The following is a 70,557-nucleotide window of genomic DNA, read 5'->3' as shown; positions in this document are numbered from 1 at the left end:
GTTATTTCAAATAATAGTAAATAATAATATATCAGGGCTGTATGAGAGACCGCTGTTGAAGAATTCTTCTCCATGGAACTCGAGCGCACATTAAACTGAAGAAAATGCGGCGTTTGAGTCAGACTCTCTCTCTCTCTCTCTCTCTCTCTCTCTCTCTCTCTCTCTCTCTCTCTCTCTCTCTCTCTCTCTCTCTCTCTTCACACACACAGTCGTAAAGTGTTACTATGAAGCTGTATTTGTTGTTGTTGTTTGTTTCAGTCACAAAATAAGAAATACCAACCGTGTTATACCAAACTAAATATTTATAATACACATTGTCCTGCTGCATTTGTATCCTTCTTTCTCGCTTCACCCCCTCAAATGTGTTTTTGTAAATAACTGTGAAGCTTTCAATCTCTGTCTTTCTCTCTCGCTTCTGTCTCCCACTCTCTCCGGATAGAGTGTGTGCAGGGGTGAAGAGGGGGAGAGAGAGGGATGGGAGGGGAGTGAGAGGGAGGGGAGACCGGTCGGTGAGGCTCCGTTTACGTTTAGTGCTTTGTGACATCACAGTTCGGGGGGAGGGGGGGTTGGACGATAGTCGTCTTTATAAAGTCGCAGCTGTAATGTTGAGACAAAAAGAGACGCACCAAGCAGGAGGGGGCGGAGGAGAAAAAGAGCGACAGACGGACAGAAACCGAGCAGCGCAGTCGCAAGGGACAGACCAAGAGAGGACATCGCCAGAGACAGGACTTCTGTCGATGAAGACATTTATTACATACGTGTCTTGGTTTATTAACTCGGTGTTTATTACACCCCGATAGAGAGAGGCATTGCAGACCGACCCCGGGCACAGTTTGGATAACTTTGTCACTTTTGGAACAGGACAGTCCCTCTCTCGGACCCCAAACTGGACCCACCGCCTCTGCGGCAGTTTGAATGAGAGAGAGACATACAGTGACCAGTGCCCGTGAGGGAGAAAGTGTTTTCCATAAGAGGATTTTAATCTGTTGAACATCTGCAATTTGAGTCTATTTTAATTTTTAATTTTGATAAATTCTCCCGTGAGGACAGTCGGAGACAGTGAAACTATTTGTTGGCGTTTAGCCTCGATCAGGGGATTCCGGGTCTCTTTCTCCTCTGGGGGAATTGTAAAAAAAAACATACTAAAAGCTAAAGGATTATTATCATAATATATATTTTTAAAGACGTTTGTGAACTGTGGTCTACATTAAATAATACCCATGTTAAATGATATGCACTCGACTGGGATACGTCCTGCTTTCGGTGACCCTCGGAAGAGCCTGTCCGACTGAACACCGTCTGTCCACTCCTGTCCACCGGCCAGTGTCTGAAACAGCGAGAGAGAGAGTGGGGTGGGGGGATCACAGTATTCCCACTAATTTAAACATCCACATCGGACTAATTAAGACTGGGTGCAAACTAATAATCTATACATGCTATGTCAATACAGACTCAGTTTCTATCATTGGTATTATTATTACTGTTGTTTAAAGGTAAACGATAAACAGGCACAAGAGCACACATACCACGATTTGTAATTGTTATTGTTGGAAGCTCGCAGTGTGGAGATCAGGACCTATACAGTGTTGCTCATTTCTCATCCTCCTCCCGTGATTGCAACAGAGAGATCGACCCCGCGTGTCAAACTTCTCCCGATCAGATCCCTTCCCGTGTTTGAGTTGATCGGATTCCCGAAGACAACCTCTTTGAACCGAGAGGGGGAGATTGATAGGTCATTGATCTAACTGAAGGAGCTACTCTTAATACCCGATCGATAACCCGGCGCAGAGAGCGGTGCTGCGGGAGAGAGAGAGCCGAGTTCCCACGCACTGGGAAGGGGGGAGAAGTCTAACACACCAGAGTGGAGTAGGATGGATACATAAATTCCGAGAGAGACGCAAACCATATCAGAGAGAGAAAGAGCAACAAGAAAGAAAAGGGAAAGAGGGACACTGAGACACAGCTGCCGTGGCAGTCGGGGTGAGGCAGGGTGGTGCAAGCAGACGGTGCGTGGATTTGCGGAGAGAAGCCTGGAAACCGAGCGACACCCCGTCCTCCCCCAGCCGTCTCTGAGACCCAGCATTGCACACACCGTCCGTCTGTCTGCCTCCTGTGCGTCCGTCTGTGGCAGTTGCTACTTTCTATGATTTTACGAAACATTGTTTTCAGCTAGTGGAGGTGCCAACCGAAAGTGCCTTGATTGGAGCTGTTGGAGTCCACTACATCACCACCACCACAACAAGGACAACAGCTACACATAGGACAACAGCCACAACTGCAACACCACAGTTCCAGCAAAAGACCTGTCTCTCTCTCCTCTCTGTGACTACAGGGACTGTCACTCAGCTGGGCCCTAAACCCCATCACTGTACAGCACACACCTTCTCTATCTCTCCTTCCTCTCCCTCTCTCTCACCATGTCCTCTCTGGAGTCATCCTGCCTGTCCCTCCACTGCTCAGGAGGTGTGACCGCCAACATCAGCCTGGCAGTGATTGGTGTGAGTAGGCATGGCATGAGTTTCCCACCAGGGGGAGGAGTCAGCAGCACAGCAGCCGTCACAGCAGGTGCAGGGGGAGGAGTCAGTAGGACGGGGGGCGGGACTGGGGGTGCTGGAGGGGGCGAGGCCTCGGTGGGAGGAGCCTCTGTGTGCAACCAGAGCGGCGACGCCCTCTGGCTCTCGCAGGACGCAGAGCAGCCGTATTCCCCCCAGGCAACCGCCGCCTTCGCCACGGCCGTCTCCTTGATGGTCGTCTTCACCATCTTTGGCAACGCACTGGTGATTGCAGCCGTGCTGACCAGCCGAGCGCTCCGGGCCCCGCAGAACCTCTTCCTGGTGTCGCTGGCGGCGGCGGACATCCTGGTGGCCACCTTGATCATCCCTTTCTCCCTGGCCAACGAGCTCATGGGCTACTGGTACTTCCGGGCCGCCTGGTGTGAGATCTTCCTGGCTCTGGACGTCCTGTTCTGCACCTCCTCCATCGTCCACCTCTGTGCCATCAGCCTGGACCGGTACTGGTCAGTGTCGCGGGCCGTGAGCTACAGCGCCGCCCGCACGCCCCGCCGCATCAAGGCCGCCATCTTGGCTGTGTGGCTCGTGGCCGCTGTCATCTCCTTCCCGCCCCTGCTCTCCATGAACAAGAAGCAGGGAGGCGGCGGGGAAGGAGGAGAGGGCGGGTCGGAGCGGCCGCAGTGCCAGTTAAACGACGAGCGCTGGTACATCTTGTCCTCCTCCGTGGCCTCCTTCTTCGCCCCCTGCCTCATCATGATCCTCGTCTACCTGCGCATCTACCAGATCGCCAAGCAGCGCACCCGCCGCCCCACCCGCAGCAGCCAGAGGAGCAGGGAGGGGGCGGCAGGGGCAGGAGGAAAGGGGAACCCGGTTGCGGTCTCAGCCGGTGACGCTCCGGCCACTGCCCTCCATGCCAACGGACACCCCCCTGCCCCCGCCCCGCCACTACCACAGCCCCTGCCCCTCCCCGACCCCTCCGCCACCACTGCCGTCCCCCCCCCCATCCGCCTCCCTTCTGTCTCCACCTCTGGCTGCCTCACCCCCTCACCCTCTCTCTCCTCGCTCTGCCTCTCCCTCTCCTCATCTCAGCGGCCTCAGGGCAGGAACAGCGGCAGTGCGGTGGGGGAAGAGGGAGACAAGAGAGAAAGAGAGGAGGTGGGAGATGGGGAGGAGGCCAGCCTTCACGCTGAAGACACCAGGAGTCTGGGGGGGGCGTCTGAGAGACAGACTCACAGGACAGAGGCAGACCGAGAGCTGCAAGAGGAGTGCAGTCCAAGCTTACAGAGAGAGGGGGAGGGGGAGAGAACAGAGAGTGAGGGGGAGGGAGAGAGAGGGAGAGAAGGAGAGGGGCAGTCAGAGGGAGATGGGGGTAGGACAGGGGTAGCAGCACAGGGGAGGGTCCAGACTGGGAAGCGAATGGGGAAGGGTAGAGGGAGCACAGGAGCAAAATCCCCCGATAGTGAACTCAACAGCACCCCAGATCCCTCCCTCTCCCCCACGCCCAGCCCCAGCCCCACCGCTGCTGTGGACACGGTGGGCGCGGCGGGAGAAGGGGCAGGGGAGGGAGCAGGGGATGAGGGCAGGTGCAGTACCCATAAGGACGGGGCTGGCGGAGCAGGGGGCGGGGGAGCGGTGCGGACGGATGTGCAGTGGAGGAGCAGGCGGGCAGGCGGGGCCGGGACCTCGGTCACCGTGCGGCGCGGCGCCACCCTGAACCGCGAGAAGCGCTTCACCTTCGTGCTGGCCGTGGTCATCGGGGTGTTCGTGCTCTGCTGGTTCCCCTTCTTCTTCTCCTACTCCCTGCAGGCCGTGTGCCCCTGTGCCTGCAGCCTCCCCGAGTCCCTCTTCAAGTTCTTCTTCTGGATCGGCTACTGCAACAGCTCCCTGAACCCCGTCATCTACACCGTCTTCAACAAGGACTTCCGCCAGGCCTTCAAGAAGATCCTGTGCAAGAGGGGCACCAAGGGCACCTTCTTCTAAGGCGTGTCGGGCCAGAGAGGCGCCCCAACCAGCTTGTACAGACCCACCTGGCAGCATGTGTGCATCCCCCTCCCCAGCCAACCCAACTGAGGCACTTGAACTTGCCCCGCTTCTTTTACTTAAAAAACAAGAAACAATCCATTTAAAAAGTACAAAAAAGAAAAACCAGAAAACAGCTGCGTCTGCTTGGCTGTGGAGTGTGTGCGATCGACGGCTTTTGAAGCTTCTTTTCAAATTAACTGCACTTTGCGAAAAAGAAAGAAAATAAATCAAAGGGAAGAAGGGAATTCCCTGACTCTGTGTGAAACTCTGCCATGTGGAGTAGGTCCTGGATGTGCACGTCTTTGGGGAAACTGGAAAGAACCTTTTGGATTAACCCTCGCGGTGCCAGCCATGTGTGTAGGGACTGGGGCTGGGACTGGTGCTGGGTTTTATTACCAGTAAGACATGGATTAGAATATATCACTCCACAAAAGCACCCAGACATACCACTGAGATGAGTGCTGTGTGTGTACTGGCTGTGTAAGTGCTGTGTGTACTGGCAGTGTAAGGGACAACAACAACAGAAATAAAATGCAGAGAATTTAATGGTTGTGTTCCTGTGATTCTATTGCTTCTCGGATGGGGGGTCGGGGGGGGGGTATCTTTGTGAGTGTGTTAGTGTGTTTGAGTGTGTATGACTGAGGGAGTGGGTGGACATGGGGACCAGTCTGAAGAAGCATCTTCATACAAACTGAGAGAGAACAGACGGGCGCTGATCGGTCCTCCAGACTGGTAGGAGCTGCAGGGAGTCTCCAGGGAGAGGAGAGGGAGACAGAGGTGAAGAGTGAGGGAGGGAGAGGGAGAGGGTGGGAAGCGGAGGGAAGAGGGAAGAGGGAGAAGAAGAGAACAACAGACTGAGTGACGGAGAGGAAGAGATGCAGAGAGCGAGGGGTGGGGTGCGTGGGTTCCCTAGAGAAGCTTGTTAGTCCTATGTGAGAGTGGGGAGTGGGGTGGGGGGTGGGGGGGCAGCTCTACGGTACAGCACAACAGAAGGGACACCCCTCTGCTGAATCACCCACAGATGGTCTCCCCCCCCGTCTTTAAAATGCTTTACGGATTCCAAAGTATTTTCTCAGATTTCATTTTTCAGTTTGTTCTTTGGTTCTGCCTTTACTTCATTATATTGTGTGTGTGTGTGAGAGAGAGTGTAGATACGTTGAGAAAGTGAGAAAGTGTTGATAGATGGATTGAAAACGATTGAATAATTTACTCCCAGCGTACTGAGCCCACTGCACACCCTTATGCTTATGGCTTAGGTGTATTTATTATTGTGTTTCCTGTAATATTTATTGTTATTGTTATTATTATATCAATTTTCCTGAGCGCTGTTTGACAAGCCGGCCCCAAAGGCATTCATCATCGAAAAGCTAGGAGGCTGTTTTAATTACAAACGGGGGGGGAAACATAATTACAATTTGATTTCCTGTACTCAAGCTGCCTGCTGCAGAGCTGGGGGAGATGGTGGATTTTTCCACAGCGGCTTTGTGACACTCTGCAAGCCAGAAAAGAGGGTCCCGGGGCCCAGAGAGAGACGCTGCAGTCACAATGCACAATGCCATCGCAGCCACCTTCGTTGCCCCACTGAGGGCACGGCTTCACGGGTTGCTGGTGGCCCATGCCCTGGCACAGGTGTGTGAGGGACACAGACAGTTGTATCGTTAGTTAAATGATCTAATTGACTAATTAACTGAGAGCTCAGACTGCAATAGGAAATTAAAATGTATTATGGCTCTCTCTCTACCTCTCCCTCTCTTTCTCCTTTTCTCTCTCTCTACCTCTCCTTCACTCTATCTCTCTGTCTCTCTCATTCGCTCTCTCTCTCTGCAGCCACTGTTGTCATGAGTCCATGAGCTCAGTACTCTATCCCTGATTTCTATGGAACTGGCTTCCTATTCTTTCCTGGATTGTGTGCCTTTGTATGCGTGTGTATCTAAATATGTTTGTGTGTGTGTGTGTGTGTACACCCTTGTTGGACTCATAATTAAACATAATTTCAGTTTCCCAAAACATTGGGGGTGAAGTATATTAATATACAGACACATTCAATTAAATCTTTATGCATCCAGAATATCTTTAATAGTTTGTCTGAGCCTGTGCTGTCAGTGAATAAGGCAGGGAGCTCCTTCTATGCAGCGCAATACAACACTGGGACTCTTTAACATTAGTGGCTGATTTAGCTTTTCATTAAACTAGAATATTGCACTGTATCGTATGGTAATGTAGTGTAGGGCAGAGCGCAGCACAGTGCCGGGTATTGTTGTGTTGCGTATGGAGGGGAGCTCCTCAATGTTGACCTATGGCATTCCTGTAATTGGTGATTAAGTGACTATCAATTAATTCACATCGCAGAAAGACACCAGTGCAGGTGAGAAGCTGTGAGTGTCGACAGCTGTCCTGTATCTCTACCCCGAGATATCTGACTGCTATGATATATGACAGGCAGTCCCTGGACTGCTACGTCACGCCTGGAGGAGAGACGGGGATTCTGGGAGCTGGGTCAGGGCAGTAGATCAGCACTTGGCACAGCTGTGAGAACAGGATGTACAGCACCAGTTATGCCTGTTTAACAGTGACATCTGCCTGGTTATCGATGTTTCATAATTTTCCCGAGGCAGGAGAGGAGCACGGCCCACATGCGTGTGTAGACACACAAATAATAATGGTCCAAGGAAAGAAAAAGGACAAAGATGACAGAGAGTTCTGGGCCCTGCCAGCCACAGCCGGCCCCTCGCCCTCATTACTCATTACTGCCCGTCAGGATCTGCAGGAGCTGCTCTGAGATTCGCATCCATCTTCCACACGATGAGAGAAAGCCGGGCTTGAGCAGCGAACAGCACCTCCACCCCAGCTCAGTTTATTTATTTATTAGGCTTTTGACCATTCTCTCTCTCCCTCTCTCTCTCGCTCTCTCTCTCTCTCCCTCCCTCTCTCATTTTCTCACTCTGTCCATTTTCCTCTCTCTCTTTCGAACCATATCTGTGGCATGTCTCTGTCTATCAGTTTGTCTCTCTCTCTCTCAGCACTAGCAGTGTGCTAATGGCTGCAGTGAAGTGAGGAGAGAGAGTGCAGGGCTCTGTGGACACTGAGGACAACACAGGTGTCAAGGCCAGCCCCAACACATTACAGCAGGCTGTGATTTGTGTTTGTATATGTATGTATGCATTTATTTATTGCTGTGCTGTGAGCTCCAGGGCAGTACAGAGGATACACATTATATTACAAATAGGTCTGGGACGAGCTTCTTTCTCTCCCCGCCGGTAATGAATTGTACCAGACTGTGCTTTACCTCTGATTTAAAATGCCCCACAAATAGAGCAGCGAGATCAATTCAAAGAGCCCTGTTTGTTCTGCAACCCAGTGCTGCACTCTATCACACACTCTCACACACTCACACACTCAGACACACTCATATAAACACACTAGAATGATTTACTGCGTATTTTTATTTGAGCTATTTTTTTATCTGTTTGTTTTTCTTGACTTGGGGTAGTTTGTTTACTGGCATTAAAACCACATCCTCTTTCCTTGGCTAAAACTCCCAACCGATCAGTGACAACACCTCACTGCAGCTCAGTCAGAGAGGCTGTGAGTGAGTCAGTGTGTCAGTGTGCCGGTCAGTCAGTGCAGGGCCAGCCCGACGTACAGGTAGCCTAGGTGGTTGCCTAGGGCCCCAGAATATCAAGGGGCCCCTAACATATGACATAAATAATATTTTTTTACAAAAACATAAAAAAGTGCCTATGGCAAGGCAAATTATCATTTAGAGATATCACTATATCATTTAGAGATATCTGCAATCCATTTAGACATATCTAAATTAGGTGCTTTTTAAGGATATATCTAAATGATTTGCAGATATCTCTAAATGATTTGAAGATATCTTTAAATGATTTAGAGATATCTTGAAATATTTAGAGATATCTTTTAATGATCATTTGGCTTGCCATATTATGGAGCGGAGTGATGTAGCTGCTGATGCGAGAGCGGTACCAGGCGGAGCGAGAGATGGCCTTTTTTAAAAGAGCATTCACGTCGGGTGCAGAAAAGAGGAAGAGGATTAAAGAGGACGAGAAGTAGAAATATATTACAGTGAGACGTTATTTATTTAACCTCACCTGTTGTGTCGAGCGACGTGACCCCTATGCATGTGTTAAGCTAGCTATTATTGAACTCATTTTCAAACGGAATCAGAAGTGAGCTTTGAAATCAGTACAACATACCATGTAAGCAGATACTAGCCAACCAAATGTTAAGGGGCAATGACAAAATGAATGACCTGCTGACTATTCTAAATGCTGCTGCAATGTGATCATTGATGCATTACATTTTTACAGAAGTTAAAATATGTGACGCTCCACCACAAAACCAGTGTGAAACACGGCCGTTTCCACATGTAAGCACAGTTTATGTGCAAACGCTACTGTCTGAGATAATATATATCCTGAAACGTCATATTTTAAAAGTGCAAGATAACTGGCCGTTGATTGTGGGTTTCAAGGTCGAGTAGGAAGTTGATGATGGCCGTTTTATGGTTAAGTCAATGCGCATCGCTTTTTTTTTAATTATCATTATGCTGTCTATATTTTGTTGTGGGTCTGTTGTGCACTGTTCAGTACATCGTGTCGTAATCCTAACTTTATAAAACACATAGTCACGGCTTTGTAGCTCCATCAGTAACGTGGAAAAGATCGGGGTGGGGGGGGGGGGGGGGGGGGGCATTTCATCTGTGACTCGAGCAGACTGTCTAAAGTGAGGTCAAAACACACGTGTCGGGCATATGTATGCTAAATGTCATGCAAATGACATGATGGATATAAGTGTATATTGCCAAGGAGTTTATGAAGAGAATGTCTCCAGAACTTTAGCAACTGTTCTGTATATTCCAAGTAGTGGGACGTTTAAAATGTCATAACTTTGTGAGGAATTAATATATCTTAACAAATTATATATAACGCAATAATCCAGCTCAATCAGATATAATCTAATAATCTAATTTTAGAAAATGTTGGTGATGTGACTGGTTTTGTGGTGGAGGATCATTTCACTTTGATAGCTAGCCTTCTACCAGTTGCCATCCAAATGATGGTAATGATTAGCTAGTATTTAACTACTACAGTAGTTTGCCAGTTGTCAGCTAATGATTTTAGATTAGCACATTAAAAAACTCAATTTATTTAAAAAATACAATAGTGTGTAATATAGTATTTTCAGTACTGAGTATTTATGGTGTGGGTGTTTTTTTTTTAAACGAAACTGTTTATTAGTTGTTGCTGTTATTTCAATTTGCACAGTGCACTGTTTACATTTGTATGCATTACTAAATCAATTTCAGTGTACCTTAAAGTGCAATACATGTTCTGTGATGTGCACTGTTTCAATGTTTGTGTGTCTTTTAGTTTTACCTAAACATTTTCACTCCCCCATAAAGATGGGCACCACTTCAATGCTTTTCAGATCTCTAAGTCAGTGTGTCAGTCAGCATGTCAAATGCAGTATAACACAGTACAGTAGGGTGCACTATTTTCTAGTTACCCTGTCCTAATTAGTATAGGACTTACTAGTCTAATAGTATATCATATATCGTATCATATCTGTGTTAGTGATTGTACTAACACTATACATACTGCACCACTGCCCTATTGCCACTTCATCCCTCCATCATCTCTACACATCTGCTTGTTTATGACGTAGGGCGACGGCGGCCTTTGTTGTGCGCACGCCAGGGCTCTCATCGCCTGCTTCAGCAGCTGGCCGACAAAGAGAGAGCCCGGGGAGTCGCGATACGGCTGCCGCCGGACGGAACCGCTGCTGTAGTTGTGTAAACAGACTATGTTCCCGGCAGAGCGATCAGTCTGATAAAGCACGCTATGCTACTGTTACAACAATAATCAAATGTCAATATTTTATCTGAGTATAGTTACCGAGTATAGGGGCCGAACCATGGGACAGGTACTAACAGCCCGTGGAGAGCGACCCGGAAAAAGGTACAGTGTCAAAATCGCTCGCTTTGAACCTGCGGACTCGCTGAGTATCTCCTAAGCCGTGTATGGTGTTTCGTGTGTGAAATTAAATGTATTTTTAAAGCCAGTGAAGTGAATACTGTAGGGTGTTATTTGAGTTTTTTTGAGAGCAATACAAACTGGTGGTTTGTCCATGTGTGCCCAAATTTCATCCATGACATGCTGTACATCCATGCTGAAATTTCACAATGCCCCACTGTTTGAGTGAGCAGTGCAACAGCAATGAATTATATCACACATACATCTCTCATACAAACATACACACACATAACACCGTGTAACATTTTTTTGTTGTTGTGGTTGTTGCTGGCTGGTAAGTGTTATTTCCTAATTGCTTTTGCCTCAAAAGTATAGAAAATGGCTAATATCCCCCACAAACTTTGCTTTTGTGACCAGGACAGTGATACTTTGAAATTTACCTATTTCCAATGAGAAAACAAATTTCGATCACATAAAGTCAGAAAATAACAACATATGAATCCAAATTAACATGTATTTATACTAAAGTAATACAAAAATGACTACAAAAGATTTAGAAGTGAGTAGTTTTTCTCGATTATTTGGGGGCTGATTCGTGAAAGTCATTTACAGTATAATCGTAAATCTCGAAAAACTACTCACTTCTAAATCTTTTGTAGATTTTAGGTTTACAAAAGATATAGACAGTGTATAGCATGATTGTGTGTGTGTTTGTATGTAGTATCATTATAATCATACTACATACACACAAACAAACACACAATCATGCTATACACTCAGACACACACACACACACACAGAATTGCCTCGTTCTGTGTCGCTGGGCTGGGGAGTGACAGATGTGGGGTTTGTCAGAATTGCCCGAGTCACACAGGTATTAAAGCACTGATCTGTATTAATTTGGCAGCCTGAGCTTCAGTGATGGGCAGAGGGCAGGAAGGGGTGAGGGTGATTGAGAGTGAGAGGGAGAGGAGAGGAGAGGAGAGGAGAGGAGTGGTGGGGGTTGTGGCTGAAAGATTGCTTCAGGCCCGCTCGACTGCAGCCTGGTTAGCATACACACCGGCTGTGTCAGACAAGAGACGTGGAGGAGAATGAATGCACTTTATCATTCAGTTTGATGGAGACTGGTCAGAGTTTCTCTCTTTCTCTCGTCCCTGCATCTCTCTCATCTCTGTAGATCTCACTCTCTCTGTTTTCCACTTTTATTCCTCTGCTCGATTGTCAGATCTTTCTCTCCATCTCGAAGACAGACACACTCGGTTTCCTTTTCCCTCCCTCCTCTCCTCTCCAAACCCCCAAATCTACCTCTCCTTTCTCTCTCTCTCTCTCTCTCTCTCTCTTTTGCCCTTCCTCTTACATGCATGCAGGAGTGGAAATAAGTGGGTTTGTTTGTAGTGTAGCATTTAACTGAGTGTCCTTAACTCACGCACGTGCACACACACACACAACACACACACACTCAAATAATAATACAAACTCAGCTCAGCTTTGGCAGCGACAGGAATAGGAGAAAATGTCTACTGGAAGATAAATGTCCACAAAGGTCTGACCTGTCTGTCCTCTTCTGACCTGTCTGGACCTGTCTTTCCTGTCCTCTTCTAACCTGTCCTGACCTGTCTGTCCTCTCCTGTCCTCTTCTAACCTCTGTCCTCTCCTGTCCTGTCCTCTTCTAACCTGTCTGTCCTCTCCTGTCCTCTTCTAACCTGTCTGTCCCCTCTTGTCCTGTCTGTCCTCTCCTGACCTGTCTTTTCTGACCTGTCTGTCCTCTCCTATCTGTCCTGTAGCAAAATGAGGGGGACAGGCTGTTAGCTGCAATTGCTTTCCCTCCACCCCCCCTTCTGCATGACACCCCCTGCCCTCAGCCCCACACATCACACACTCCTGCCGTTTGTTTGCGCGCATCATGGCGGTGTGGCGTGGCGCCTGGCGTCTTTCAGTCTGCTCAGCCGTGGGGTTTCTGTTTGTTTGTACAATTTATTTATTTATTTTTAAAGTCAATTGAACTGTCCGGCAGGATCTCTGACTCTCCGCTCCATTTCATCTCCACTCTATAGCTAAGTAGAGCTAAACGAAGCAAACCAGGGCAAAAGTGTTTGCCTGGTGTGTGAAGCTCCCTCGGCCACGACCGGCAGAACAGCTGCTGCAATGCTGCCTGCATCTGAGCTTTTCTGTTCCTGACACTGAAGTCTCTACAGGATAGTGCAGTTTAATTCAATACACTACAACTCAATACAGTTCAGTACAGTACAGTAGAGGACAATATAGAGCAGTACGGTACAGTGCGGTAGATTACCACACACTACAGCTGAGTACAGTTCAGTTAATGCAGGACAGTACAGCAGTATTTTGGAGCCTGTTTGAGCCCAAGGCATATCCTCTTTAATTGTGACTCCAGTGTCAGCTCTCTGTATCGCTTGTGATCTAGATAATGAGGTGAAGTCATGGCTGTCCCCATATTAGCTGTCTAAGGTTGTCTGTCTGTCTGTTTGCATGTGCATGTGTGTGTGTCTGTATGTGCATTTCCTTTATTGGTTTTGTCTTTTTGTTTTCATCAAAGTGAAAGGGTTGATAAATGATGGCAAATCCTAAATTAAAACCTTGCCGTCTGGTTTGAATAAACTGATATCAGATAGTCTGCCTGTTATCAGTGAGTGTCTGTGTGGTTGTGTGAGTGTGTATGCTTGTGTGTGTCCTTCGCCATAATACAGCAGGTGAGAGTTGGTCTTCGTGAATAGATTCACCATTATCATTTCTATGTGATACCCACAATGCACTGCGTTGTGTCGGTGTTGTTTTATGTGATGGCTCAACGTCAAAATGACATGCAGCAATTTACTTTATCGCTGCCCGCCAAGGAAACCGCCACAGTCACTCGGGCACCATCTATTAACGTGCAATCGGATTAGAGACAAGTCTAACTCGGTTTTCTTTGGAGCAGCAGAACCAAAAAAGCCCGGCCACGGTCTCTCCCCGCAACGCGACGGCAACATCGGGAACATCGAGTTATTGTTTGTTGCAACAGAGCATTGACCTCTTCTTTAATTATTTCCAGGCAACCCTTGCTGGCATTGAGTGTTGCCTATCTGAAACCCAAAGCACAGACGTCCTGGAAAACTAATGTTGATGGTTTCGTGGGAGGGCTGAATTTTGGGGTCAACCACTAACTCACATTCACACAGACACACACACACACACACAGACATAGAGACACAGAGACACACACACAGACACACACACAGACACGCACACACACACACGCACACACACACAGACACGCACACATGCACACACACCCATTCCTAGAGAGATGGTAGCCGTGGGTTTGTGTGTATAAATGAGGTGGGGGTTGTAGTTGTGATGTTATTGTGTAACAAAATACAGTACAGTCTACAGTATATTACAGTACAATACAATATAGGTCGGCTGCTCCTAAAAATCTGAACTTCAGATTGTAAGGAATGAAATTAAAGAGCATAGTTAGTTAATCTCTCCACTAATTTAAATTATTTTTATATCCATCTGAACACACACATGGTTGTAACGGCTGGACAATCATCTGCCAAATGTGTCCCTTCCGCTCTCGGCTTCGTTCGCCCCGCGCATTACAGATTCTCCCTACTGGAATGAAAACGGAAAAATAAGCAACTTTTAAATAATCAATGACAATGCCGGTGAGATTCAGTTCGATGCAGTGCGCCATAATTTGATTTGGCAAGCATAACACACCAAGTGAATTGTGTCCTAATCCCATTGTCCGCTGTAGGCTTCTCCCACTAGGGTAAACGCATCAACGCTCACTCGGGGTCTGAGTGGCAGCGGCAGACATCAGACTGGGGTTTAATTTGATGCATTCATTCTCTGTATGTATCGGAGCTGGGGAAGTGTAACACTGTTTTAATACTTAATGCCTTCAATAACTGTTGCCTGAGTTCCTGACATTAATTAGGGGAAATGCATCGCATGGCTGTTAATGAGTTAAAAAATAAATAATTGAATTGTGCAGATGGCAGAGAAATACTGACTTTAATCTCCATACTAAACATTTTGCTTAAAACTCAAGAGTCGCAGCAACAGGTTCAGCTGCTGAGTTTAAATATGCTGCACTGCAAGTTTACACACCCCATGTCTCTCTCACACCCACTCTTACTCTCACACACACTCACTCAAACACTCTCACAAAATGACACAAAACACAAAAAAGGAAAGGATGGAAGAAAGATTAAAAAGTGGAGCAGTTTCCTGGCATCCTCCCGGTGGGCCTGTCTGAAACATCACAGGGGACTCGCTCTCCGCAGTTCCTCGGTTCTGGCCTCTTCTGTGGAGCCAGGAGAGCCCAGCCGCAGACCACCGTGACGGCCGCCTGGCCTGGCAGTGCCCGTGGGCAGAGGCCAAAGCACAACAAGGTTTTATTTAATCAGAACTTAATGACCCATGCAGATATAGATATTTCTTAATTTTGTTTTGTTCTCCATGCTGGGAATCATGATTCAGATATTTTTAATTAGGAGGCGCCGGGTGATAACTGTTCCCTGGGGGCGTGGCGAACTGGAGAAATATTGTATTGATCCAATTTGTGAGGACTCTGTTAGTGCCAGGCTCAGAGCTATGCTGTGGGGGGGGGTGGGGGGGAGTGGCGAAAAGGGAGTGAGGGTGAGGGTGTGAGAGTGAGGGAGTGTGTTTAGTAATTGATTGGCATTCGGAAACACACACACACACACATACACACACACATACACAGGCAGACCTACAGCTGCAAGAAACACCTTTAAGAAAAAGAGGAGGAACAGAAAGTGTGAAAGGAAGGACAGAACTCAAGTGCCCTTCATTTCTTTGTTTAAGAGGCTTTGGGGTCTAACTGACCTTTTACTGTGCTTCAGTATGAGGGGAGAGAGAGAGAAAAGAGGGGAGGAATTGTAAAGAACAGAGAAAAGCAGAGAGGCACAAATGCACGAGGAATACAAAGGATACAAAGTCAGACGCTAGTGAGAGAGAGGGGAGAGATGATTTTATAAGGTAGAAAATATATCAGAGACTAAGAAATAAAGAAAAATGAATGTGAAATAGTAAGGTGAGAATCAAACAGAGAGAAATAAATTAAACTAAACAGAAAAGGAAAGCAAGAGGAAAAGAGAGACATGTACAAGGGCAGAAGAAGCATGAAAAATAAAATATCATAAACAACACAGAGAGGGAAGAGAAGAAGCTTTTTCCACTGCATTCCTGATTCCAGAGGAACCCTGGGGGTCAGAGATCAGTTCAACAGAGTGGGAACATTTTCCACCAGACCCTTGAACGTCGTCCAAGCGTCCACTGGGGAGCTGGGCTCTGAGTGCTGTAAACACACAGCACAGCGTTGTGAACATCTGCTCCCGGAGAGGTCACTGTGGTCAGGCAGGGGCTCCAGTGCATTAGAGTTCCTCAAGTACAGCAGTCCAGTCCAGTCAGTGACTCTGCAGCAGTCCAGTCCAGTCTAGTCCAGTCCAGTCAGTGACTCTGCAACAGTCCAGTCCAGTCCAGTCAGTGACTCTGCAACAGTCCAGTCCAGTCCAGTCAGTGACTCTGCAGCAGTCCAGTCCAGTCCAGTCCAGTCCAATCCAGTCAGTGTCTCTGCAGCAGTCCAGTCCAGTCTAGTCTAGTCCAGTCCAGTCAGTGACTCTGCAGCAATCCTGTCCATTCCAGTCCAGTCCAGTCGAGTCCAGTCCTGGCTGTGATGCAATGGGCGGCCAGAAGGAGAGGCAGGGGGGATGGGTAATGGACAGCTGACAGAGCATTTACTTTGTCATCAGGAAAATCACTATAACACGCACTTGCCTTATCTAATTTCCAAACCTCAAAATAATTCTGAGCGCATTGTTATTATTGTAATGAGTTACAAGTCCCAGATAACGCTCACTTTTTAAAATGTTCTCCTCATTTCTTTTACATATGTAATAGCATAGTAAAAGAGGACAGAAGAGAATCGCTTTCAGACTGTTATTGAGTTTTAATATTCATATCCTCAAACTCCGGAGTCCATCTGAATCTTTCATAGCTGCGCGATGGAGATGCTGCTCAAGGGGACCGATGGCCGGCGACGGAAATTAAAACAACAGCCTTTAAAATAAATAAATAAAACCCGGGAGTGCTGTACAAACCTATTGATTTGTTTCATATACTTATATTTTTAAATTATTTACAGCGCTGAATTGCTTACTCTGGAGAAAAATGTCTAGAAGGGACTGTCCTCATCAAGGAAACCTTCCTAGCCATCACCTCCCAGAGTCTGATTTCTCTCTCTCTCTCTCTCTTTTTATCTTTCTCTATCAGTTCAAGGTGCTTTATTGGCCATATACGGGGATACACATGATAAATAAAAATGGGAAACCTTCCCTCTCTCTATCACACTCTCTCTCTTTCTCTCTCTATCACAGTCTCTGTCTTACTATCTCTCTCTGTCACTATCTCTCTATCATACTGTCTTACTATCTTTCTATCTCTGTATTCAATTTCAATTTCAAATGAAGGTGCTTTATTGGCATGACAATCAAATTCATGTTGCCAAAGCAATCTGTATCTCTCTCTCTTTCTCATGCTTTTCCTTGCTTTCTCTCACTTTCCCTCACTCTTTATCACCCACTTTCTCTCTCTCTCACACTCTATCTTGCCCTCTCTCTTTCTCTCTCTCCTCATTTTTCCTCTCCCTCTTTGTGTATATTAGCACTGCTGCTATTACGGTTCCCATAACTTCAGTGCCGTTCTTCACAGGAACTCAGGGACAGAAGGAAAGGTCGTGCAGGGGTCGCCAGCAGCTTAGTTCTGACCCATCTCTGTTACTCGGCCTCTCGGTCACACACTCCAACATCCACTCACTCATTCGTTCTCTTCCTCCTTCCCTCAATCACTCGTTCTCTCCCTCTCTCTCTCACTCACTCGTTCTCTCCTTCTGTCTCACTCACTCATACTCTCGTTCTCTCCCTCTCTCACTCACTCATTCTCTTCCTCTCACTCACTTGTTCTCTCCCTCTCACTCACTCACTCGTTCTCTCACTGTCTCACTCACTCACGCACGCACTAGTGTGGTATACACCTATCAGCCATAACATTATGACCACCTGCCTGATATTGTGTAGGTCCCCCTTTTGCCGCCAAAACAGCCCTGACCCGTCGAGGCATGGACTCCACTAGACCTCTGAAGGTGTGCTGTGGTATCTGGCACCAAGACGTTAGCAGCAGATCCTTTAAGTCCTGTAAGTTGCAAGGTGGGGCCTCCATGGATCGGACTTGTTTGTCCAGCACATCCCACAGATGCTTGATGGGATTGAGATCTGGGGAATTTGGAGGCCAAGTCAACACCTTGAACTCGTGATTCATCAGACCAGGCCACCTTCTTCCATTGCTCCGTGGTCCAGTTCTGATGCTCACGTGCCCATTGTAGGCGCTTTCGGCAGTGGACAGGGGTCAGCATGGGCACCCTGACTGGTCTGCGGCTACGCAGCCCCATACGCAACAAACTGCGATGCACTGTGTGTTCTGACATCTTTCTATCAGAACCAGCATTAACTTTTACAGCAATTTGAGCTACAGTAGCTCGTCTGTTGGATCGGACCACACAGGCCAGCCTTTGCTGCCCATGTGCATCAATGAGTCTTAGCCGCCCATGACCCTGTCGCCGGTTCACCGCTTTTCCTTCCTTGGACCACTTTTGATAGGTACTGACCACTGCAGACCGGGAACACCCCACAAGAGCTGCAGTTTTGAAGACGCTCTGACCCAGTCGTCTAGCCATCACAATTTGGCCCTTGTCAAAGTCGCTCAGATCCTTACGCTTGCCCATTTTTCCAGCTTCTAACACATCAACTTTGAGGACAAAATGTTCACTTGCTGCCAAATATATCCCACCCACTGACAGGTGCCATGATAACGAGATTATCAGTGTTATTCACTTCACCTGTCAGTGGTCATAATGTTATGGCTGATCGGTGTATTATTGTGGGGCAGTGTAGTCTACAACACACAAGAACAGATACACACACAACACACACAAACGCTCTGTGCAGCAGAGGTGTCAGTGGGCAGAGGGCTCTGTTCGATTACCTCCCTGTGGAGATCAGTGTAGTGTAACTGAGGGCCTGGCTGCGCTGCACGCTTTAGGGAGAGGCGCTTCTGAATTTAAACACTTCGGATCACAACCCCATCGAGTTGGGGTGATGGCGCTTTCCTCTCTCTCTTCATTTCATTACCCCTGCACTTCAAAGTCAAAGAAAAGCAAGAAAAAGAACAGGAACAAAAATCTATATATATACATATTCATGGGTGGTTATTATTTTTTTTTTTTGGCCATTTAAAGTTGCAATGAAAAGAAAGGGGGGGAGGGAGAGCAATAGAAAATACTGCATCGATCGGTGTGGAAACGTGCAGCACTGCCTTTTCTGTCTTTTTATAAAGTAATAATGAGTTATTTCCATCACAAAGCTCTGAAAGCCAGATCATTTTTCTATCTGTTTGCTGAACCGACTGAAATCTGAGAGAATCAGAGAGAGAAGAAAGAACTCTCTGCCTCTCGTCCTCTCTCGCTCGCTTTTTCCTCCTGTCCACACTCCCTCTCTCCGTATGCAATATTCTCATGGATTGGTAATGTGATTTTATTTCTTTTTTTTTGCTGACTGGGTTTTTTTTTTTGCTGTGGAGAGAGACGGAGTGAGAGAAGAAAAGGAACAAAGGAACAAAGAGAAAAAAATGAATACGCTACAGGACATTGTAGTACAATATGCTACACTCTGCTACACTACACTATAGTACACTACACTGCACTACAATACAATACAATATACTGCACTATACTGTGCTATGCTACACTACACTACAATACACTATACTACACTGTGCCACACTGCAATACAATACACTACACTAGACTGTACTACACTACAATACAATACTCTACACTACAATACACTATTCTACACTACACTGTGCTACACTACACTAGAGTACACTGCTTCACTGCAATACAATACACTACACTATACTGTACTACACTGCACTACAATACAATACAATATACTGCACTATACTGTGCTATGCTACATTACACTACAATACACTATACTACACTGTGCCACACTGCTACACTGCACTACACTAGACTGTGCAACACTGAATTATACTGCACTGCACTGTGTGCCTGGGGTTAGTGTCCTTTCATACCCACAGTGCCTTGCATTGTATTATATTGTGCTGTATTGCCTTGCACAACCCACACTGCGCTCCACTGCCCAGGAGCTATGCGGTGCAGGGTGAGGGGGAGGGAGCAGTGCCTCAGTGGGCTGCAGAGTGTCGAGTATTGTTCTGTTCCCTTTGATTTGATTACCTCTGATTTCTCTTTATTTGACAATCTGCTGAAAGGATCTCCAGGGACACGGCCCCACAGCCCTAAACACACAAACAATAATCAGACACAAACACTAATGAGACACAGGTAACGTAATTATGTTGCCGCAGAACCCGCTCTAATCTCGCCCTGCTGTGTCTTTGATGCCGTGAAGATGCTTCCCACAATCCCCCAGAGCTCCTCTCCTTCATTTCCTGTCCCAGCAGGGCGGTCAATAAAATATACTGCCGCACACAAGTAAAGCACATTGACTTCAGACAGACGCCGTTGTTGTCCTCTTACACCGCCAGAGGTAGGAGACAGCGCTCCTGTCCTGGCCAGTGCTGTCCACTCCAATATAGTCCAGTACAGTACAGTCTAATATAGTCCAGTATAGTACAGTACAGTCCAGTCCAGCTCAATCCAGTCAGGTGTAGTCCAGTACACTCCAATTCAATCCAGTTATTAGGTTGTCTAGGAATAACCATCAATAAATCAGTAAATCCATCAATGAGTAAATGAGACTCGGCTGTGGGTTTAGTAATTCCATTTGGCAGTGAACGTTTGCTAACAAAGTGCAAAGGAGACAAGAAAATGCAGTTGGACACAGTTCAGCAGAGCTTAGTGGGAGCTCAGTGGAAGCCCAGTGGGAGCCCAGCTAGAGCTCAGTGGGAGCTCATTGGGAGCTCAGTGGGAGTACAGTGGGAGTACAGTGGGAGCTCAGTGGAAACTCAGTGGGAGTACAGTGGGAGCTCATTGGGTGCTCAGCGGGAGCTCAGTGGGAGCTGCTGTTTGCTCTGCTCCCTCTGTCAGCTCCCAGGGCTTCCCCAGAAAATTTTTGCCATAATTAGTGCAATTAATTCGAGAGTTGTAATTATCTAAATGAGCTTTAGTTAACCTGGCAGTATTAACAGATTAAAAGTGCAGTCATGGCCTAAGTCGTATGTGTGACAGAGTGTGTGTGTGTGTATCAGAGTATGAGAAAGTATGTTTGTATGTGAACAGTTTATTTATGAGTTTTGTTCTCCCTCTCTGGGTCCCTTTCTCCATCTTCTCTCTATCTCCCAACCCTCCCTCCTCTCTGTGTACTACTTAGTCATTGTTTACTTGTACTTGTTACTCTGTGTAGATATTTGATGATTTGGGAGGTTGATGTTTTAAATTGGCAGTGCATGTAAAGGCCAGGGACCGTGATGTGATGAGGTCTATCAGCCCCCTATCCCCCATCTCCCTGTGTGTGTGTGTGTGCGCTTTCATTTGCAGCTTGTGTTTGTATGTGTTGGAGTCTCTCTGCAGCTTGTGTTTGTGTCTGTCTGTGAGTGTGTGTGTGTGTGTGCGTGCACTTTTAATTGCAGTGTCTGTTTGTGTATGTCTGCATGTACACGTTTCTTTGCAGTCTGTTTGTGCTGTGCTGTTCTGTTTGCAGCGCTCTATGCAGTGTGTGTGTGTTTCTCTTTCTATCCCTCCCTTTGTGTAACACTGTGTGCTTTGCTATCAGTGTTAATCTTCTCAACACTCTCTTTGTGTATATATATATATATATATATATATATATATACAGTGAGGGAAAAAAGTATTTGATCCCCTGCTGATTTTGTACGTTTGCCCACTGACAAACGCGGGCAAACGTACAAAATCAGCAGGGGATCAAATACTTTTTTCCCTCACTGTATATATATATATATATATATATATATATATATATATATATATATATAATGTGTATATATATATATATATATATATATATATATATATATATAATGTATATATGAATAGAGAGAGAGAGAGGATTTACATGCCCCTGTGGATGGGCTGACTGGGTTGTCCCCAAACACAAGCATCGCCAACTGTACAGTAGCCTACAGGTCCTGTGTTAGTGCCGTCCATTTGAGTCCAGTCCAGTCCAATCCATCACTGACAGAGGGAGGCCGGTCCAGGTGCAGGAATGAGACTGGTCATTGTAATCCAGTGGCCAGTGCAGTGCAGTACAGTGTTGGCACATGTGCCTTGTTGTGGTTTGTCTGTTCTCTGGTGTTCTGGGTAATATTGTGCCACACCAAAACTGTGCTGCGCTGGCACCCAGGGGGTTAAACCACCCTGCTGTTTTTTTAAATATTAAAATCACTCTTCTTTCATCACGATCTTCCCCCCCACCTCACTTTACTCTCTGTTCTTCCCGAGCTTTTAAGCTAATTTGTTTTAAAAGGATCATTTGCACTTTACACCTCTCTCTCGCACACTGACTCTCTCGCTTTTACCTTTCTCCTTCCTACCCACTCCCTCTCTCCCTCTCTCTCCCCCCCCTTTCTGTCCCTATCTCGCTCCTCTCTTCCTCTCTTCTTCTCCATGTCTCTCCTCTCGTTCTCTTCTGTCAGTGTGTGTGTCAGTGTGTCAGTGTGTGGGTGTAGCAGCAGTGTCTCTCTGTGACTGTCATGGGGAGGTGCATGCCTGGAAGGTTCAGGCAGGGTCAACTGACTAACGCCCCTGCTCTCTCACTGGAGAGGCAATTTACAAAAGTGCCAAATTAATAAATAAACAAACAAATAAGTACAACAACAACAACAACAACAACAAAAGAGCAGCTAATGACAACAATGCAAATAATGTGTTTTGATAATATGCAGTCTGAATCGTGATCCTGAAGTGGCTATACTGACAACACTCAGATATGTATGTTGTGTGTGTGTGTGTGGATAGATAGATAGATTTGCTGAAATTACATCTCATGAACTCAAAACTCTAAACACAAAGCACAAAACAGTTAGCCAGTTTCCCCCAACCCCATAGAAATCTTGCAAACTGAAACAGCAATCAAAATCATGTGCTCTCTGCTCCAAATGAAACTCTGCATCCTAATGAGACAAACACAATCAAATGAATAGAACTTAGCGACAATCAATATCACACTGTGACATATGTAAGACACTGCTATCTAAACCTATTTCAGTGTAAAGACTAAGATTTGTTGTTTTATGTTTGTATGTACAAAAAGGAACACAAATACAAAAACCTAAAGCTGTATATTTCCACATGACTCAATACAGCATACAGTAAATTATACATTACATATACAAAGGAAGACAAATAGGCCCACGTTGTACTTTATGTGAGATAAATTGTATGGAATAGATCAAGAAACTGTCAAAATACCGTAAAGGCAAAATCATAATAGTCAAGACAAAAATACTCCATTGCAAGAAATGAGAAACTGAAAAAAGAGGAATAGGGTGGAGTTGGAGAAGTGTAAACCTGTGATAGTTTACCACATGGTCACATGGTCAAAGAAAGTTGCCTGAATTGCTATTGCTCTCCTTGTTCTTGGTGTTGGTCTTCATCTTGCTCCTCCTCCTCCTCCTCTTCCTCTTCCTCTCACTCTCTGTCTTCCTCTACCTCTCTCTCTCTCTTTGCCAGGTATGCTTGCGTTGTTCTCCACACACAGCAGTCCTCACACGTGGCCTCTGGATTCATAATGAAGGTCTGACTGCAAAGTGAACTCATACGCTCATGTGAAGAGTGAATGTGGTCAATTGGTAATTGAGCTCAGCTTGTTGAACGGTGATGCTTTTCATTTGCACACAAGAGATTATAGTTGTGAATGTGGTGCCAAATGTAGAGAATTGTGTGTTGTGTTTTGCCAAAGGAATTTAATTCGAGTAGCCACACGGAAGAAATCCAAGAACAGTCTTAGAAAAGTTAAAAACTACAGGCATTTGTATGCAGAACAGACAGGAGAGAAAGATAACAGACCCACACGTCTGTCCCGTGATGAGTGGAAATTCAGTTTCTCCCTAATAACTGGTTGGGAAGACCCATGTATGGTAAAACTGGGGTAAAATTAAGGCATATGTAATGTTTAGTATACGATGTATCAAGCCCAAATTGCTGGTGAAAACGGGTTCTTATCAGACCCTGGTCTTCTAGGTATCAGGGTTGCACTATAGCACAGTACTATAGGACAGTAAGACCATGAGACAGAGAGCTTGTTCACACAGACACAGGGAAAGACGTGTGTGTCTATGTAAACTGTACTCAGTACTGGACTCTTTTATACTCCACTGTACTGTACTCAACTATACTATACTGCAATGTGCTGTATTCCACTATACTCCAGAATGGGACAGTTCTGTTCTGCTCACAGTCCCCCTCTCGGCACTGCAGCCCGCAGTCCAGCGCTGCCCCCGGGAGGCTCAGCCGTCACATCTGCACTATGCTGCATGCAAAAATATACTGATTGTGCACTGCTGGGGGGGCACAGTAGTGGAGTGGTCAGAAGGCACATTTACACATCGCATTGGGTAGCATTTGATCCTTCTCAGAAATGTAAACTCACGGTTAACAGTGTAAAAGTGCCTCACAGGGAGATGGTACAGATCAGGATCAAATAAATGTGTAGCACACTTCCCTACTTCCCGTATTATAAATATAATATAAACACTAAATGGCTTGTTATTTTATGATAGCAAAAATGTATAATTGTATTTTTATTTTAAATGCTTCAATTATGAAACAGTATGCAAGTGTGTTGGTTTTACTTGTTATAATAATTAGTTACGAGATAAAGACAGTTTTTGATATAGCTGTGTGTTCTGAAGGACTAATTTAATACACATAAATAAGTTTGGACTTATGTGCTAGTGTGGAGGCGTTCGTTTTAAAGGCAGGCAGCAGACATGCATCAGTGGATCAGTAAGAGACCCTTCTCTTATTATAAATAACACTAAATGGCTTGTTACTTTATGTTTGCAAAAAAAATACATATCATTGTATTTTAATTTCATATGCTCTGGCTACGAAAAGTAACTTATTTTATCTTAACAAAAAAAATGTGTAGCCTATATTTATTGAAAATGCTTCGGTTGCAAAAAAATACGCAAGTGCGTTGGGTTTACTGGTTAGAATAATTTGTAACAAGATAAAATGAAAGTTTTTGATATAGCTCTGTGTTCTAAATGACTAATTTAATATATGCATATCATTATGATTGGACTTGCGTGCTAATGTGCATGAAAGGACCCCTTTGGCGGCTAAAAATTGATCCGGATCAGAAACGGCAGTGTAAACGTGCTTTCCCACAGGCTACACACTGAGAGGTACCCTCTGAGCCACTGCCAGCGTGTGTGTGTGTGTGTGTGTGTGTCAGTGTGACAGAATTATATACACAATGCAATCAACACAAATGCTGACCCACTGAGACATACACTTACACAGACACACATACACGCAGTCACAATGAAACACAGACACAAAGAGTATAGGTGTGTGTGAGTTGTGTGTGTTGGATCAGAGATGGCGAGAAGGAGAGAGACAGTGAGAGAAGAGAACGAGAGAAAGGAAGAGAGAGAGGGGGTGTTGGATTGAGCACAGCACTATCGGGTAATTACAGAACAATTAGTGTCATTAGTGGACAGGAGAGATGGGAGAGATTTTTGTGCCAGGTACACACTGTACTGAAACTACTCTCCTTAAATGCTCCACAACACACTACAGCACAACACAACACACAGTCCAGTGCCCAAAGCACTACAAAACACTACAGCACAGTACAGTACACTACAGCTCAGCACAACGCACTACAGCACAGCACACTACAGCTCAGCACACTACAAACACACAGTACACTACAGCACAGCACAGCACAGTACAGCATCGCATGGACACACAGCACAGCACAGCACAGCACAGCCCTGACTACAGAAATTCAGACACAGTTCAGGGTATCATTTCAACAACACACAGTCTCAGAGCCTGGGCTGCTGTGCTCCTCAGTCTGCAGGGGCCAGCGCTGCTCTGTCTCTCTGACTCTCAGCCAACCTAGGCTTTTAACAAGGTTTGCAGGTCTCAGAAAACAAGACACAATAGAAAGTCTATCTGTTTATTGTTAAATGTGATTTCAATCTGCAGTAATGGAGAGATTGCAAGCGACTGAAGGACATCAACACAATCTCTCTTGCTCTCTTTCTTTCCTGGCACACTGCCTCAACTACTGCATCTTACCCCCGCCCCCTTCCCCTCATCTCTGATTAACGGTGATAAGGAGAGGAAGATATAGAGACACAGAGAGAGAGAGAGAGGGTGAGGAACGAGGGAGTGTGGGAAAAACACAGAGAAAAGCAGAGAGTTGGGGAGAGACAGGGAGGGTGCAAGACGGGGGCGGAAGGCAGATATCAGCAAGGTGAGAGAGTGAGGAGAGGAGAGTGGTAGAGAGATTGGGAAAGGGGGAGAGAGAGAGAGGGAGGGAGGAAGTCCACAGATCAGGAAAAAACTTTCTGTAACAGACAATATGACTCAGTACTCTTTTTAAAACTCTCTCGCTCCCTCTGTTATGCGGTGACTCAGTGCTCTGGGGTGCGGTGCTGCTTGGTGCTCCATCTTCGACGCGTCTCTGTACAGCAAGATCGATTGATTGACAACACACACTCTCACACTGACACACACACACACACACACACTACATAACAACAAAACAACTATTCTGTATTCTATCCCACCCTTCGCTCCTCACAACATAAACTGACTGCTGTCACAGTCTCTGACTCTTACCGCGGAGTGTCCCTGTTACTGACTGCGTGTGTGAGGGGCTGTGAGAGCAGATGGGGGTCCGCACTGCTCTGACCCGTTTCTGCACAGGAGTCCAGTCTACCAGGAGCGCTCTCTGTTTTGGCTGCAGGCGATTTTAAGTCACAGCTCCCAGAATCGGTGACCCACTCACCTTCGTCTGCATCTGAACAGCGCTGAGGGAGGAGGGAGGGAGGGACAGATGAGTTAAAGGATAGAGAGATGCTGAGCTGAGCACGGGGGAGAAGGACAGAAGGCACTTGTGTGTTCAGTAGCTCAGTGTCACAGTACTCACTGTATTGTGTGTGAAAGTGTGTGTATGTGTGTAGGCAGGGTGAACTGGCTAGGTGAAGTTTACAGCATTTATACAAATACACACTGTCTTATTGTGTGTGTGTGTGTGTATATGTGTGTCTTAAACACACACACACACACACACACACACACACACACACACTCTCTCAAACTTGGTGTACATGTACATCTATCTGGCAGTTCCTTTGCAAAATGTGCTATATTCATTTGAGATTGATTGATTAATTGATTAATTGATATGACAATTGTGTCTGATCTAAGGCTTTGTTTTGCTGTCAGGGAACTTTGAAAAATGAACGGCGTTCACAGGAATTATGGAGTGAATAAAGATAAGGAGAGAGGGAGGGAGGGAGATGTAGGGCATGAGAAGCATTCTTCTTTTTTTTTTACAAAGGATTGCCAGTCTAGACAGGTGGGTAATTAGAGAGAGAGATGCAGCGAGAGAAAGAGGTTTAGGGAGGGGAGAAGGTGGGAAACAAGGCGAGAGAAGCAGGGGGTTAGGCCAGGGATAGAGAGCGGTGATTATGTCTGTTCTTCACTGAGTACGCGACTGATGAGTTAATCTGGATTATGATTTGTTTTCTACTGTGTGTCTGCTCTTTTAGAGTATGTATCTGCAGAAGCATGCATGCATGCATAAGTAAACCTGCTTCACTTCTGTCATTTGACATTTTTGCATCTTGTTCAGTTTGTACTCAGCAATAGTTCTGCGTCATACACATGTAGCATTCTGCATGTAATCGCAAATGCAAAGGCTAACCGTGACGTCTCCAGAAAGAGGAATAAGCCACAGAAGATGGGTCCCAAGCCGATGGTGCCCTTGATAGAGCTCTCCTAGTGTAAAAGTAAACAATTCCGGGTGAATGCACCCAGCAGGCATTTCTTAATAACACAGTGCATCTTTATGATTGGCCGCTGTCTGCATCTTTATTACTGCTCGCTCCAACTGAAAGGGAGAGGACTGCCTTGCCCCCTGTGTGGCATGATAAAACGGTGGTAACCAGGAAAATGTCAGGCTCTTGAGGTACACACACACACACACACACGCAAACACACACTCACTCACTCACTCACTCAGTCACACACACACACACACACACACACACAAATACTCACTCACACACACACACACACACACAAATACTCACTCACACACACACACACACACACACTCACACACACACACACACACACAAATACTCACTCACACACACACACACACACAAATACTCACTCACACACACACACACACACACACTCACACACACACAAATACTCACTCACACACACACACACACACACAAATACTCACTCACACACACACACACACACACACACACACACACTCACACACACACAAATACTCACTCACACACACACACACACACACAAATACTCACTCACACACACACACACACACACACACACACACACACACAGTCACACTCACTCACAACGGAGCGGGATCAGCGATGAATAACAGCAGGCAGATTGCGGAGATAATTAGTCGGATTGACGACTCCGGACTGCAGAACAAGGGAATGAGTGAATAAATTAATGAAATGAATGAAATAAAATAAATAAGAAAGGGAAAGTGCCCCTAGAGGAATTGATCAATCGATCAATCAGCCTCTGGAAACTGCGCTCTTCCAGCACTACGGATAATAAAGAATATTCATTAAAAAGGAAACTGCGAAAATAAAATCCACTTCCCTGTCGAGGAGGGGGGATGCAGTGCAGTTCTGATGCTAGCCGGGCTGATTTCCCCTGAATGGTCACTGTGCTGAGTTGAGAGTGGACCACGGGTTCTTCTACCCCAGTCCACGCCAGCTTCCTCTGCCCGAGTGCCCCTTTTGCAACGACTTTGCAGCAGGACAGTAACTTTGATTACCTGTCTTTATCTATCTGTCTCTCTGTCCATCTATCCATCTATCATGAGACAGGGATTTAGCAGACGGGTGTGTGTCCATGATGTGTGATGGGAATAACACTTGGCCAGCTGGGGAGAGGGATAGAGAGCGGCATGGAGAGAGAGGCAGAGCAGTTGAAGGAGCGTGAGAGAGAGACAGAGAGGGAGAGGGAAAATAACACCTGAGGGAGCAAGATTGAGATGGGAAGGTGAGTGCAAGACAATAGATCCAGACAGACAGAGAGAGAGGAGGAGAGAACAGGAGGGAGGGAGTGAAGGATAGACATTAGGACAGAGAGAGAGAGAGAGAGAGAGAGAGAGAGAGAGAGAGAAGATAGAATTGCTGAACGGGGGAAACCAGGTGGGAAAAGTGAGCAGGGGGTTTAAAATGTAATATTTCTCTAATGGGATAAGGGAAGAATCTGGTAAAGCGGAAAATTACCATTAATAGCTGTCCCCCACCCCCTCTCTCTCTCTCTCTCTCTCTCTCTCTCGCTCTCTCTCTCTCTCACTGTATTGATGTCAGTTAGTTTATGTCTGTCTGTCCAGCGATTCATACTCGTTGTCCTCAGAGTCTTACTTTTGAGAACAACACCAATAAATAAATAAATAAATAAATAAACAAACAAACAAAACACTTGGGAAGCGCATTAATTACACTGCAAATTGGGCACTGAAGAGGCTGTGCGATGTTTTGATTTTAAATTTTTAGTTGTATTTATTTATATATTTATTCATGGAGCGATGCTTCAGAGTTATGAAAAAAGAGGAGGGGGGAAAAAAAAGAGAAAAGCACGTTAAGATTCCATTTCAGTTCAGGGACTTCAACCTCAGCACACCGACACATACAGCACAAGTTGGTGACAAACCCAAATGTAGTATTTAACTTAGTGGACTGTGCTGTGCTGTACGGGACTGGACTGTGTCTCTGCAGGACCAGGGCTGGAGACCCTGCTGCCGAGTCTAGGGGGACGCTACTCCAGGTTGTGGCCCCCCGTGAACTGAATTGATGCCTCTGTCAGCTGCTGCTCCTCAGGGCCGCCGGTCCCCTCAGTGTGACAGCCTGCGGGCCTCCGATCCAATTTAATCGCAGCTATTATCCCCGCTAACGACACTGTCAGTGTGTGAGGTTTCCTTTATTATGATCGTTATTGCTCATTACTGTTGCCATGGCTGCTGCTGTCGTCTGTGTGTGTGTGTGTGTGAGTGAGTGAGTGTTTGATACCATCAGTGTGTGTGTGTTGGTATCGGCGTGTGTGTGATAGTGTACGAGTGTGTGTTAGTTTCTCAGTGTGTGGGGGGGTTAGTGGCAATGCCAGCGCTGTGACACAGAGATACTCTTGGTCACGGTCGCTCTCTCCGGCTGGCCGCGTTGTTCCAGCAACGTTGGCACCAGGTTGGAATGTGACGTGTTACATTGGCAAGGCGTCGATCGGTGTGTATGGTGCAGATAACACTGGGCCCTGGCACCCAGACAGCACTACAGGGCCCACAGCCAGCCCCACTGCATGCTGGTAAACGATTTACACTCTCCCATTAGAGACGGGCCTATTCAGTCATTCCTTCAGATTAATAACTGCGGTTCTGGAAACTCCAGCTTGTTTCTCAGTGATGTCTCTTCATCAGCTGTCCAGTCCAGTCCAGTCCAGTCCAGTCAGTGACTCTGCAGCAGTCCAGTCCAGTTAAGTCTGATGTCATAGTTGAGCTAAGTCTGTGGCAAAGGACTGATGATAAATTAATCCTTGTAGAATAAAAATACACTCGAGGAGCCTCACAGACAGGAAACGGGCTATTGCAGCCTCCCCGTGGCTGTGTGCAGTTATGACGTAGAAAGGGGTGGACATTAGAAGGAAAATTCACTCCGATGTTTCTGGACAGAGTTTGCGATCCTTCTGAGACCCCTCTTCCTGCATTAACTATCTTCCCCCTGGAGCACAGTCCGCTTGATTGTTGGTTCCCAGGCTGCCGGCCATGAATTTCACTAAACGCACGATGTTTCCAGTGTGAAGTCAGTATTTTAAGCGTGGTTAGAAAAAATAATAATAAGCACGGTCACGATCATGCGCACTGAAGGGCCATATTATTATTTTACTGCTTTTACAATGTTGTTTCGCTTGCTGTTTTAGATTTCCACAGTGTACAACCAGAGTTAGCCTGTACAGCGGTGCAATTATTTTGGAGCATATTAATGCAATGCAATGTAATATGAATCTTAAAGTCGTGACTTTAAGCTGCATGGCGAATTAACTTCCATCACATAGAACCTTTTTTCCAATTACAAAAAATTACATGAAATTACATGAAACTGTATTATTATTATTATTATTATTATTATTATTATTATTATTATTATTATTGCAAGAGACTCGTGTATGGGCGGGTCAGTGTAAAGTCACGCCCTGCGTTCAGGCCCGACGTGACGTACAGTGACGTGAAGTGACGTACAGTGACGCGCAGTGACGCCGTGCCGTTAGCGTGAGCGGTATCACCACGTGTGTCGGTGTTGTGTCAGCACTGCCGGTAAGAAACATTCACGCAATTAGTAATAATCATAATTTTTATTTTAAATAACGTTGTTTGCATGTGAGAGTACCTTTTGCATAATCTGTTGTTGAATTTCATATCTGCACGGTAGTATGCCGGTTACTATCAGTGATAGTGTGTAGGGTTGTCTAAGGCAAGCGGTAGTAATAATATAGCAAGATAGTATAGCAGTACGTATCGGTTTTATATAGTGTGTATAGTGTAGATGCAGTACAGCAACGGCAGGTTAGTGACTGTGATATTGTATTATAAATATGCACGTCAGAACCAGTGATACTACAGTATGTAGGTTAGTAGTCGTGATAGTGTCTGTGGTCTACAATCTCATCGTATGAAGCCTAATGATAAATCCGTTTTGCGCTTTTATACGTTTAACAGGAGTGTCACAGCCTCATATTGGGCCCCTGGTCCCGTAGGACATTTCTTATTATTACTTTTTTAAGATGCCTTCTTCCACACTCTTTTCCCTATTGGGATCATATTTGCATACTGTAGAGTTTATTATGTAAAAACAGTTGAATTACTCTTGAGGCTATTTCCATTGTATGAATAATAATGATACTTGCATATACTGATACTAACTTACACACTGTAAGCAGTAACACACCTGCTATTATAATTATACTACATCTTACTGCTTACTTTTACATAATCTGTTTTCACACAACACCACCTAATACCGGCCCTGCAGTGACTCACCCTGAGTTCAGCCCTGCAGCATTTATATTTGCCTTACACTACAATAAACAGGTTTCGATTCAGTTAATGTTTTTCACCCAAGGTGAGCGCTTTGTCCCTGGTGGGAAATCTCAGGGCAAGTTCACCCCAGCTTCATTGTTTGGTCTCGGGTTCAAAAGGATAATGTGAAAGCACTTGACTTTCCACTTTAAATGTTTTTTTTTTTTTAACGTCCGCCATGAATCCATAATGCTGCATGATGTTTAAAAAGAAAAATCCAACATCATAGTGTGTGTGATGCAGAATTTGTGTGTGTGTGTGTGTGTGTGAGTTGTCATCTGCAGACCAATAATAATAAGCACAACAATCATTATTATTATTATTGTCATCACTCATCCCAATACTGATCATAATTACCTTCTGAAGTTCAAATACCTTAATTTTAAGTGTATCAAAATAAGCTACAAAATACAGCAGCCACACCATGTATCAAAATAAACTACTGTATTATTGTATTTTAAAAATACTAAAAATACTTTTATAAGGGAGCATGAGATCACTTTGCAAACCTTCCTTCTATTGGGCTATTTGCTCTATCAGTTCACCAGTAAACTGACTCAGCTGATTAAGTAGACAATGTTTGATAGCAACAGTTTTCCTCTGCCTAACGAGTCGTGTGATAAATCTGACATATGCAACCAGTTAACAGATCAAATATTCACATATCCCTGTGATCACCCAGATGAAGGTTAGTTTTAAAGTAACCAACAGTTTAATGTTTAACTAACAGTTTGCTAATGACTCATAATTGTATCCTAATTTAGTTACTTGGTGTTTGGTAATGAAGGGCCTACTTTTCATCAGCAACACTGACTCAATGACAAACAAGTCATTCATAAGAAGACAACTGATGGCACCTTTATTCATAGCAACTAGTTTCTAAGTAATGAATCATTTGATTGTTAATCATAAATATAATAAATGATGTGTCATTCATGCAATGGTATGCAAAATCATGATCCTACTAAACAGCTACTTCAATTAGGGTACAATCATTCAGCAATCAATTATTTATTTATCAATCATTGGACACTTATTTAGAGGTAGAAAACAAACATTTTAGCACTTTGTCAACAATTATTAAATTATCAATATGTTTCGATTTTAAATGTAGCCAGAAACGTAATCAGAAAGTAGCAACAGAGCTTGCCAAGGAGTGGTGGATGGATTGACAACCTGCTCTTTAATGGCGTTACAGCACAACGTTGTTAATGTTACACCATATCGTGGCATTATAATGTAATATTGTACAACACTGAAACGCTTTTCTTTTTCGTCCACAACCAACGAAAACTTAACATAGGCTGAATGTAGCAAGCTAACGTTAACTGTGAGGGCTGCTACTCGGGTCAAATAGTTAGCTAGAACATTACGTAAATTGGTAAACGATTTAGCCTAGGCTACTAAAACGAACACCAAAACTTAACATGAACTGTTAAATTTTTTTAGCAATTTATGATAAAAATCGATGCAAAGCTGTCATCCTACACGTTTCTCACCTTGACCTTCTTCTTCAGGTATGGATCAATTTTCTGTTTTCAACAAGTCTGGGCAAGTAGGCACCAATCAGCGGCAGCATTTTTATGATGTCATCATGTAGACTTCTCACAAAGTATTTTACAGTATTTGTAAACTACAAAATACAAAACACTATAGTATTTTGATACAAAATATGAAGCCATTTCCAACAACCCTATCAAATACAAATTACAAAATCCTATTTTGTATTTGAAATACGTATTTTAAATACATGTATCATAAATACTGCCCATCCCTGAGTGTAGTGCCGCGTCGAGGTGAGGGAGCCCCGTCGTAATGGTGCTACAGAATGGAAACATCGCCCCCCCTACTCGCAGAAACCCGGTGAGCCACTCAGTGTCTGTGTGTCTGTGTGTGTGTGTGTGTGTGTGTGCGCGTGCGTGCGTGCGTGTGAGTGAGTGAATGAGAATAACAGTGACAGTCAGTGTGTGCTGTACCTGTGCAGGTGACCTGGGGGCTGGCGTTGCGGAGGCGTGTGAAGCAGGTGGCGCCGCTCCTGGGCACCTTCAGACCGAGTGTTGGGCGCTGTTGCCCTCACTGCACCCCCGACAGCGTGGTGAGAAGGGTGGGATTGGGGAAAAGGGGGGAATGGAGAGAGGGTGAGCAAGGAGGAGAAAGAGAGAGGGGGGGAGGTGTGTGAAAGGGAATAAAGCCTACAAAAATGATGGCAGGAGTCTGAAGCTGTAATTTCTTTCATTAATTGAACTTGCTGATTAATGAGCATTTTCTGTCTGTCTGTCTGCCTGTCAGGCTCTAAAGCTGCTGCAGTCCCACCCCTCTCTGGGTTTCCAGAACCTGTTGTGTGTGACTGAGAAACAAACACGGTGAGCCTGAGCAGTTACCTGTTAACACACTAACGAGCTCAATTAAGCAATTAACAGCAAGCTCCTTCCAAAGGGAAACCAGGTGTATGTAACCGCCGCTCTCCTCTTCTGTCTTCCCTCTCTCCCTCACTCTCAGGTATCGGGGCTGGCTGGTGCGCAGGCTGTGCTGTGTGCTGCTGGTGGGGGGTGGCAGGGTGCCCCCCAGTGACGCCACTCTCACTTCACAGAGTGTATTGCAGAGCCACAGGTCGGGGGGTGGGGAAGGAAGGGAAGGGGGGGCAGGGTATGAGTGCTGTGTGTAGGGGAGAGGGGAGACACAGGTTTCAGTGAGGGACCAAGATGGGGAGAACTAGAGAGAGGGAGGGAGGGAAGGAAGGGTGCTGACTGGTGTACTGTGTTGCAGGGTGCAGTCTCTCCTCTGCCCACAGGGGGGCGCCAGTGGAGTGGCCACCAGGGAGCAGGCTGAGCACATAGTCTCCTCCATCAGCACCTGCTTTTGCCCCTGGCTGCTCCGGTGCGTGTCTGTGTGCCTGCATGTGCATGTGTGTGTCTGCTGCTCTGTGGGTCAGTGTGGTTGTGTGTCCATCTGACTTCTCCACCCCCCCTCTCTCTTTCTGTCAGGGTGCTGTGCTGGGTGCTGTTGAAGGTGCTGGGCCACCTGCTGTCCAGCGTCCAGCTCAACCTCAACCAGCTGGCCGCCCTGCATGAGGCCAGCAAGCGGGTACAGAGCAGCCCTGATCCATAGCTCGTGAACTCATGAATACACCACGTCTTTGGCTGTCAAACGTCCACACATATTTGCTTCTATACAGTGAGGGGAAAAAGTATTTGATCCCCTGCTGATTTTGTACGTTTGCCCACTGACAAAGAAATGATCAGTCTATAATTTTAATGGTAGGTGTATTTTAACAGTGAGAGACAGAAAAACAACAAAAAAATCCAGTAAAACGCATTTCAAAAAAGTTATACATTGATTTGCATGTTAATGAGGGAAATAAGTATTTGACCCCTTCGACTTAGTACTTGGTGGCAAAACCCTTGTTGGCAATCACAGAGGTCAGACGTTTCTTGTAGTTGGCCACCAGGTTTGCACACATCTCAGGAGGGATTTTGTCCCACTCCTCTTTGCAGATCCTCTCCAAGTCATTAAGGTTTCAAGGCTGACGTTTGGCAACTCGAACCTTCAGCTCCCTCCACAGATTTTCTATGGGATTAAGGTCTGGAGACTGGCTAGGCCACTCCAGGACCTTAATGTGCTTCTTCTTGAGCCACTCCTTTGTTGCCTTGGCTGTGTGTTTTGGGTCATTGTCATGCTGGAATACCATCCATGACCCATTTTCAATGCCCTGGCTGAGGGAAGGAGGTTCTCACCCAAGATTTGACGGTACATGGCCCCGTCCATCGTCCCTTTGATGCGGTGCAGTTGTCCTGTCCCCTTAGCAGAAAAACACCCCCAAAGCATAATGTTTCCACCTCCATGTTTGACGGTGGGGATGGTGTTCTTGGGGTCATTCCTCCTCCTCCAAACACGGCGAGTTGAGTTGATGCCAAAGAGCTCGATTTTGGTCTCATCTGACCACAACACTTTCACCCAGTTCTCCTCTGAATCATTCAGATGTTCATTGGCAAACTTCAGACGGGCCTGTACATGTGCTTTCTTGAGCAGGGGGACCTTGCGGGCGCTGCAGGATTTCAGTCCTTCACGGCGTAGTGTGTTACCAATTGTTTTCTTGGTGACTATGGTCCCAGCTGCCTTGAGATCATTAACAAGATCCTCCTCTGTAGTTCTGGGCTGATTCCTCACCGTTCTCATGATCATTGAAACTCCACGAGGTGAGATCTTGCATGGAGCCCCAGAGCGAGGGAGACTGACAGTTATTTTGTGTTTCTTCCATTTGCAAATAATCGCACCAACTGTTGTCACCTTCTCACCAAGCTGCTTGGCGATGGTCTTGTAGCCCATTCCAGCCTTGTGTAGGTCTACAATCTTGTCCCTGACATCCTTGGACAGCTCTTTGGTCTTGGCCATGGTGGAGAGTTTGGAATCTGATTGATTGATTGCTTCTGTGGACAGGTGTCTTTTATACAGGTAACGAGCTGAGATTAAGAGCAATCTCTTAAAGGGAGTGCTCCTAATCTCAGCTCGTTACCTGTATAAAAGACACCTGTCCACAGAAGCAATCAGTCAGATTCCAAACTCTCTACCATGGCCAAGAACTTTTTTGACATGCGTTTTTCTGGATTTTTTTGTTGTTATTCTGTCTCTCACTGTTAAAATACACCTACCATTAAAATTATAGACTGATCATTTCATTGTCAGTGTGCAAACGTACAAAATCAGCAGGGGATCTAATACTTTTTTTCCCTCACTGTACATGTGCTTTATTTGGCAGGACTTCAGGGTGACATCAGGGTTGCCAGACAGAGCCAGGGGAACAATACACACTGATATTGACCTCTCTCTGTCGCAGGGCTCTCCTCTGGTCCTGGTGTCAGTGCATCGGTCCAGTCTGGATTACGCCCTGCTCCCGCTGGCTCTGTTCTGCCACAACCTGGGAGTGCCCTACAGCGTTGGCCCGCCCAGCCTGGACAGCACCTGGCTGAGGTACTGCTCTGCACCTGCCCTGTCTCACCTGTGCACAGGTACTGTACTGCACCTCCCTGTCCTGGATTTCCACCTCTCGCCCTCCCCCACAGGTTCATCCTGCAGAGGCTGGGAGTGATCCTCACTCCGCAATGCCCAATGGGAGAGCAGGGATCCATGACTGACAGCCTGTATCACGCAATCATGCCCTGTGTGAGTCATTGTCCCTCCCCTCCTCAGCTCTGACTGAAAGGTGTCCAGTGCGTTTCGTGCATGTGACTGACACAATCTCTCTCTCCCCCCGCTCTCCTTCTCTCTCTCTCCCCCTGTAGTTTGTCGGTGAGTTGCTGAGAGAGGGGAACAGCATGCTGATCTTCCTGGAGGAGGCGTGTCCCTCCTCTCGCCGCCCCTCCCCCCGGGGGGCACAGTGGCTGGCGTGGGTCCGAGGGGCAGTGCGGGCGGGGGCCGTAAGCGACGTCGCCATAGTGCCCGTGGGCGTGGCCTACGACCGCACCGGGCGAGAGACTGGCACCCAGGTACAGACCGGCACAGCTACCACAGGGGAGGTGTACTGGAGGGTGAAGTCTCATGAAATCGAGAATTTTGTCTTTGGAGAGTGAGTGTGTTAGGGGGTGTGTGAGAGTGTTGTGGGGGTCGGTCTACTGTACGGTTTCTGATTTTCTCTCTCTCTCTCTCTCTCTCTCCCCCTCAGGCTGAGTGTGGGTGGAGTTTGGGGTCAGTGTTGTGGGGGGGGCCTCGGGGGAATGTGCGTCTCCACTTCGGCGAACCCTTCTCTCTCAAGGTAACCCCCCCCCCCAACCCCTTCCCTCCGTCCCTCCCACTACAGGCCCCCCGACAATCTCCCCACTCTGCCGTTCTCTCTCAATTCAAATTCAGTTAACTAAAGCTTTATTGGCAGGACTAAGTGACCAGGTCAGTGTTGCCACAGGTCCAGTGCTCAGGAACAGAGCGATGGGAAAAACTGAATACAGCATTTATTTACAGACATTATATACACAGTGCACTCTCTCTCTCTCTCCTGCCCCTTCCCCAGTCTCCCCCCCCCTCTCTCAATTTCAGTGTTTTCAATTTAAGGTGCTTTATTGGCATGACAAACTTCCCGTCTTGCCAGAGCAGTTTTACACTGACCATAAAATAAAACTGAATAACATTAAAATAAATGTAACTCTCTCTCTCTCTCTCTCTCTCCCTCCCTTCCTCTCTGATGGCGTGTTCCTGCAGGAGATGGTTGAAAGTGGGAGACGGCGGATGGAAGGGCGCCCCCTACAGGACATCCTGCTGCCTCTGATACTGCACGACAGGTGTGTGTACAGAGCGTGTGTATGGTCGATATAGTGTGTATGCTATTAAGCAGTCTCTACAGTGTTGTTACAGTGAGTGTACTCTGTTTACAGTGTTGTCTGTGTCCTGTAGAGAGTGTGTTGTGTGGGATTGTACAGTGTGTCAATAGTGCCCCCCGACAGGTCCGAGTCTCTGTTTGCGGAGCAGGCCCAGCCCTGGTTGCTGCCCCCCACCTCCTGCCCTGAGCTGCCCCAGGCAGAGCGCCACCTAGTGATCAGTCTGACCACTCACCTCCTGCACTGTGAGACTTGTCTTCCCTCCATCCCTCTCTCCTTCTCTGTCTTGCACTTTCTCTCACTCAGTCTCTCCTACCCTCTCTTTCTCTCTCTATGTCTGTTTCTCTTCCACTGACTGTCACTTTTCTCTCTGATCCTCTTTCTCGCTCCCTCTGTTTGTCTGGTTCTATCTCTCACTTTCTCTCCCTCTCTGGTTCCTTATCATTCTCTATTGACTCCCCTCCCTCCATCCCTCTCTTCCTCTTCCTCTCTTCCTCTCCTCCTCCTTTCTCACCCCGTTATGATCAGCCAAACTGAGCTGAACAGTTGACTAACCTACAATTTATAATCCATCTTCACTTCCTGTGTCTCTAACTCCGACTTCCTGTCTGCAGTGGCTTCTTCCTATACCGCGGTGACGTCGACTGCTATTGTTTCCTGTCTGCTGCTTCACAAACATCGCAAGGTATTGTCTCTCCCTCCATCTATCCCTCCTTGCCCCTCCCTCATTGCAAGTTTCTACGATTCTCTCTCTCTTTCTCAGGGAGTATGTGTGTCCATGCTGTGTGCTGATTTCTCCTGGCTCTTGGAGGAGGTGCTGTTCCGGGGCCGAGATGTGGGGTTTGGGGGCACCGTGGGGGAGGTGCTGACCCATGCCCTGTCCCTGCTGAAGGGCTGCCTGGTCTTGGGGTCCCCCCCCAGCGGCGGGCCCCCAGTCATTGTACCCAGGGCCGGCCCCCATGCGGCCCTGACACTGTCCGCCCACTGTGAGGTGCTGTGTAGCGTGTTCAGCCTGGAAGCCGTGGGAGGTACTGCGAGACGGTCCGTCTCCCTGTCTCTCGTCTCACTGTCAGACGGTCTGCCTATATGATTATTTGAAATTCTGATTGTCTCTGTCCAACTCAGTTTCACCCCTGCCCCACTGGTCCCTCCCTCTCTCTCTCTGTAGCGTGTGCGGTCAGTGCTATGATGAGGGAAGTTGTGAGCTGTGCAGGGGAGGAGGACGGTGACGTCGTGGTGGCGCTGTGTGAGGATCAGCTGACCGAGAGAGCCCTGCAGCTCTGCCACCTGCTGCCACGGCTGCTGCTGCCTGTGAGTGACACTGACACTGGGGCACTGACAAACATGTGCTCTGACTCGCTGGCACAGTGGGGCACTGGCACACTGTAGTGCTGTACCATACTGAAAGGCACTCCCTCTCTCTCAGCCTTGCCAGTCTGCCTGCGGTTTTGCTCAGGATGCTGTGGACAGTCTGGTGCGCTGTGGGATACTCACCATGGAGGAGGTGAGACAGACAAAAGGACAGAGGGACAGAGAGACAGAAGGAAGACACAGACACAAAGAGAGCTGAGTCTCCTCTCTCTCTCAAAGTTACCGGGGGCTGGGGGGCTGTGTGACCTGAGGCACAGACGGGCCCCCCTGCAGTGGCGTTCGGTGGACGAGGGGGAGGGCAGCGACTCCGACTGTGATGACCCCACCCCGCCACGCTGCTACAAGGTACTGACACACTGAGGCACTGTCACACACACACTGCCACACGCACTCAGACTCCAACTCCGCTGATGTGTGTGTGTCTGCAGCTCAGCTGTCCCAGGAAGTGTCCGGAGCTACTGTTCGTGCTGTGCAGTCTGCTGAGCGGTCAGCTGAGGGCGCTGTCCTGGAGCACCGACGCCCTGCCCCTGCTGCAGCCCCCCAGGCCAGGTCAGCCCCCTGCAACACAACGCGCTACACACTACACGCCACATGCAGGATACACAACACAAACAACACAACAAACAACGCGGCACAACAATGGGATGTACACAGCACATACCATACACGACACACTGCACAGGGGCAGGATGCCAGACAGGCCACACAACCCTCACTGCAGAGACACCTGATCATTAGTCTCAGTATTAGGGTTATTGATGTTTGTCTCTATCTGACAGAGGCGGAGTGTGTTGCCCGGGTGCACAGGCTCCTGCAGGACCGAGCGCAGGCCGAGAGGGGCCACTACGGTAACAGTGCAGAGTGTGTGTGTGTGTGTGTGTGAGACTCTGCGCTGCACAGGAAACCATTTACAGTAGCAGAGACGTACGCTGTGTTAAATAAAATTGCACTGCACTGCACTGGGTCAGGCTGGGGGGTCCAGTTCTGAATGGCTGTTGTGCCGCTGACTCTGCTGCAGTGAGTCCAGTGGAGATCTGTGATCAGTGTCTCTCTCCTCCCTCCCCACACAGAAAGCTCCTCTCTGCAGATGGCAGCCTCTGCGGTCCACACCTTCACTGACCTGGGGGTGAGTCTCATCCCTCTCCTTCTCTTTTCCTGACTGCTGTACTGTACGATGCCATGCTGTCTCTGACTGGTATACTGTGTATGTGACTGTGCTGTAGGTGCTGACAGTGCAGTGCGGTGTGGACGGGCGGCAGGCTCTGGGCCTCAGCACTGCGTTCCAGGATGAGGCCCCACGCTTCAGGCTGCACAGCTTCATTGCACAGTTCCTGTTCCACTGAGCCTCTCAAACCCGCGGCTGCAGGGACAGGAGCGGGAGGACAGGATGAGGGAGAGGGAGAGGGAGGGAGGAAAAAATGAGCGAAAATTAGAATCCACTGCTTGGATTCAGTGTTTGAGGGGACAGTGATGGCTTTCTTTCAGTTTTATGATCATTGATTTTGTTTTAATTGCCTGTGGTTTTCATTATTGATTTTTTTTTTTTTTTTTTTCACTGTGAACCTAACACTCTCTCACATTCACACACACATACTTGCGCATGTGTGTTCCCCCAGGGCTGCTGCAGTGTCGGTTGCCCTGGTCTTTGCTCACTGTGGGGAATCCCTTTATTGGACATGTGTGATGATGAAAATAAGCAGCAGCTCAGAAGTTCAGTTCAGTTTTGTGTTGTTGCTGCTGCTGTTCTTTAGGTTGTGTTTTTTGTTGTCATTAGCAGTTATTTTTGTTTAAACTGCACAGAGCCCTTGTTCTTTGTGCTTTTGTGTACAGGGGCTGTGTTGAGGAATGCTGTGTGCAGCTCACTATGTAAAGCAATAAAGGGATTAGTGCCCTCCAGACACTAACCGCTGTTCTGTGAGTTTGTGTGTATGTGTTGTACTTGTGTGTGGTCAGGGCAGGCCTAAGCTCACACTGCCCCCTGGTGTCCGAAGGCGGAGCCACACTCTGCACTCCTTAAAATGCCCTGCAGGCACTAATCAATATTTTATTGTTCCTGAGGTCTTAAATATATTACACAGGTACACTGCTGCTCCCAACAGACCGACTTTATTCTTGTCATATTTTTCTGCTGCCCTTGAAACAACATGAATTTTCTTTTCACTCCTGCTGTACAGCTTGTGCATTTAAGTTGTTTCTCAGAGAAATATCCTGTCAGAATCTGACCCAGTGTATCTCCAACCTCCTGCATCTCACACACACACACCACCACCACAGGCAGAAAGAGAGAGACAGACAGCCAGAGCACAGCACAGAGAGAGAGAGAGACAGACAGCCAGAGCACAGCACAGAGAGAGAGACAGACTGGTACAGTGCTACACACACAGAGAGAGACAGGTGCACACACACATGCTCGCCCACACAGAGCAGCTGGGGTCCAACAGACTGTGCGACGGTGCGGGAGTGGGCAGTTTCATGACAGTTGGTCACGGTGTGTGTCCAGGCTCAGAGCAGTGTGTCACAGCTCAACCAGGTCACTAGCCCCCATCTCTCGGTGTTGCTCAGACCACTGTGTTCCTGATGACCCCAATCTCGTCCACTTCGCACTCCACCACGTCTCCTGACTGGAGAGGGACAGAGACCACATGAAACCTTGTTTTAACTGTAACTAACTATCTTCAGCTGTACCTCACCGTTTCTGTTCCTCTCTCAAACTCAAATATTGGCATGACTCCCTGGTGTTACGAAAGTTTCAAAATATATTTAACTAATTTTCTTCATCATCAACACTCTCTCCCTCCCCCGCTCTGCTGTGAGAGTGTGCTGAAGGCAGGCAGGGCATGTACCCACTGTCCCTCAGGCTGTGGCAGGCAGACCATCACACAGGTCTCTCTCTCCCTCACCTTCAGGAACACGGGGGGGTTCCGGAACACCCCAACTCCAGGCGGAGTCCCTGTGAGAAACACGTCCCCTGGGACCAGAGTCACGAACCTGTCACACAACGAGGGCCACAACACTGCCGTTACTCTCACATGCACATTTCTCTTAGACCATCCCCACAGTGGTACCACAACACAACCCCAACACACAGCAGTCCTGGACCCTATTCTTCAGAGCTGGTTTAACTAATTCATGCTACTCAGATGTTAGCCTAATGCAGTTAACCAGATAATGCAAGGCAGGCTGCCCCTGTTCCTCAATAGCGAATACAGGCTAAAATTGTATCGTTAACAAGCTTCACAGGATCGAAGGACACTGAAACAACGATCTGCACCGAAGATGACGTCAAAACAGAGTGATTTTTTTCAGCCTGATTGAGCAAGACCTTCTCATGGAAAGTTTTCAGCCGTATTAAGACTTTATCGCTGCTGCTGCTGCTGCTGCCAAGTCCAGAGAGGATGCGTGGCAGAACAATTTCACAACTAAGCTAGTTCCTTTAAATTATATATTTTGATTACACGGGTTATGTATTCATCCCAATATAATAATTGCGCACACATCCAATTTAAATCTGCACACTTGCAGTAACTGAATGGAACATGGACTGAGAGATTGCTGCAGGACAATGGTTAGATCTCTTGTTTTATCATATTGATTTTTGTCAAATAAGATTTCCAGTACCTTCCTCGAATCTGGAGTCTTGGACAGAGCCTGGATACTTGGCTTCAATATTTGAAATGAGGCAGGTGGATTCACAGATCATATGGGAATAACTGAGGTAACGTCATGGATGATGTACAGTATCTGTCTAGCACTGGCATTGTAACTCATTTTTCATTTAATGTAAGTGATAACGTCACCAGTTCCTCTCCTTGTTGTGCTGTGAAAATGATTTCCTGTTCACAAAAGCTGCCTCATTTGGTCCTGAGGGTGCCTTGATGGAGATCTGACTGTACAGCACCAATTACTTTGTGGATCTCTGCATAATAATGTAGTCTACTTAATAAAAATGATAACGATGGGATTTCCTGTTCATGTTATTGCATATAGCCTCAGAGCAGCAGCTTTATTTACGATATTTTCAGCATCGCCAACTGAGTAAAAGGAATGCGTCACTCAAAAAAATGTGCAGCCCTGTGCACGTGGTCTGCGTTACTGTCAAAGCACGGCTGGGCAGGGTGGGGTGGGCAATGTACAGCTCAAGTAGATTTATTGGGAGAATTACACCTTGCCGAGCGAATCTCTAGCGCTCAAAAAGAAAAACATCTGAATGCAAATTATCTTGGCGATCTCTCAGTACTCGTTCCCTAAGAAAAGCTGATCTAATTAAAATTGCTCCTTGATCTATGGGATCTCTAAGGAAGGGTGTTGCCATTGCAGAGGGGTGTGTCAAGTGCTTTCAGTGGGTAGAAGCACAAGCTCTTATGCACCGATCTGGTTCTCTTTGCGTTAGCCTGCACTGGAGCAGTTTTAAGGTTGTGTTGCTTAGCTGGACTTCGAGGAACAGAAAAAGCCCGACTTCTGTCAACTTATGCTGAGAGTTATCTAGCCAGCTATGAGGGACAGGGCCTGATGTAATTAAACCAGTATTAATAATGACAACAACAACACACAGCAGTGCAGTCCTTCAAGGGCAGGGGGCGACACTCACTTGGACACCCAGGCCACCAGAGCCTCGGTCTTGAAGATCATCTGACTGGTGTTGCTGTCCTGAACCACACTGCCATTCACACGACAACGGATACCCAGGCTATGGGGATCTAGAAGAGAAACCTGGCCAATCAAGGCCACGAGACATAGACACACAAGCAGAGAGACCTGGCTATACGGTTTTCAAACCTGCAGTGAGCCCACGACTGGAGAGACGGGTTAAACTGGGGGATAGGAAGGAGGAGAGGAGGGAGGGCAAAAGAGGGAAGGGTGGAAGAGGAGGAGAGAGGCAAGGGAGGGGAAGACCAGTACAGAAGAGGGAGCAGGGAAAAGAGAGCTATGGGGTGCTGTGCTGTTTGGTTTCTTCCTACTGTTTATTATTATTTTTTGTGACAACGCACCTGAAAGTGCGTCTGTGGTGACGAGGGCGGGCCCCAGGGGGCAGAAGGTGTCGAAGGTTTTTCCCAGCAGCCACTGCTTCCCGTTCCGATTCATCTGCCAGTCGCGCGCGCTGACGTCGTTCGCCACCATAAACCCCGCCACATGGGAAAGGGCCGCACCCTCCTGCAGGGCCACACTTAATTGGTTTATTGGATTACTTTATTGGTTAATTGGATACATGCACAAAAGATTCACAAACGCAGCACACTCCCACACCCGCCAGCAGTGACTCACCGAGATGTTCTTCCCTCCTCGGCCAATCACAAACGCCAGCTCCACCTCCCAGTCCACCTCCTGCAGGTAGGGGACACTGCTGTCAATCACCCTGCCTGGGTGTGTCTCGCTCTCTATCATTCCGTCTGTGTCTGTTTATGTGATTAATTCTCCCTGTATCAGTTTCTCAGTATCTCTCTCTCTCTCAGTGTGCAAGTGTGTGTGGTACCTGGCTTTCCAGGGGCAGGGTGATGTCGTCGTGGGGGCCAGTGATGGCGCTGGGGAACTTGTTGAAGATGAGCGGCTCAGCTGGCACGGGCGCCCGCTGCTCCAGGCAGTGGTCCCGATAGTTCATGCCCACGCACACCACCTTGTCAGGGCCTGACACCGGGGGCAGCAGCACCAGCTCAGAACGGGGCACCACACACTGAGAGCTGGACACGGCCCTGAGAGAGGGAGGGAAGGAGCGTCAGCGCGTCTGTCTATGTGTCAGTCCATCAGTGTCCATCTGTCCGGGCTGACCTGCGGGCGATGTCCAGGCCTCTGTCCCCAGTGTCCAGCAGGGCCCTCATGCTGTGGGGCAGCGAGGGGTCCAGGGCATTGAGGTCCACCACAGTCCCGCCCTCTTGCTCCACGCCAACACGCGCTGCCCCTGCCCCCTCCTGGCCACGCCGACGGAACTGCACCAGTCGCATGCCCCTGCCGCTCACACCCCGCCTCCCGACGCCTGTCAACAGCCAATCACTGACCCTCCTCGCACCCAGCAGGCAGCGGGCAGGCAATCTCATTGACTGTGGACACAAGAGTGATGGATGATTGATCATCTAAGTAGACAGACACACAGACAGATTTTCTACAAGTATAAGGAGGTGGCAATGCTGTCAATTAGTCATGCCAATAAAGCTTTTTTTAGATGAATTGGGTGTCCCACCTGGTAGAAACACCCTCAAAACCTCACACTGCCCTCATAAACAACAAGTCTTCTTCCAGTCCACATGCAGAGGTTATATCCATTACTAATAACCTGACCAGGTGTTTTTATATAGGGGTCCCTGCAATGCTGTGCGAGCGGTGGAAGTGGTGTTAGATATAGTGATAGTGTTTGGAATACTACTATTACTACTACTATTACTATTACTATTACTACTAATAATAATAACAACAACAATACCGTTACTGATTCAATGTGCATCACACTGCGGCAGGAGGTTAAAGTGCAAGAGAAGGAGTGCCGGATTAAATCTGATCATATCTATACACAAAACTCCCGAGTCGGTTGGATGTTTAACCCTTACTGATCAGATGAACACAGTTACACACTACACACACAAAACACAGGAATAGCGGGTCACCTGGCTGTTCAGTCGGCGTCCCCTGGCTTTGCTCGCAGTATTTAATCTCACTGCACTATTTGATCGTGTAGTTTTGTGCTGGTTTTGCTATTGTTACATTTGTAAACAAATTGCTGCCTCTTGTGTGCACTTTGCACCCGTAGCACTCGAACAACTTACATAATTGAACCATGTGACACAGAGAGACGCACAGCGGTCTTCCGGGTGACGTCCTGCACCGGATTGCGTACGAGGATTTAATTTAAAACGAAGACAAGTATTTTACATGCATTGTATCTTGGCGCCCGTGTATCAAGGTGAAAACACCTATTGCCATGAAAAGACGCAAGCAAACGAATGAATACCGTTTATTTTTGTTGGGCCTGTCACGCAGAAGACTACGAATCCCGGCATGCATCTCGGTCGAGTCTTGTGACCGAAGACAGTATTGAGCAATCAGGGCTCCAGAAGTGGGAAGGGCCGCCCAATCCGCAGCCGCCGTGCGGGCAGGGGGCGGTACCTGGCCTATGTCTGGCGGAGGAGCCGTCAGCTGGCAGTCGCTGTGGAGGACGAGCTGGACGCAGAGATGGTCTGCGAGAGGTAAGGGCGGGTCAAACAAGCAATCAAAGCTGAGATTATAGCATCCACCTGCCTGCATTGATCAGTATCCTGTAGCTATCTATGATTTTACAAAATATGCACATAAAGCAATATATGCAGTGAGATTAAAACAGTGTGTGTGTGTGTGTGTGTGCGCGCATCGGCGTGTCTATATGTGTACCGGGTTTACTTCAAGACTGGTATGTGGAGAATAAACCAGCAGCTGTGCGTTTATCAGACTCTGCAGCTCTCCGGCAAAAATGCTCCAGTCGAGAAAGTCTTTGATGCCCAGTGTTTCTCTGTGTGAAACCGGAGTGTGCTCGTTACATACTTCGCCCGGTGTAAACGTTTCTACGTGAAACCGGATTGTGCTTCTGATACTCCGCCAGGTATAAACGCTGTAACTGTTTAAAAGGTCTGACTTCTAAACTGCCACTCTTAGCTGTGCTGTATAACTCTTAAACCATTACTGATTGTGCTATACTGTGTAGCCTTCTTCACACAAATTAAATGCTAACTTATTACACTAACTTTGCACTCTGGGTGTTTGACATTCTGGAAGATGTACAGCATCTAGTTTTGCACTCGCTCTGCCTGTTACACAGTAACTTTTACAGCTGTCCAAAGGGCACACTGGTGGTGTAGCCTCTAATATTCAGCAGTGTCCGATTCCTCTGTAACTTATCAGTTCTTCAGGAATTGTATATTGCTTGTGGAAGCAGCTTTCCAGACCAGTCCACATTTCTGCTTTTTTGCTCTGTGTGGCCTCAGTCCAGTGTGTCATCTGACTGTGACTGAGCTGCAGGGTCACGAGTCCGAGGGTACCCTGCAGTACTGCACCGTGCTGTAGTCTACTACTCTTATACTATGCTTGTCTGCCCTTGTTAACTCATAGTACTAGGACTTATTATTGGATAAGCTTATTGTATTTGGCACTGATTCTACTGCTGCACTTTGTAATGGTTTGAAATGTTTCTGGAGTAAACCGCAAATCGTCCTGGATAAGGCAGCTGCTTAAACATTAACCTGTCTCTCTCTCAATTTCAAATTCTTTATTTGCTTTATTGGCATGCTCCAGTGTTGCCAAAGCTTTTAAAACAACAGTGGCATACAGACACACAAACTGGGTGGAACATATTGTAATTCAGATAAAATAATACATGTAATACAAGTAACTAGAAATTACATATAGATCTCTCTTTCTCTCTCAGGGTTCAGCCTATTCAGTACACCACTGACTGCAAGGCCCAGAGGTGAGTGGGGGGGTGAGCGGGAGGGTTGAAGAACTGCATATCTTTCCCTGTGTGAACAAGGTCACTATCTCATGGTCTTACTGTGCTAGTTCAACCCTGATCCCTAGAAGAACAGGGTCTGATAAGAACCAGAGTCCAAATAATCGAGAGAGATTTTCAGTCAATCGGAATTTATTATGAGCAGCCGCAAGGAAGAGGTGTTCGAGAGGCGATCTCAAGAACAGTCTTCGAGGAAAAACTACAGGCACTTTTATGCAGACCAGACTGGAGAGAAAGATGACAGGACTCGCATGTTTGTCATGTGATGAGTGGATCGGTTTCTGCCTGACAACTGCTCAGGAGGACCGAAACGCAGTACTGTAGCACAGTAAGACACTTTGTTTACACAGGTGCACGGGGAAGTATGTGCAATTCTTCAGAGGGAGAGGGTGTTGTGGTGTGTATTTGACTGTGCCCCCCCCCTTGCAGTTTCGATGGCGTGGTGTTGGTGTCCTGGACGGTGCAGCTGCCGCAGGGTCTGCGCTGTTTGCAGGAACCTCTACAGGAATACCAGAAGGTGAAACTCTGGCACTGTCCACACTGTCCCTCTACACAGCAGCACGGCTCACTGGCCGGGCAGTGTAGTGGAGTTATTCTCCGTTATGCACAGAGACTCGGGTTGATTCTCAGATCCGGATATTGTATTCAATGCATGCAATGGAAGAGCTCCCCATTGCTCATGAAGTGATGAAGCAACTCTTAAACACACATTTATGTAGTTTTGATTGGTGTATTGGTTGGGAGGGCACAAAACCTGTTTGTGAATGAGAGCTGTACCCAGCTATTGTCTTTTTGCACACCTGGTCCACAACCCATCTGCAATTATGTTGTGCCTTCAGGAAAGATGCTTTTGTCCTCTTCAGTAGAAATAGCATAACGCTGTGATCTCTCTGTCCATCACTCTCACAGGTAGACTCTGCTCTGTGTGAGGAGGTGAATTTGCTGAAGGTGCCAGGACTGCCCGGGGACAGGCTGGTGAGAGACGGGGGGTGTCCGTGTGTGGGAGTCTGTCAGTGTGCCCCAATTCCTCTATAGGAGGGTTCTAAACAAGCGGGAACCAAGTTGCCTGATCTTACCCCGCCTCTCTCCAGGTCTTTGCATGTACAGGTCCAGTGAACCGCGACTACGATGATGTTCGGAGGTTCAGCGACGCAGCCATAAATGGAATCAAGAGGTCAGCCTGCCTGTCCTTCCTGCGGTGTCTCTGTAGTGTATTCACAGTATGAAAATAGTTGTTTGGCAATGCTGTTTTATAAAGTTCATTCTGTCCTGACTCTGTTCATAAATCACTCGCTCTCTCCAAATTCAATTCTCTCTGCAGAGCCCTGAAAGCTGGTATGAAGCGCCCTCTGTTGGTGTGCCCGCCTCACAGCGACTACAAGGAGAGCCCCCTGGTGGCTGTTATGGGTGCTCTGCACGCCCTGTACGTGGTGAGTGACAACGCGATTCTCGGGGGACGCTGGTGTCCGTGAAGTGTCGGGGATGCAGACGAGGTATCCCCACTGCAGTGGAGAGTCAAATGATTTCTGTTCCCAGGGGCGAGTGACCCAGATTAGGATGCCTGTATTGCCCCCTTCTTTCTCAATTTTCTCATTCTCTCTCTCACTCTCAGCCACTGGAGGTGCGAGAGGCTGCAGTGACGCAGAGAGCCCACAAGGCAGAGATGCTGGGTGTGTGGGTATCCACGGAGGAGCAGGGCAAGAGGATCATACAGCTGGCTACTGCGCTGGAGAGCGGACGGTCAGACTCTCTCTCGCTCTCTTATGTGTGTGTGCGCGCCAATAAAGCTAATTTTGAATCGAGAGTAGTGTGTGAGTGAGAGGGGAAAGTATGTGTGTTCAGTGTCTGGCCCATGTGCTCAACCCCCTGCCCCCACAGGCTGGTGTGTCGTGACATCGGGGGCTCGGACCCGGAGCGTATGGCAGCCCCCCGTGTGGCGGAGTACGTACAGGAAGTCTTCAAAGACAGCCCTGTGGAGGTAGGACCCCACTGCTATTGTGTGCTTCTGTGGATGTGATTGTGTGTGTCTCTATGTCCCTCTAATCACCCCCCCCCCTCTCTCTCTCTCAGGTCAGTGTGGTCAGCGATGTGGAGAAGCTGGAGAAAGAGTACCCCTGCCTGGCCGCGGTGAATCGCTGTGCCCACGGTGAGGGGCAGGTCTTGGGGCAGGTCTTGGGGCCGGGCTTAACTGGACTAAGCCTCAGTGTCCTGTACAGCACTGTGACCTGACGCTTTGTCTGTCTCTGTCTCAGGGGTCGAGAGACACCAGGCCCGAGTGATCCAGCTGCAGTACTGTGGGGAGGGGCCGGTGCACAGCACTCTGCTGCTGGTGGGGAAGGTGAGCGAAGCAGAGAGAGTGAGACGCACATGCAGGGTCTGAATTCCACAGGGCAGACTGCATCACAGACCCCCCCCTTCCCCTCTTTGTTTCTCTTTGCAGGGCATCACATACGACACCGGGGGGGCTGACATCAAGGCAGGAGGGATGATGGCAGGGATGCACCGGGACAAGTGTGGCTCCGCAGCGGTGGCTGGATTCTTCCAGGTACAGATACTGTCCCAATCCAACTCCTCCTCCCTCGCTCTCCATCTCCACCTTTCTATGTGCGTCTGGATTCCTTTTCACTGATCTGAACCTGTTCGTGTAAAAGCAACTTGATGGCATCCAAAAATATCTTGACACAGAGGTATCTTAACTCACTGTGTTCTGATTGGTTCAGGTGCTGGCGGAACTCAAGCCCAAGAATCTGAAGGTTCTGGGTGCCATGGCGATGGTTCGGAACAGCGTGGGGGCCGGTCAGTCTGTCTCTCTGTCAGTCTGTCTCTCTCTTCCTGTCTGTCTGTCTGTCTATTCAAGTGTTTGTGTCTCTGTGTGTGTCTGTTCTGCACCTGAATAATCTCACTGCCTGCCTTTCTCTCTCTCTCTCTCAGACTGCTACGTGTCTGACGAGCTGCTGTGCTCCCGGGCGGGACTGCGGGTGCGAGTGGGGAACACGGACGCAGAGGGCCGCATGGTGATGGCAGACCTGCTCTGTGAGATGAAGGAGAAGGTCCGACAATCCCTCCATCCCTCTCTCTCTCTCACTCCATCACTCATGTATTTTGGTCTTCATCCCTCCTCCATCTCTTACTGTGCTTCTCTCTCTCTCTCTCTCTCTCTCTCTCTTAGGCAGCGTCTGAGGTTGCCCCTGAGCTGTTCACTATCGCCACCCTGACTGGACACGCCATCCGAGCCATGGGGCCAAACTACTCTGTGAGTGGCAATGCGGCATCGCTGCCCTGACACACTAGCACTGACTGAGACGCTCGCAGACAAAATCACTGACACTCATTGACTCAGACAGCTGCTGACTCTCTCTCCCTCAGATTATCATGGACAACGGTCCGGCTCACCGCGCAGGCAACGCTCGGCAGTGGCAGCAGGGTGAGTGTGGGTGGGGTCAGTGCACTGGGGGGTTTGGGTGGTGGGGCAGTCCGTCCAGACACAAAAGTCTGATCTCTAACCACCCCCTCCTCAGCGGGCGACGTGCTGGGTGATGTGTTTGAGGTGTCCACGGTGCGCCGGGAGGACTACGAGTTCCACCGCGGGCGCTCCGAGTACGAGGAGCTGCTCCAGAGCAACAACCTGCCCTCCAGCGCCACGCCCCGCGGGCACCAGACCCCCGCCGCCTTCCTCACCATGGCCTCCGGGCTGCACAAGGTACTGCCGGGCCGGGGTGGTATTCTGGGCTGGGCTGTACTGGACTGCACAGACTCGGGGACAGTGCATCCAGAGCCAATTCAAACCATTCTCTCTCTCTCTCTCTCTCTCTCTCTCTCTCTCAGCATGGCGTGGACTCGGATGCCCCTCTGTGTTACTCCCACATCGACATCGCCGGCTCCTCCGGTCCCTTCCCCGGCGTCCCCACCGGAGCACCCATCCTCGCCATGGCAACGCGCTACATCTTCCCCCACCTCTGAGCGCGGAGACCTCCTTGCTCACTCTTCCTCACTTTGTCCATCTGTCCCTGCCTCGCTTTCATTCTATCCAGCAAGAAAATTAAAAAAGGGATTTCATTTTCGTTTCCTTCTCTCTGCCTGTCTATTTCTGTGGTGTGTGATGCTGGGGTGCAGTTAGCATGTATTTCCAGCACAATCGAGTGGAATAGGATGTGGTGCGATCAGTGATGTGCTGTAAGAGGACAGGCTGTGTGAGAATAAAGAGTTTTCCGACCTGAGCCTGTGTGTCTGTGTTCTTCATTCATTTCTCCTGCATATGAACCTAGCATAGAATAACTCTCCTCCTCATCTCTCACACTCTTCTCTCCTTCTTCTATCTATCATCTTGTTTGGGGGTGTGCTGGGTGTATTCAGACTGTAGTGGGGGCAGCTGAGTGTCATAAGTGTTTCTGTGTAAGGTGTGTGTGTGTATGTATATATACGTACTTATGTGTGTGTATATATAGTATATACTTGTGTGTGTGTATATATGAAAATATATATTTCTGAGGTTAATATATGGATAGTTATAATATTAAAATAAGTTTACACTCGTTACAAAACAACCAGTGTAGCAATCTTTAAATAAACAAACCAGAAAAAAAAAAAAAAAATAATAATAATAATGAACTGCCCACAACATGGTCTTAACAAGTTACCGAGATGTCAAAAAGAGAAGTTGGCGCCCTTTTTTTTTGTTCTCCGCTGTGCTCTCACATGTTAGCAACTTCCTCTTTCTGCGGCACAAGAAAAGGGCTGAAGCGGAAGGAGAAGAAACTGGCGTCAGTGTGGCACAAGTGCGGAAGGTCGACTCCAGTCAACGTGAAGGCAGGAGCCAAAATGGCGTCTCAGGCAGAGACGCGGTTTCTCCGTGGAAGATTCCGCCAAGCGAAGGCGGTCGGCAGGAAGTGACGTAGGGGGCAGCTTATAGACAACTACTGAGTGCGCGCCTAAGCAGATCGCATTTTCCTTTCAGTCGGGCGGGAGTGCTACTGAAGAACATTTGCACTTTTATACACCAATTTCCTCCCTTCAACGAGCAACCTCAACCCCCCTGCCTCTTTATAACGCTCGTCTGTCAGGTGCACCTCTGTGAAGATCCGCACTCCTGTCCGTTTGACCACTTTTACGCGCACTTTACTTACTTTCACTGCGGCAAAGATGTTCGAGGCACGGCTGGTCCAGGGCTCCATCCTGAAGAAGGTGCTGGAGGCGCTGAAGGACCTGATCACCGAGGCGTGCTGGGACATCAGCTCCAGCGGCATCTCGCTGCAGAGCATGGACTCCTCCCATGTGTCCCTGGTGCAGCTCACCATGCGCAGCGACGGCTTCGACTCGTACCGCTGCGACCGCAACCTGGCCATGGGGGTCAACCTGAGCAGGTGAGAGAGAGAGGGAGAGAGAGGAGACCCCCTCCACTGGTGTCGAGCAAAGCGAGCCGAGTTGAGCGGGTCGGGTCGGGTCGGGGGACAGGAGAGGACCGAGCCGGGGGAGCGGGACGCGGGTGCAGGGGGTGCAGACTTGTGCACCGAGTGAGCAGTAATGTGGATCGGCCTGGTGTCCATCATTATAATCCCAAGAACAGGGTAGCGATGTTAGTGATTTGTGCTGATTATTCTACGCCTTTAGGCAGACGTCAATCAAGAGTGCCTTTTTAATTGACATTTTAATCCAATGCAGGCTGATCGCTGTATTCTGGACCCAATACAGGCTTGGCGCGTAATTGCCGCCATCTTAACCCCCGAGTACAGTTTAAAAACTGATTAACTTTTTACCGATCCAGTTTCACCGAGTCGCAACTTTGGTCATGTTAGATCGATTAGCCGTTTTGTATTTATAAATAAAATATCGCGTGTTTATGCACGCATAGCCCGGGAGCGCAGTGCGGGTCTCTGCGGTCTCAGTTGGACATGCCTGTGCTTGTCTGCCCGCTTGTGTGGGAAATGCATTGCTTGTATATCGAGCATTCAATAGCGCTTTTAGGATCTGCCATGTCGACTAGATCGTATGACAGCTCTCTATATACGAGTACAGTAAATGTATCATCGTGATGTTTTGCTGTACTGTTGTAAGGCGGTGGGGTCCTTTTACATCTTTAGACCTCCGGAGATATGCCTGCAGTGGTGTGTGCGCGTAATATACAGTAATAAATGGTGGTGGGGGGAGAGAAAGCTAATTGTAGTAGTTTGCCGCAGAGGCCAGGCCTTTATTGATTGTGTAAGAGACCCGGCACAGAGATGCAGATGGGGCACCATAGGAAGTTAAACCGTGACGTCATTTAGGCGGCAAATCCGCAGTAGAGCTCTTACTTGGCGGGAAATTTTTTAAGCGCGCCAGAGTGACAGCCTTCGAGTTCACAAATCAAACCGATTATGAATCATCTCCAAGTCTAATGAGATTCTGAAGCACTTAAATTAGTTCTCGGATATATGTGTAATATATGGTAACACTTTACAGTAAGGTCCCGTCTCCCGTCCCGAATGAATATGAGTACTAGAGGATTTACACATCAGTGCACCATGAGACACCTGCGTTCTGATGTTGAGCACATGAACCCTGACCCTAAAACACTTATACATGTGATGAACATCAGAACTCCAATGACGTGCAAGACCTATCCAAGTGTTTATCCTGTGATATTCATATATTCATGTATTAATATGTGTGGTGCACATCTTTTCAGACTACTTTTACATTGAATTTAGTCGTTTATTCTCCTGTAAATTGCACTTGTACAATGTTTTGTCATACTTCTTGCTTTGCATTACTGGTACTCGTATTGTTTATAGTGATTTCTCCTGTGCCCCCTTTCCCATAGCTCTAAATGATGACTTCACATCTTGTCTGCACTTATTAGGTTTTACAGTCTAGGATGTAGGACTTGTCTTGTTTACTGTATATTTCCTATACACTTGTGTAAATTGGAATTTGTAAATTGCATCAGCCCTTGAACTGCACTGTATTTGTGGACTTTGTATTGCTCTCATACTTGCTCTCACCCTGGTCAAGGGCGTCTGCTAAGAAATAATTAATGAGGAATCCCGGTACCTTATTGTAAAGTGTGACCTTATCCACTATTTACTTATATATTTTACCCATTTGAAGTGTCTCAGTGGGCACTTCTGTAGTGCATGTCTTTTTCTGGGCCTGTGTTCTCCAGCACTAGGGCTGTCCCTAATGCTGTATTTGTGCCCTGGTTTGACTGTCCTTCTGTCCCTCAGCATGTCGAAGATCCTGAAGTGTGCTGGGAATGAGGACATCATCACCCTGAGAGCTGAGGACAACGCCGACACCCTGGCCCTGGTGTTCGAGACCCTCAGTGAGTACAGACACCCGGGCACGCTGACCCTGGTGTTCGAGACGCTCGGTGTCTGAGGCACAGACCGGCACGCTACTGGAACACATGCTTTGTCAAGCCTGGTGTTTTGCACGGAGTCTGAATGTGGTTCTCTATCTATCACCAGACCAGGAGAAGGTGTCTGACTACGAGATGAAGCTGATGGACCTGGATGTTGAGCAGCTGGGAATTCCAGTAAGTGAGAGGCAGCAGCCGGTGTCCAAGGAAGGGGAGAGGGAGTGATGGGCAAGGGATGAGACCAGTGTCAGAGAGGGCAGGGGGCAGGTGCAGCACTGGTTCACAATGGTGCTGTGGAAAAATGTGTGGGGTGGAGAAGCAAGGGGAGAGGGACCCAAAACACTTCTGTCCTGGCACCTGACACCCTGCTTCCCCTCTCTACCCCCCCAGGAGCAGGAGTACAGCTGCGTGGTGCGCATGCCGTCCGGGGAGTTCGCCCGCATCTGCCGGGACCTGTCCCAGATCGGCGACGCCGTCATGATCTCCTGCGCCAAGGACGGGGTCAAGTTCTCCGCCAGCGGGGAGCTGGGCACCGGCAACGTCAAGCTGTCCCAGACCAGCAACGTGGACAAGGAGGAGGAGGCGGTGAGTGCTGCGGTCTCCACCAGCCCGTCTCCAAGCCGTGTCTGCCTGTTGTGTTGTCGCTCTGTGATGCGTGACTGACGCTGGTTGTCGCTCTGTCTCCTTCTGCAGGTCAGTATCGAGATGAATGAGCCCGTGCAGCTGATCTTTGCACTCAACTTCCTCAACTTCTTCACCAAGGCCACCCCCCTCTCGAAGACGGTCACCCTGAGCATGTCTGCAGACATCCCCCTGGGTAAGGACACACTGATCATATAGACGCACACTGGGCTACAATTGCGTATGAGTTTCCTGTTCTTGTTGACAACGTGTATAAGACAAGTTTTTAACCTGAATCGTCCGTATCTCTCGCCCTTGCAGTGGTGGAGTACAAGATCGCAGACATGGGTCATGTCAAGTACTACCTGGCTCCCAAGATCGACGAAGAGGCCTCCTAACCCGACGCACGAGTGGAGGGGGAGAGAGAAGATGTAGGGATGGGGAGGGGGTCCGAGGAGATCTTTTCCTGGGGTGCTGAGAGGAGCAGAGGGATGATGGAGGGGTGATCTGGAGAGAGTGGTTTCCAGGCTCTGACTAGGCCGTACCCTGGTAGTCTTTCAGGTTTAAATACAGAAGATGCATTTGTAATGAGGGGTGTGGTCTGGTACTGTGCCGTATTGGCCCCATTGTGTCTGAAGTCTTTTAATCTCAGTCTGAAGAGAAGGGAAAGCTGTCTCGCATCACTGGCCACAGTTTCTGGGTACAGCGGTGCTTTTAATGGCGCAACTGGAAATGCTGGGAGCTGGGTTTCGAACCACTTCTTTGGCCGAGCCACCCTCCTCTCTTGCGCTCTCTCTCCTCTTCTCCCATCTCGCTTGCACTTCTTTGTCTGACTTGGCTCTTGATTCTGTAGATATTCTTGTAAATAACTTTATTTTTTTGCAGCCCCGCCCACAGTTTTTCTACCTTTCCAGTGTTTTTACTGCTTTGTTATTCAAATTCCACAATAAACACTTAATTTTGAAAACTGGACTCTATCATTATTGAGAACTTTCCATCCTTGTCCTTGCCTCTAGGTGTCACTCAAGAGCCTTCATTTCCAGCACACCCTGTGCTGCTCGCAGCCGGGAGAGAGATTAAGAGATTAAGCCGTAATAAATGCTAGCGCTTTTAGCTGTGTTTTTTCCCTGTTATCTGTGAAATGTGGATTTAAGTCTGAGTGGGGTTGCATAAGCAGGCTACGGTGATTAGTGAGTACAGCCCCCGCCTCCCCCCTTCCTCGGCAGCACGGGGCCAATTACATTTAATTAGCTAATTAACTGAGGAGGCGGGCAGTGTGCTCAATGTCCTTTTATTGATTTTTATATTTTTTCTGCTAGCTGGATTGTTCTAGTCTGATTTGACTGTTTCAATCCCTTCTGAATCTTGTGTGTGTCTGCCTGATGGAAGTAAGCTCTAATTTTTTTGCCTGTCATCCATTGTGGATTTGAGTGGAAAAAGGGAGAGAGAGAGAGGATGGTTAGGGTCAGGATTTAAGCAGGAAAGGGAGGGTGACTGAAAGCTCAAGTAAAGCAGCTGTGCAGAGTTGCCTTCAGGGAGAGATGGTGGCGGGAGGCTGCTGGAGCTGTATAATCCCTGTATGCGAACATATGTCTGAGGTGCCCCCCTCCCTCTGGTGCGCACGTTGTGCATGAGGCATGACCTTGTGCAAGAGAACCAAGCACAATCGCACAACCAGGGATACAAAATTAAATCTACAGCTACACATGTATGCCCTTCATTGGCCTGTTGTCTTTGCAAGCGGTTTGAGGTTTTGTTTTGCTTGGCTTCAGTGCTGGAGTTTGGTGCCACAGCTTGTGTAATGAACGACTGCTCCCCTAAAACTGGGTAACTCTGCTAAAGTACCTGGGCACAGGTGTAGATATTGTATGTGGAACAGGCCCCTATATTAAGCATTGGCATTTCCGTGCAGGCACAATGATGTCATTGCCACACCCCTGTCACAGACCGCTCCCCTGGCAGCACAGCGCCGGGCAAAGAATGGGGTGGAGGGTTGCTCAGTAATGGTTCATAGTTAATAGTTTATTTGATTGTTAATTGTTAAGGGTTAATGGAGGCGGCCTGATGTCTAATTAAGGTTATCTCGGTCTCTAATTAAGACCTGCAATTAGACTTAATGAAGGGTCTTCTCAAATATATGGTTCAGTCAGGTTCTGGACACTTGAGTTTTGTGTTGTGCTATGCAATATATCATGGGTTTTCAAACCCATGGAGTACCCCCTGTCCTGCTGGTTTTAGTTCCAACCTAGGTCTTAATTACTTAATTGAATGGTATATAGGTTTGTTAGGTCAATTAAGGATTCAATTAAGCAATTAAGACCTCAGTTTGAACAAAAACCAGCAGTGCAGGGGGAACTGCAGTACCGGTTTGAAAACCCCTGCAATATAGGATAGGGCAGTACAGTTGTGCAGTACTTGATTGGCCTGTACTCTGCTGTACTGTGTTGTATTCTCTGATGTGCAGCTCTCACCACACTGGGCTACAATACTTTGTGCAACGACCTTCAACTGAAAGATTCTTCGCTCTCCTGAGAAAGAGTGAGACAGGACAGGCAACACCCCCCCACCACACACTCACACACTCACTCTGCTCCTCCCAGCCTCCTGCAGTGCTCAGACTTCAATATTTAATTTGGGAGCAACGGAATAGGGTGGAATGAATTGGAGAGGGTTAAATAATTGGAGGAGAGTGTAGGGCTGTGTGGGAGAGTGAGTTTATATGAGTGAGTGAATGTATGAGTGGGTGAGTTTGTGTGGTTGTGTGTGAGAGGGTGAATGTATGTCTGTGAGTGGTGTTCCTGTAAAGACCTGGCTACAGAGGTTATGTAATCCCAACCCCCCCCCCGCCCCCTCAGCTCTCCCTGGTTAAGGCTGAAGCTCCATCCATAATGGATGTGCTCTGTGACTCTCCCTGCCCAGAGAGCAGCACACGGCTATACACGCGTGGGGGTGGCGTGTAATCATGCATGTGGAATGGGGGGGTTGTGTGTGTGGCTGAGGATGCACTGTGTGCGTTAACCCTTGCCTTGCCAAGTGCCACACAACTCCACAGCAGCTACACACACAGCTGCTCCCACTGCCATAGTGCACAGTGTGCTGCAGTATACGTCAGTGTAACAGTGGTGTGGGACAGTATAGTATAGTACAGTACAGTGTAGTATAGTGCAGTACAGGATGCTACACACAACACAATACAGCAAAAAAAGTCTGGCAGCTGGACAGATAGGTTGATGGGCAGCGGGGAAGCCAAGGGGAATGAAGTGACACTGGAATTAACTTGCAATTAAACAACAGGCTGGGGGTGTGCAGGGATTAACGACCAATGTCAATTAAGTTAATTGGAGTCTAATTATTATTTGATTAATTAAGGACCTGCTTTAACTTTTCTTTCCTCTTCTCTTCTTGCTCCTCCCCCCTCTTGTGGTCTCTTCTTCTCTCTTTCTTAGAAGTTATCTCATTCCTTCCGATCACCTGAGCTTTCAATCAGCTAATGGAATTGAGGGTGAGAGGGGAGGGGGGGTGGAGAGAGACACAGGGTGGGAGAGACAGATAAGAAGAGACGAGGGAAAGGGAAGGAGAGTGGGAGTCAGAGGGAAAGGGGAGGAGAGACATGGAGGCTGTAGAAAGAAAAGGTGCGGGAATTAGGGAGAGAGAGGGGAAGGGGAGCGTTAATCCTCATCTGATCTCACAGCAAGAGGCAATTATGACCAGACTCAAGGTCCTCCGGGGACCATAGATGCTCAGGCAGGCAGGAGATAGATTAGCTAAAAATAACCACAGAGTGCAGGGGCTGTCTAGAATGAATAGACACCCTGACAGACAGAGAGACAATGACAGTTGGAGCAAGAGAAGAGACAGACAGTAGGCACTGTCCACACCGACACTCTCTCCATTTGGTTTCTCACTGTTTTATTTCCCTCTCTCCTCTTCTTTGTTTGTATTTTTTCCTCTGTCTCTCCTCTCTTTTCTCTCTCTTCTCTTCTATATATCTCAGCATCCCTGGCACTGGTGCTTAGCAACCGTTTCCACAGCGACACAGCCTCGTGTATCCCCCCCCACCCCTCCCTTTTTCTCTCTGTTTCTCTCCATCAATCTGTTTGACTGTCTCCCTCTCTCCCTCTCCTTCAATCTGTTTGACTGTCTCCCTCTCTCCCTCTCCTTCAATCTGTTTGACTGTCTCCCTCTCTCTCTCTCTCTCTCTCTCTCTCTCTCTCTCTCTCTCTCTCTCTCTCTCTCTCTCTGGATTAGCCAATGGCAGTGTCCCCTCTCCTCTTTTCCCAGTAAAGGTCTTTTCTGTGCCTTTGTGTGCAGTTGGCAGGGACTCTTAGCTCTGTGCCACACACTGCGCCCGTCTCGCAGCCTGGCGCAGCTACTAAGAAAACTATTATATATTTATTTAGTTATTTGTATATCTACCTACATGTATGTTTGTATGAATTAATGTATCTGTCTACGTACTGATCTATTTATTGAAGGAGCCGTGCACAGTGTAGTCAGACGGGGCTGGGGAGGGCAGGCGCTGTGCTTGTGTGGTCACCTTCTCTTGGCCAATCCAAGAGCAACAGCGTGACGCCCACACTGTGAGAGCCACCACACCATCTCAGCGCTGGAGAGAGGACGCAGGCCCAAACTCACTGGGTTAGGGAGTACAGTGCAGTACACACTATACACACACACACACACACACAGAGAGACACAGTACACACACACAACATACACACACACATACACACACACACACACACACAGGCATCAGAGGGGTTGTTAGGCAGTGATTTCTATTTTCTGCTGCAAAGCTAAAATTAGCCTCTTCCTCATAATTATTCTCAAAAGCATCTACAGACACCCCCCCACTCCTCTCCCACCCCCTGCATTGCTGCACTCTGATCAGCCTGACAGGGGTCTCTGCAGCAGCAGCACAGCATTCAGGGAAGAACACTAGTACAATACAGAACACTATAGTACAATACAGAACACTATAGTACAATACAGAACACTATAGTACAATACAGAACACTATAGTGCAATTCAGAACACTATAGTACAATACAGAACACTATAGTATAATACAGAACACTATAGTGCAATACAGAACACTATAGTATAATACAGAACACTAGTGCAATACAGAACACTATAGTGCAATACAGAACACTATAGTACAATACAGAACACTATAGTTCAATACAGAACACTATAGTATAATACAGAACACTATAGTACAATACAGAACACTATAGTATAATACAGACAAACACTATAGTATAATACAGAACACTATAGTGCAATTCAGAACACTATAGTGCAATACAGAACACTAGTATAATACAGAACACTATAGTACAATACAGAACACTATAGTATAATACAGAACACTATAGTGCAATACAGAACACTAGTATAATACAGAACACTATAGTACAATACAGAACACTATAGTATAATACAGAACACTAGTGCAATACAGAACACTATAGTGCAATACAGAACACTATAGTGCAATACAGAACACTATAGTTCAATACAGAACACTAGTGCAATACAGAACACTATAGTGCAATACAGAACACTATAGTGCAATACAGAACACTATAGTTCAATACAGAACACTATAGTATAATACAGAACACTATAGTACAATACAGAACACTATAGTATAATACAGACAAACACTATAGTATAATACAGAACACTATAGTACAATACAGAACACTATAGTATAATACAGAACACTATAGTATAATACAGAACACTATAGTACAATACAGAACACTATAGTATAATACAGAACACTATAGTATAATACAGAACACTATAGTGCAATACAGAACACTATAGTATAATACAGAACACTATAGTACAATACAGAACACTATAGTATAATACAGAACACTATAGTATAATACAGAACACTAGTATAATACAGAACACTATAGTACAATACAGAACACTATAGTATAATACAGAACACTATAGTACAATACAGAACACTATAGTATAATACAGAACACTAGTGCAATACAGAACACTATAGTGCAATACAGAACACTATAGTTCAATACAGAACACTATAGTATAATACAGAACACTATAGTACAATACAGAACACTAGTATAATACAGAACACTATAGTACAATACAGAACACTATAGTATAATACAGAACACTATAGTATAATACAGAACACTATAGTGCAATACAGAACAGTACAAAAAAGGAACACCAATACAAAAACCTGAAGAGTTATATTTCCAGATGACTCAATACAGTTCTAACAGCATACTGTAAGCAAACATACGGTACATTATATATTACATATACAAAGGAAGAATAATTGGCCTATAATGTACTGTATGTTAGATAAATTGTACGAAATAGATTATCTGTCAAAATACAGTTAAAGCAAAGTCATAACAGTCAAGAAAAAAGATTGCATTGCACGAAATGAGTCATGTCTGTTGTTTTGGTTCGGCCACAGATGTTCATCAACATCACAGGCGATGTTCCCCCTGGCCAGACAGCGGGGGAGATGTTGTCTGGCGCGGCACATCCACCCCTGACAGGACTGCGCTGGGATGTCTCCACAGGCGTCCTCCATGGCCTGGAGAAGAGCCATACGCTCATGGGGTTTGTGATCAAACACCTTCAACTGCCATGCTGAGAAAAACTTTATGGGATTGAGAAATGAGGAATAGGGTGGAGATAGAGAAGTGTAAACTCCTTGTCCTTGGTGTTGGTCTTGGTCTTCCTCTTGCTCTTCCTCCTCTTTCTTCATCTCCACCTCCTCCTCACACTCTCACTCTTCCTCTACCTCTTGCGTTGTTCTCCACACACAGCAGTCCTCACACGTGGCCTCTGGATTCATAATGAAGGTCTGACTGCAAAGTGAACTCATACGCTCATGTGAAGAGTGAATGCGGTCAATTGGTAATTGAGCTCAGCTTGTTGAACGGTGATGCTTTTCATTTGCACACAAGAGATTATAGTTGTGAATGTGGTGGCATTGTGTGTTGTGTTTTGCCAAACGACTGTTAGAATTGCAGTCTGACTGGAAGGCAGAAAACGTGCCAGGAGTATCACAGAATTGGTGTGTGGTTCTTGTAAGTGAAACTGTAACTGTATTGTCTGCACTTATGTGCTCATTGTATTTGATACTGATTGTATTGCTGCACTTTGTAATGGTTTGAAATGTCTCTAGTGTACAGCGTAAGTTGTCCTGGATAAGAGCATATTAGATATTGATATATCTGTTAATCTGTATATTGATATATGAAGTTAATCACGATAAGTGTGTTTTTACCGTCCCTGAAACTGTAGGGCATTTAATGGTGCTGTATTGCAGTGTAGTATAGTGTCCCCACTGTCCCCACTGCCTCCCATCTCTCTCTTCCCATCACCCTCTCTCTCTGTCTCTCTCTGTCGCCAGGTGTGCAGCCCGGTTATAAGCCAAGGTCACCCTAATTGATTTCACTCCACTGACTGGAATACTGAACACTACCTGCAACGCTGCAGTCCAGGCCAGTCCAGCAGGGTCTCCAGCCCTGGTCTTGGTCTGACAGTACACTACATGATTACAGGTTTACTTTTTTGTGTTTTGTTTTTGCATTATTTTCAAATACTGTCAGCTTGGCTTCTAACAAATACTCAAAATCATTTGCACAACTGAAAAATCAAATAAATTATTATCAGAATCAGATCCTGTTATAACTACTACTACTACTACTACTACTAATAATAATAATAATAATAATAATAATAATAATAATGTTCTTTCACGTGTGTGTGTTTCCAGGCGCCCCCCCGGTGTCACCAGGAACAGCTGACAGCCTGTCACCATCTCCCGCAGACCGCGTCCAGGCGCTCCCGCAGCTTGAGAGCAGGAAGAGAAGCGGAAAGCGGACTGCATAAAAACAGAAAGCCGGAGAAAGAGAAGGGGCGGCACGGTGTACGTTGCGGGTTTATGTGACTGCGAGAGAGAGAGAGAGAGAGAGAGAGAGAGAGAGAGAGAGAGAGAGAGAGAGAGAGGAACGGGTTAAGAACGGAGGGAATCTCTCTCTCTCACTGCGTTTCAAAGAAGCCGGGGCAGATGCTCGACGCTGTCAGGAAGCATCTCAGCTGAGCAGAGAGAGAGAGAGAGAGAGAGGAGAGATAAACAGAGTCAGACAGAGGGAGAAAGAGAGAGAGAGAGAGAGACAGAGGGAGATAAACACAGAGGCAGAAGGAGAGATCTGTCACACGAGTTCACATCCGCCAGTTTCGGAGCGCAGCCTGGGAGACAAACAGAGCAACAGACGGCACAGCATGCAGGTAAACAGCTTTGATTACTATTATTATTATTATTATTATTATTATTATTATTATTATTATTATTATTATTATTAGTGTTATCATCACCATCATCCTACTTACTACTGCTACTACTACTCCCATGCTCCTGGTGTCTGTGGGCTGCTGGGGGTCCCGGTGCGCTTCTCCCCCGAGTGAGACGGATGCTATATACCGAGAGAGAGAGAGAGAGAGAGAGAGAGAGAGAGAGAGAGAGAGAGAGAGAGAGAGAGAGAGAGAGAGTTCTGCCAGAGCCCGGTTACATAATGAAGCACCGGCACTCGGAGTGTGTTGACTGGGGCGATGGGCACCTTAAAATAGGTGTAGTGCACTATTTATAGCTACTGTTCATAACCCGTTGACGCATCATAATATTCATAGTCATAGTCATGTTTGGTGAATTGGTGCGGTGTTTGTGAGCTGTTGTACACAGCTGGCCATGTGTGTCCTGTTGCTGCGCGTCTCTGTGAGGGACAGCAGGTCCCCCGGGCTGGACGCCGGCTGTAGGACAGGGACAGGCGGACACAACTTTCTCACCGCCGGCTCCACTCAGCCTGTGATCCGAGAGGAGCATCCTGCCACTGCTGATCAGTGCAAATTGACCAAATATATGTCCACTTATTATTATTGTAATTGTTATTATTATTATTATTATTATTATTATTATTATTATTATTATTATTATTATGCAGTTTAGGCTTCAGTCAGCAGTCGTCATAGTTATAATCATATATATGGTGATAGTATTTCACAGACATATGAAAAAGAAAAGAAAAGATAGATGAGAAAAAATAAGTAAACAAAAATCGCAATTGTTTTTAATTCACCATTTCTCCAGATATAGCTCCACAAAGGCGCGCATAACCGCCAGCATTGTGTAAAAGGTAAAAGGTCATTTTTCTACAATGAAAACACTCCGTTGGGAATGACGCACGAGTTGAAAAAGATTAGCGTCTAAAAGATGCTGTGGCGTAACTGGTGGGCGCTGGTGTCTTCAGCCCCGGTGCAATGCCAGCTCGGACCCGACGCCGCCTGCACTGACACCGCAGCCAGAGTCCCGTCCGTACCGCTCCACCAATGGGATGGTGGGATTCTGCTACTGTGCGCATACGTGCGCTACAAGAACTTTCTCTTGTACGGATCCGACAGTTTGATGGAGCTTTCACTTATTCCTTGAGAGAGAGAGAGAGAGAGAGAGAGAGAGAGACGAATAATAATACTCGAATCCAGGAACTTTGTATTCAGTTATATGTTTGAGTCCTACATGCATCCCTGTGCAGACCCCCCCGGCCGCGTCTCACTGCTCTCACTGAGCCACAGTGACCGTGTGACAAGAGTGTGACAAGAGTGTGACAAGAGTGTGACAAGAGTGGTCTCTAGTTCCCTGTGAAGAGCTGCAGTTTCCTTTGCCTGGGAAAACAGTCCCCATTAATGGGAGGGTTGACATTAGAGGTGAAGGATGCGTTTTTGGGGCGCTGGCACGACTTTATGAAGACTCATCTGGAAAGAGCCGGTGCGTGGGGAGGTAATGAGTAACGAGACTTTTTGAAACCTACACAGCGTTGTAGGGGACACAGGACACAAAGTCAAGTTACGTCACAACACCAATTATTCTTTATTCGGCGGTGCGGCTACGGGTGAGAATGAGGGGAGCGGCGTTGTGGGAGAGAGCAGCGGTTTTCAAAATACATTTAATATAAATAGAGGTGTTAATTAAATCAATTAAAATACACAACACACAAACCACCAGCGAGCAGTGCAGGCGAGAGGATTAGCAGTGGGGATTTTAAAACCAAAGCCTTTCTTCCTTTGCTCGCCCGTCCTGTCACCCGCACTGTCCCGGGGGCGGCCACGCATAACTGCCCACACAGGGGCTTTAAACAAAGCATGCAATTATTCAATTAAACATCTCACTGCACAGGGACTGGGGGACTGGGGGACTGGGGGACTGGGGGGGTGGGCAGAATACAAATTAAAACGTGCAAATGTGGTGTATTTAATCAAAGTGCAAAACGTGCCCTGGGCTGAGACCGCTTCATTCATTACATCTAATTGTCAAAATCAGAGTTGTAAATACAAAGCAAATCAGGGGATGATTGCAGTCCTGTCTCAGTATTTGTTAAATTCGGCTTCTAATGCAATACAAACGTTTCAGAAATTAATAGTTTCAAGAAACGTGCAAAGAAGCAGGAAAACTAAATTTAGGAAAAATAGCAATAATGTTGTTTTAAAATGCATCAGTGTTAGTGACCAGTCTGTGTTAGGGACGCTGTGTTAGTTTGACATAGTTTTACATACACACACTTATACACATTCACAGACACACACTGTCTCTATCCTTTTATACACACACAGACACACACACGAATGAACTGACGCACTGTAGCCCTGCCTCCCTGCACATTGTTTACAGCCGGTGACACAGTTACACACCTGTCGCTGCCCCCCCACCCTCTCGAGGCAGACGGCGCTCATCAATAATTCTGCGCCCTCACAGGGGCATGGAAACATCCCCGCCTCCACCCCCACTCTCACCTGGTGACAATGCGTGTAATTGTGCATGACCAACCCCGTCCCACCTACCCCTCTGCCTCTCCTGCACACATATACACACTCACTCTCTCTTCTCTCTCTCTCTCTCTCTCTCTACCCCCTTTCCTTGTGCACCCAAGCGTTGTTGGAATGTCGTGACTGAATCAATCTACATGCTGCCTGACACACACACACACACACACACACACACACACACTCACAGTGTGCCTGGGAGGAGCAGCAGGGCTAGGTGGCCGGGCAGCAGGGTTAAGGGGCACAGAGATAGAGGTGCTCTGAGATGTTGGAGAGCTGCCAGACTCAGAGCTCAGAGTTAAAAACAGGCAGCCATAATCTGATCCCGAAATAATCCCTCGTATTTTATATTATTTGATTTTATTTGATGTTCTGTTCGCAGCCATCCTGTGTGTCTCTGTATGTGTGTGTGTCTCGGTTTCTGTCTGTATGTGTCTCTGTGTGTCTCTGTGTCTCTTGTGTCTCCTGACAATTAATTGTTTTAAATGAGAAGAAGAACAGATAGGGGGTAATTAATTGTACTTGCCCCCCACTCTCCCTCTTTCTGCCCCTCATTACTCTCTCTCTCTCCTTACCTGCCTCACTCCCCTCCGTCACTCCGTCTCCCCATCTCTCTCCTTCTCTGTGTATCTCTTTCACTCTCTCTCTCTCCCTCCCCCTCTCTGCCTCGCTGCCTTCTAGGCTTGTACATAAATAAATTAATAAATAAATAAACAGAGGGATAAATACACACAAAATAAATTCACGTGGTTTATGGAGATTTTACCCTTTTGAAAGTGGTGTTGATACAGCCTTTGTTTCCCTCTCTGTATAAATAAATACATAAACAGTTGCAGATCTCTACTGTGCCTTTATCTTACAGTGTGTGTGCCCCTCCACCCTGTCTCGCTCACTTTCTCTCTCCCCTCAACTCCTGTCTCTCTCTCCCTCTCCACCCACCTGCCTTCTCTCTATCTCTCTAAATAAGTAGATATTTAATTCTGTCTCTGTACTATATTTGAATGTCTGACCCCCCTGTCTGCTACCCTCCTCTGTTTCTCTCTCTGTCTATGTCTGTACTGTACTGTATTTCAGTGCTTTACTGTATTGTATTATACACTGTGTTGTACTGTATTGTATTACACTGTACTGTATTACACTCTATTGTAGTACACTGTGCTGTGCTGTATTACACTGTGTTATACTGTATTATACTGTAATACAATGTGCTGTGCTGTACTGTGTCTGCTGTACAGTTTCTTGAGCGGCTGTGTTAGGGTCCAGTCTGTGTTAGTTACCAGTCTGAGTGGCTGTGTTAGTGACCAGTCTCAGCAGCTGTGTTAGGGACCAGTTTGAGCAGCTGTGTTAGTGACCAGTCTGTGTTAGTGACCAGTCTCAGCGGCTGTGTTAGTGCCAAGTCTGTGTTAGGGACCAGTCTGTGTTAGGGACCAGTTTGAGCAGCTGTGTTAGTGACCAGTCTGTGTTAGTGACCAGTCTCAGCGGCTGTGTTAGTGCCAAGTCTGTGTTAGGGACCAGTCTGTGTTAGTGACCAGTCTCAGCGGCTGTGTTAGTGCCAAGTCTGTGTTAGGGACCAGTCTGTGTTAGTGACCAGTCTCAGCGGCTGTGTTAGTGCCAAGTCTGTGTTAGTGACCAGTCTGTGTTAGTGACCAGTCTGAGCAGCTGTGTTAGGGACCAGTCTGAACGGATCTGGCTGGGGTCACGGAAAAAGACATTCTCTCCCAGTGGCTGGTGGCAAAGTGAGGTTGTTAGTGGAGTTCCACAGGGATCAGTACTAGGGCCTTTGCTTTTTCTAATCTATATTAATGATCTGGACTCTGGGATAGTTAGCAAACTTGTCAAATTTGCAGATGGTACTAAAATAGGTGGCTCAGCAGATACAATCTCGGCAGCACAGGTTATTCAGAGGGACTTCTGGGCTCCACACTTCAAGAAAGATATCGCTGCTCTAGAGGCAGTTCAGAGGAGAGCAACCAGACTTATTCCAGGTCTGAAGGGAATGTCCTACTGAGAGACTGAGGACCTGAACCTTTTCACCCTGGAACAGAGGAGACTACGTGGGGACTTGATTCAAGTCTTCAAAATCATGAAGGGGCATCGACCACATCAAACCAGAGGAGCTTTTCCAGATCAGCAGGGACACACGCACCCGGGGACACACATGGAAATCGGGCTTCAGGGCATTCAAAACGGAAAACAGGAGACATTTCTTTACACAAAGAGTTGTCACAATCTGAACAAACTCCCCAGCGATGTGGCTGAAGAGACAATTTGGGAAATTGTCAAAAATAGACTGGATAGGATTCTTGGATCACTCAGTTATTAATGGACACCAAACGAGCACGATGGGGCGAATGGCCTCCTCTCGTTTGTAAACTGTCTTATGTTCTTATGTTCTTGTGTTCTTAATATAAATATAGATCAAGTAATAGATTATTCAATAGATAAAGAATAGCATTCACTAAAATTACAATAATACAATTTAACAGCAATAAAAGTAAAGTAAATATAATTTTTTCTGAATACTATGAACATTAGTATCAGAAAAATAGTCTCTCTACAGGAGAGTCCTCTGTGTGAGTGACTTCTGAGCTACTGTGTCCCTCAGCGTGGCAGGCAGCTGCATACTGGGCTGCCAGTGATATGCAGCTGGTCTCTCTCATGGGAACTGGGTCTTTTTCAGAGTCTGGCAGGTGTACAACATTTTCACAGAGCTCTTAGATATTGGGGGGAAAACTGTTCTTATGTTTGTATATTTTTCACATTTGGTTGGATCGTGTGTGTTTGTGTGCGGCTGTCCTGAGGCTGGTGGGTGTCGGTGTGTGTTTGTGTAGCGAGCCTCGGGCCCTGCTGACTCCTCTGTGGGCTCGGCTCCTGGCAGCGCAGGGCCTCGATGTGGAAGGAGTGTGTTTTTAAATGACTGTAGGAGTTAACTGCTCTTTTTTCAATAGAAATGAATAGGGGACATTGGCCTAATTCTGCCTAATTCTGTTAATTTTTCTCTTGGTGGCATTAATTTCCTGTGGACATTGATGAGAGAACATCATAAACCTTCCCTCTGCTCCACTGGGACATTTGTAAAATAAACCTCCGTGCCACATTCAATCAAATGCTTTTTTGGAATCTATGAAAAGATTTAATTTTTACTGTGGTTGTCTACAGTGTGTGTCGTGTCTAAATTGCACTTAGCTTTTACTTTCCAGGATATAAGACCTCATTTATTGTATTTACCTGTGTAAATTGGAATTTGTACAATGTATTATACTTTGAATTGCTTTGTATTATCTAAATTTGAATTTGTAATGTTTGATACCACATACTGAACTGTATTCTTGCACTTTGTATTGCACTTATTTTGTAAGTTGCCCTGGATAAGGGCGTCTGCCAATAAATAATAATAATAATAATAATAATAATAATAATAATAATAATAATAATAATAATAAATGTGGTCGGTGTGCTGTGTTTTGGTAGGAATCCCATCTGACTCGGGACACTGTGCTTGGTAACGGAGGACGGTATCCCAGCATTTAGGAGACTGCAGGAGACCTTTCCAACCAACTTCTCTCTCTGTGTCTCTCTCTCTCTCTCTCTCTCTCTCTCTCTCTCTCTCTGTGTTGTGTGCGGCTCCT

At 47.1% G+C, this 70,557-nt stretch overlaps 5 protein-coding genes across 6 annotated transcripts in view; 4 read left to right on the top strand and 1 right to left on the bottom strand.

Annotated features, from left to right (window-relative positions):
* Positions 1-5,078, top strand: part of adra2b (adrenoceptor alpha 2B) — a 20,550-nt gene extending 15,472 nt beyond the window's left edge. Inside the window, exons 7-9 of the mRNA XM_066712570.1 lie at positions 2,461-3,380; positions 3,642-3,711; positions 4,069-5,078. Of these exons, the coding sequence (XP_066568667.1) occupies positions 2,461-3,380; positions 3,642-3,711; positions 4,069-4,490 (1,412 nt within the window). The 3' untranslated portion in view covers positions 4,491-5,078. The remainder of the gene's footprint in view (positions 1-2,460; positions 3,381-3,641; positions 3,712-4,068) is intronic.
* A 27,839-nt stretch (positions 5,079-32,917) lies between these two features.
* On the top strand, positions 32,918-41,538 carry gpat2 (glycerol-3-phosphate acyltransferase 2, mitochondrial). The gene is given in 21 exon segments (XM_066712569.1): positions 32,918-33,807; positions 33,929-34,039; positions 34,234-34,307; positions 34,444-34,554; positions 34,711-34,807; positions 34,810-35,028; positions 36,779-36,912; positions 37,005-37,104; positions 37,224-37,469; positions 37,604-37,693; positions 38,134-38,213; positions 38,376-38,494; positions 38,864-38,934; positions 39,013-39,277; positions 39,418-39,560; positions 39,676-39,753; positions 39,840-39,965; positions 40,049-40,169; positions 40,400-40,468; positions 40,691-40,746; positions 40,844-41,538. Coding segments are annotated over 21 exon segments (2,478 nt in total). The 5' UTR covers positions 32,918-33,759; the 3' UTR covers positions 40,964-41,538.
* Positions 41,539-41,710: 172 nt separating this feature from the next.
* On the bottom strand, positions 41,711-46,520 carry fahd2a (fumarylacetoacetate hydrolase domain containing 2A). 2 transcript variants are annotated; one of them, XM_066714180.1, is made up of 8 exons: positions 46,214-46,520; positions 45,384-45,652; positions 45,091-45,307; positions 44,883-44,942; positions 44,609-44,771; positions 44,209-44,317; positions 42,521-42,608; positions 41,711-42,241 (listed from the first exon to the last, which is right to left on the bottom strand). In XM_066714180.1, the coding sequence occupies exons 2-8, from the start codon at positions 45,647-45,649 to the stop codon at positions 42,179-42,181; spliced, it is 966 nt and encodes a 321-aa protein (XP_066570277.1). In that variant the 5' UTR covers positions 45,650-45,652; positions 46,214-46,520; the 3' UTR covers positions 41,711-42,178. The 2 variants fall into 2 exon arrangements, with proteins under 2 accessions (XP_066570277.1, XP_066570278.1); XM_066714181.1 differs by having other exon boundaries at positions 46,373-46,520.
* Positions 46,521-46,629: 109 nt separating this feature from the next.
* LOC136759262 (putative aminopeptidase W07G4.4) lies at positions 46,630-52,301 on the top strand. Its single transcript, XM_066714178.1, has 17 exons — positions 46,630-46,792; positions 48,004-48,045; positions 48,514-48,601; positions 48,994-49,059; positions 49,176-49,258; positions 49,406-49,514; positions 49,697-49,824; positions 49,963-50,062; positions 50,155-50,230; positions 50,337-50,422; positions 50,525-50,629; positions 50,805-50,880; positions 51,016-51,134; positions 51,254-51,337; positions 51,451-51,508; positions 51,603-51,784; positions 51,910-52,301. Exons 1-17 carry the CDS (start codon positions 46,779-46,781, stop codon positions 52,042-52,044), a joined length of 1,551 nt encoding a protein of 516 aa, XP_066570275.1. The 5' UTR covers positions 46,630-46,778; the 3' UTR covers positions 52,045-52,301.
* A 704-nt stretch (positions 52,302-53,005) lies between these two features.
* pcna (proliferating cell nuclear antigen) lies at positions 53,006-57,005 on the top strand. The gene is made up of 6 exons (XM_066714177.1): positions 53,006-53,444; positions 55,284-55,381; positions 55,527-55,594; positions 55,808-56,002; positions 56,111-56,234; positions 56,360-57,005. Exons 1-6 carry the CDS (start codon positions 53,224-53,226, stop codon positions 56,434-56,436), a joined length of 783 nt encoding a protein of 260 aa, XP_066570274.1. The 5' UTR covers positions 53,006-53,223; the 3' UTR covers positions 56,437-57,005.
* The last annotated feature ends 13,552 nt before the right edge of the window (positions 57,006-70,557 follow it).

This window comes from Amia ocellicauda, chromosome 9, assembly GCF_036373705.1.
Source record: "Amia ocellicauda isolate fAmiCal2 chromosome 9, fAmiCal2.hap1, whole genome shotgun sequence".
NCBI classification, from domain to species: Eukaryota; Metazoa; Chordata; class Actinopteri; order Amiiformes; family Amiidae; genus Amia; species Amia ocellicauda.
This window is presented reverse-complemented; position numbering and strand designations above follow the sequence as displayed.

Bases quoted from the DNA above. Each gene is read 5' to 3' on its own strand.
- fahd2a (XM_066714180.1), bottom strand. From the start codon at position 45,649: ATGAGATTGCCTGCCCGCTGCCTGCTGGGTGCGAGGAGGGTCAGTGAT. The intron at 45,308-45,383 runs GTCAGCCCGGAC...TCCCTCTCTCAG, and splicing joins GGCCTGGACATCGCCCGCAG to GGCCGTGTCCAGCTCTCAGT. The intron at 44,318-44,608 runs GTGCGTTGTCAC...TTTCTCTTCTAG, and splicing joins CACCACAGACGCACTTTCAG to ATCCCCATAGCCTGGGTATC.
- LOC136759262 (XM_066714178.1), top strand. The intron at 50,630-50,804 runs GTACAGATACTG...TGATTGGTTCAG, and splicing joins CGGTGGCTGGATTCTTCCAG to GTGCTGGCGGAACTCAAGCC. The intron at 51,338-51,450 runs GTGAGTGGCAAT...TCTCTCCCTCAG, and splicing joins CCATGGGGCCAAACTACTCT to ATTATCATGGACAACGGTCC.
- pcna (XM_066714177.1), top strand. From the start codon at position 53,224: ATGTTCGAGGCACGGCTGGTCCAGGGCTCCATCCTGAAGAAGGTGCTG. The intron at 56,003-56,110 runs GTGAGTGCTGCG...CTCCTTCTGCAG, and splicing joins TGGACAAGGAGGAGGAGGCG to GTCAGTATCGAGATGAATGA. The intron at 56,235-56,359 runs GTAAGGACACAC...TCGCCCTTGCAG, and splicing joins GTCTGCAGACATCCCCCTGG to TGGTGGAGTACAAGATCGCA.